The sequence below is a fragment of the Balaenoptera acutorostrata genome, chromosome 16 (genome assembly GCF_949987535.1).
Source record: "Balaenoptera acutorostrata chromosome 16, mBalAcu1.1, whole genome shotgun sequence".
Classification (NCBI taxonomy): Eukaryota; Metazoa; Chordata; class Mammalia; order Artiodactyla; family Balaenopteridae; genus Balaenoptera; species Balaenoptera acutorostrata.
Genome location: NC_080079.1, coordinates 55912187 through 55982106, shown reverse-complemented (window position 1 = coordinate 55982106; position 69920 = coordinate 55912187). Strand labels below are relative to the sequence as shown.

Here is a 69920-nt window from a genome sequence, read left to right as displayed (position 1 = left end):
TCCTATGCACTTAGTAAACCTCCATATCTGATTCACTGATCGAAAGTTTTTTTGTGCCCTCACCCTCAGCCCCTCAGAGAGTGTTATAGATGTGGCATGAAAGTTGGGCCACATTAAACTCTATTAAATCAATATGGTTTGAGGAACCAGGGAAGCCCTGTGGGCCTGCAAGGGCAGAGGCCTGGAGAGGAATGCAAATTCAGATAAGCAGCTGGGAGAGCTGCTCTCCCTGCCAGTGGACCCAGTTGGCACTGGGCCTTCCTTGTGCCCTTCCTGATTGTGCTTGTTTAGGGGGACAGAAGGCCAGTTCTGCTACCAGGCCCTTACCCCAGCACTGGTCATACTCAAAAGGAGGAGGAGGCCAGCGCCCTCTGGACGGGAGGGGCTGGGGATCTGGGCCCGGAGACACAGCCAGCTCCTGGGGTGGGCCGTGAGGCTTGCCCTTTCAAGCAGAAAGCCTTTGAAGCGTCTGCCAGGCAGAGGCCTCGGCTGCCCTTATCTGGCTCTCATTTCTATCCCAACATTTGTGACTCAAGAGAACCTTGGGGTAACTTTGGGCCTATGTGGGGTGAAGGCTGGGGGCCACCAGCAGTGAACCCCTCACCCTAGTGCACAGGGTCAGGCCCCTCACTGGCCCCAGCTGGGCCATGGGGCAGAGCACAGGACGGACACCCTCCCACCTCCTGGTGCATAGACAGTGAAGGTCCCGCTCCCTGGACTGGCTCCCAGCACCCCATGGGCTCCCCACAGCTGTTCTTTAATGCCCAAGGAGCTCTTTACCCACAGAGAAACATAGCCAACTCCACACCTTGTCTCACGTGCAATGTAGGAAAACTGAAACAGTTAACATTTCTCTAAATATTCACATACTATTCCGACAACTAACAAATTGACTTTTTATAATTTTAACAAAGTAGATTTCCCTGAACAATTTAAGTTAAATGTAATCAATTACACTCTTCCCAATTCTAATGCTTCAGTCTCATAAATGTTTCAAACACATTTAAAAATCGACAGATAAGAATATAATCATCACAAAACCGGATCTGCATACTCATACCGAAACCGGTTACAAATGCTAATGTGTAGGTGTAAATTTGTTTATTATCTCAAGTCAGCAGCCCTAGCAGCAGACTCTATGATAGACACGACACTATGTGCCCATTTGCCACCCATCACTGCCCTCTCCTGGGGATCTGAGAGAGCTGGCCACGCACCTCTGGCCTCACCAGAGCTCTGTACCCCAAACTCTCCGTCCTGGGCAGAGTGACTGGGCCAGAGGTGGGTCCTGGACTCTGAGTCAGGACCTCATGGGCTGGCCAGACACGCAAGGCATGCCAACCTGCAAGGCTGGCACAAAAGTTCTGCCCAAGAAGGGATGTGGATGGTGACAGCTGACCAAAGCAATCAGCATCTCACTCTTGGGGTACATAAATGTGCCCCTCTGAGAGATGAAGGGGGCAAGGGCTGAAGACTCACAGAGGAGACAGTGGGCAGACCTCAGGCAGGGCCCGAGGGGAAGCTGGGGACCAGTTGGCCAGAAGCAGCTGGAGCAGGAGAAACAAAGTGAGACACTGGTGCTAGAGCATGAGTGACCCTCTGGGAGCTGGTGACATGGGGACACCCAGGCCCATTCTCCTGAAGAGCCTGGCTGAGGGGCTAGGCTGGCTAGTTTCTACTTCCCTGAGTGTTCTCACACAGGCAAAGGGAATGGGCAAAAGATGTTCTGAGCTCAGGTGATGACATGTGCTGAGGCTAAGTGCACAAAAAACAGAAGCTGATCTGGAGATTTATGTGCAGGAAGTGAGGGAAGCAGGACAGGGTGGGGGAGAAATTGAACTGTGAGGTTATTCCAAGGGAGGCCTCAATTGACCCCACGGGGAGGCTGGAGCCCGGATCACTCATTAGTTGTCCAGAAATGAGCAAAGGGGGATTTGGTGAGCTTTGGGCCCAAGAACCCTGATTGAGGTAGCTCCCTTCTGCCCGGGGCAATTCCCTCCTATCAGATTCCAACACCTGGTCCTGAAGGGCAGTCTGTGTGGTCACCACTACACAGAGGTGACAGACCGGGTCACCGAGTGTGAAGGAGGCCTGTGGTCAGAGATGTGGTTACAGCGACCTGCTCAGATGTGGTTATAGTGACCAGGTGTGGTCGGCCTCTGAAGAATGTTCAGTGAAATGAACTTCTCATGGTCTGGGGGAAGGGGATGATGGGGTCAGATTTTCCTTCTAGACTGGGGCTGGGGCTCAGGGGAGAGAGCAAGTCTGGTGATAAACATGAAGTGTGGCCAGGGAAGACATCTAAAGACACAGGAACAGCAGAGACCTCAGAGACCCTGTGGAGATGGGGGCGTGGGGAAGAGCAGCAACAATTACAGGGAGGGGAGATCAGGACACTCAGAGGAGTAGGTGTGTGGTCCTGCCACTACAATACGTGGTGCTGCCTGAGTGGGTAACTAGAAGAGGGAGCCAGGAGAACAAGTGCTCCAGGAAGGAATCTGCAGACCAAGACCGAAAGCCCTTTTCTCCTGCCCCAACACAGCCAGCCGTGGCTCTGTAAACTCAGTTCAGCCGGCTGCCTCTAGATGGCAGTGTGTGCATGCGGCAGCAGCTGGCCCACACTGCTCCCCAGGGAAGGCCAGGTTCTCCCACGGGACGAGGGAAAAGTCCCCAGAGCTGTGAGGGGGACAGGCAGAGGCACCTGTGATGCCTGCAGCATCCACCTGTGCTCTGCTCTGCTTCAGGTGGGTGGGGTAGGTGCCTCTTTCTCCCCTTCCTAGGGGTTCCTATCAGGGTCCTTCCCAGCAGGGCCTGAACATAGGGGTCCCAGGGGCTTAGAGGACCCCCAAATCCGTGTGTTCGTGACTCTCCAGTCTTGGGTGGAAGATTGAGACACAAAGGTCTGGACATAAAGCTAACACTTCTGATTCTACCACTTATGCGGAGAGGGACTCCCTTTGAGCCTACGTTCCACATTTGTTCTACAAATGCATAGCTTTGTGAAAGTCAGTTCACATGAGATTATTTCAGAAGAAACAATTTTTCACTATCAAGTGATTTTCACATTTGCACATAGTCCACAGTTCCCCTAGTGGACAGAGCTTTCAGGGGCAAAGCTGGGGTTGAACCTAGGCAGTCTGACCTTGCTCTTAACCTCTCTGATTGGCCTCCTCCCTCTGATGTCTTATTGGCCATATCTGGACTTCCTTCGTTGGCAAAACCGTCTTCTTCCATTTGGAGAAATTACAGTAGGGCTGACTCACAGGCAGTCAGGGTTAGAAGGGCTCTGGGAGGTTACCTACTAAACAACTGTCCTCTCCCTCCCACCTTCAATTTATGGATTGGACAACTAAGGGGAGATAAGACTCCTTGTCACCATCATCTGTAAGAGTCTTGGCCTCCATTATTAAAGTATGCTCCACTGTGTCTTGTGCTAACACATAGGTTCCTATCACAAATTTTTATAGTGTGGTAGGGGACACTGTCTGAGGACAGAGGTCTCAGGGCTGAGGCTGCAGATGCAAATAGGAGCAAGAAGCCCTTGGAAAATTGCAGATTTTTTTTTTAACATTTTAAAATTTTCATTTATTTTATATATTCTCTTTTTTCTTTTTTTTGGCTGCGTTGGGTCTTCGTTGCTGTGCACGGGCTTTCTCTAGTTGAGGCGAGCGGGGGCTACTCTTCACTGCGGTGTGCAGGATTCTCACTGCAGTGGCTTCCCACTTCAGTGGGCTCTAGGTGCTCGGGCTTCAGTAGTTGTGGCTTGCGGGCTCTAGAGCACAGGCTCAGTAATTGTGGTGCACAGGCTTAGTTGCTCCACGGCATGTGGGATCTTCCCAGACCAGGGCTCAAACCCGTGTCCCCTGCAGTGGTAGGCGGATTCTTAACCACTCTGACACCAGGGAAGACCTGCAGATTTTTAAAAAAATAGATGGTTCTGGAACAAATAGGGCAGGCATTGGGTGACAGGCCAAGAAATTAATTTCTTTTCTGTTCACCTTTCTCTAGGGCTCCCTGATCTTTTCAAGAAAGGTAACATCAATTCAAAACAGCTCGGAGTGAAAGGTCTACCAAAGACGTTAGCACCTGGCTCAGCCAAGTCCTGCCATATACTTCATGGGGTGACCCATCCTCCCACTGGCCTCTTGGCCCCGACTTCCTCACTGCAAGGGCCACTGATTCCTTCATGTCATCTTGACCACTCACTCCCATGGATACATCCCTCTGTCTGACCGTAGCCACGTGCAACCATTCCTGTCTTCTGCGGTCAATGAGGGCCCTCCAGCCTCACCCCTACCTTCTCCTTTCTTCCCATCGACTGGCCCTTCCAGCTGTCACTTCTCTCCCCTACCACCCAAGACTCATGATACGACACCTCAGTGCTTTCTTTCCAATATTCTTCAATCCTCTGCACTATTGTTTTTCTATCATGCCTTTCTAGCAAACCCTCAAATTTTGATCGATCCTACTGTCTGTGCTCTCTGCACCTGGACTTACCCCAGCCGCTGAGGACTGATGAAGGCTGTGCCATTTGAGCTGTAACTCTGACTCTGGTTGGCCATCCTCACCTGGGCTCCCAATCCTTCCTCAAATCTTTCTGTCTGCCCCTCCTCAGAAGCCTCTCTCATTTTCTACTAAGTTTCTCTGAAATCCCTGGATCCCACCAAACATCCACTTTCCTTAAACAGGTGACCTACTCCTCCTATTTTCAGAAAAAAAAGGAAGCCTTCACTCAGGAACCCCCGCTAAACCCACAAACATCCACATCTCACTCAGCTCTTCCCCCATCCTCTTGTCTCCATGGAGGCCTATCTGTCCTCTGGTCCTTGGCTGCCCTCTTGTTCTGAACCCCAATCCTTCCCACCTTCTCCAGCAAGCATCATCTTTTTTTCTTCAGACTCTTCAATTTCTCTTCTTCTACTGCCTCTTCCCTACATCATTTAAACATATTCAAGTCTCTCCTTTCTTAAACAAACCTCTCCCTCAGCCTCTTACCCTCATCATCTTCCAGCTAAAGACCTCACTCTGACCCTCATTTACTCTCCAGCCCACTTAACAGGCTTGTGACCCAACTATCCACTGGCCCAGCTCTCTGAAGCTCCCGACACCTGTGGTCCCTCCTCAGCCTTGTCTTGCAGCATTCCTTGCAGCACTGGAAACTGGGGGCCACTCCTTCCTTCCTGAAACATTCATTTCCCTTGACTTGCATGCACACCATCCTTCTGGCTTTGCTCCTATCTCACTGGCTGCTCTTTCTCAGGCTCCTTAATCCCTCTCCTTTTTCCCTTCCTGGTCGTCTCCACATTCATCAGGAGTTTGCCTCTGTCGTTTTTCCTTCTCAACTCCCAGTCCCAGGATAATTTCCTCTACTTTCATGGTTTTAATCATCATCTCTGTGCAGCTCTCTCAATAATCATTCTCCTCTTCTTTCTTTCAAACAGGCTCGGAACCTAATTTTTTTTTTTTTAGCACTAAAATGTTTTTTTTTTATTGTGGTAAAATATATATAACATATCGGAACCTAATTTTTTTTTTTTTTTTTTTTAAAAGATTTTCTTATTTATTTATTTATTTATTTATTTATTTTTGGCTGTGTTGGGTCTTCGGTTCGTGCGAGGGCTTTCTCCAGTTGCGGCAAGCGGGGGCCACTCTTCATCGCGGTGCGGGGACCGCTCTTCATCGCGGTGCGCGGGCCTTTCACTATCGCGGCCCCTCCCGTTGCGGGGCACAGGCTCCAGACGCGCAGGCTCAGCAGCTGTGGCTCACGGGCCCAGCTGCTCCGTGGCATGTGGGATCTTCCCAGACCAGGGCTCGAACCCGTGTCCCCTGCATTAGCAGGCAGATTCTCAACCACTGCGCCACCAGGGAAGCCCCGGAACCTAATTTTTAAAAATTACATTTCCCAGCCTCCTGTGGAGCTAAGGATTGCCATGCGACCAGACTTGGCCAATGAGGCATAAGCAGCAGTCGGTAGGGATTTCTGGGGAAGTTTTGCTGTCCTAACACAGATGCTACTCTCATCCTTTTTTGCTCTTTCTCCTGCCTATATGGAATGAAGGTAGGAAGCTGGAGCTGCAGCAGCCATTGTAGGACCACAACTGGCTCTGAGGATGCAAGCTTCCCAGTAAGGAGAGCCAGAGCAGACTGACAGAGCGGACCTGGGACCTAAATGACTGTGGAACTGCTGACTGCTAACAGCCTTACTCTACTTACCTTCAGACTTTGTGTTATGTCAAGAGTTTTCAATAACTATAGCAGCAAAGAGCAACAAACCGCATTTAGTCAAAGCAATGTGGTTGGGTTGATGTTACAGGAGCTGAACACAAGTTCTGATTAATACAACTCCCAAATGTATAGTTTTTGCTTAGATGTCTCTCCTGAACTTCAAACAGCAAACTGGACCTCTTTTCTCTGTCCAGAGACACCTCAAACGGAAGAGGTCCAAGTTGTCACCCCTCACGAAACACACACACAGTCACTTGGATTCCTGGTCTCAGTAAACGGCATCACCGTCTATGCAGCCAGAATCCTATCAGTCACCATCCTATTAGTCACCCCTCAATTCTACCTCCTAAATATATTTTGCATCTGTTCACCTCTTAGATCTCCTCATCACCAACTTCCTGAACTATTGTAACAGTTTCCTTCCTATTTTTTAATCTTGCTCCCTCCAATCCATTCTCCCTACTGCAGCCTTAGGGATCTTCTAAAAGCACAAATGTGATAATGTTACTACTCTGCCTAAAACCTTTCAGAGACGGCTTAGGGCCTGAGGAATACCAGGCATATACTGTAAGACTTTGCTGGAATTATGTTGGTCCTGCACCACCACCTCTTTGGCATAGGTGTTGCTCTACAGACCACAGGGATGGGAATATTGACCTACACTTGGTTCAGTTACGGAAACCTCTCTCCCTTGCCACAGTGATTGGTCCAAGACTGGGCACATGACTAGAGCTGGGCCAGTTAGAGGCCTCCCTTGGGATCTGTTCAAACAAACCTAGAGTGTAGTTATTCGGAGTCACATCTCCAACATGGGGCAAACTCTGAGCACTAGGAGAAGCAGAGGGAGGGGCTCTTGGACTGGGCAGCCCGCAGGATCAGCCCCTTGTGTTCAGAGTCAATCTGGTTTCCAGTTCTTCTTTTGATTCTGTGTGTGACCTGAGTATCCTTCCAGTAATCTTCCCTCCTTTGGCCTAAGCTAATTTGAGTAGGTTTTTCTCACTTCCAACCAAAACATCCTGACTAAAGTGAAGATCCTTGGTTGTCTGGTGGTTCCCAGAAAACAAATGGATTTCCTTCCAGCTCATGTTTTATAAACATTATTTCATTTGATTCTTACTATAAGCTTGTGAGGTGGGTTTTATTATTATCTTGACTTTACAGATAAGAAGCATAGGGCTCAGAGATGTAAAGTATTTTGCTCAAGATCCAGAGGCTGAGAATTAGGAGCACTTGGACACCAAGTTCCTCTTCTATTCAAGCTGCTTCCCCTCATCGCCCCGCTGCCCCCCAGCTTGTACACACAAACACACACACACACACACACACACACACACAGAGGGGCTACAGAGCGGAGCCCAGGGAGAGTAAAAGCAGCACTAGGACAGGGACCAGACTGGGACAGGGGGGTAAGCAGGAAGTCAGAGGATGATAAAGGCCAAGCTCCTCCATTTAAAATTTATAGCCAACTCCATGTCCAGGATAAGAAGAAACTCTCAGCTTCTTTCTTTTACCCCTCCTTGTAATGTTTTTTGTTCCCATAATCTATACCTCAGGCTTGCAGTCTGTGCAATAATTCAGTTATATTCTTGGCAATTACAGTTCTAGGGGCTAGCCCGGAAACTAAGTCATTGTTTATAATACAGCCCTTTTATGAGTTGGGACTGTCCATATCTCAATTCTTTTATTTTGTTTTTTGCTTACGTTGTACTTTTTTTTTTCTTCCAGTTTTATTGAGATGTAACTGACATACAGCACTGTGTAAGTTCAAGGTATATGGCAAAATGATATGACTTACATACATCATGAAATGATTACCACAATAAGTTTAGTGAACATCCATCAACTCATATAGATACAAAATAAAAGAAAAATAAAAAAGTTTTTTTCCTTGTGATGAGAACTCTTAGGATTTACTTTCTGAACAACTTTTATATGTAACATACAGCAGTGTTAATTAATCATGTTGTACATGACATCCCTAGTACTTCTTTATTTCACAACTGGAATTTTGTACCTTTTGACCACCTTCATCCAATTCCCCTTCTCCCCACCCCCCCACCTCCGGTAACCACAAATCTGATCTCTTTTTCTATGAGTTTGTTTGCTTTTTGAAGTATATAATAGACCTACAACACTATGGCAGTTCCTGGTGCACAACATAGTGACCTGATATTTCTATACATTTCAAAATGATCACCACTGCAATTCTTTTTACTTTTTAAGAAAGGAAGAGAAAATGGGCCTGCCCTGCTTTGAGTGTCCCTGATGCTTTCTGAAGCCACCCCGTATTATTGTAAAAATGGGTCAGGTAAAGCTTGGTGGGTCTCAAAGGGCAGCTGGAAATGGCAGGCGAGTGTCATAACTAACTGTCAGTGAGGCCTGGTGGGGGAGGGGTGGAGGCCTTGCCGGTTTTGTGGGCACTTCCCTCACCCTCTTCATGCCCTGCAGCAGTGTGGCCAACTGCTCCAGAAAGCAGCTGTCTCCCTGAGGCTGCTCAGGCTGGCGGGACCTCCAACATCATCGGGTCCATGATTCACAAAGCTGGCCTTACTCTCTCCTTGTTCTAGGCTCATGACCTCCTTCACATCCAGGGTTAAGCAGAAATCATCAGGTGTGGATGATCATCTTTCCAATCGCAACCTTCACTGGAAACATCTTCTCTGCCTCCACACCCCCCTTTTTAATAATGGTGGAGTCATCCCTCTACCAGAGGTGTCCTCACCATTCATGCCCACATTAACATCTCCTTCCACCTTTCCTTCAGAATCATCACTCCTGCCATCTCTCCTGCATCACTCCTATCAGTCTTCAAACCTGCTCTAGTAACTTCCATATTTTGACAAAACCCTTTGTATCCTAACAAAAGTAAAAATTGGATATGGCTATGAGCACTGGAAAATAGAGGATTAAACAAGACAGAAATTTCTTTTTCTCAAATACAAAATCAAGAGGTAGTAGCCCAGAGCAGGTACGGTGGCTCCCTAAACATTAGGAACCCAGATTTATTCTAACTTGTTGCACTAACATCCTCAACACATGGCTACCGCTTCAAAGTTGAATAGGCTGGCTGCAGCTCTATTTACATATTCCAGTGAGCACGAGAGAGCAATGGCTGAGATAAGCACACCACTTCCCTTTAAAGCTACTTCTCACAAGTTGCACGTGGACACCTCCACTTTCTTCCTGTTGGCTGGAACTGAGTCATGTGACCACACGGAACCATGAGGGAGTCCTAGAAACTTGCTTTTATTCAGGGAAGCCATGTGCCCAGCTAGAACTGGAAAGTCTATAATAAAGGAAATGGGGGAGAATGGCTATTAGGGTCATCTAGCATTCTCTGTCAAAGCCTCCTATGATTCCACATCCCTTTCTAGACCTCTCCCTGTTCTGTGTTCCCTGTTGGACAAGCTGTCCAAACACAATAGCTCTACCATGGTCTGGCTGCCACCCCACTACTCCTGGAACACTGTCCTTATCGTGTGCACCAATGACATTCATGTGGCCAGAGTCAAAGGGTCCTTCCCTTTCTTCATCTTATCTGAGCTGTAAGTAGCATCTAGCACAGCTGACCACTCTTTTCTGGAAACACTGCTTTGTCAGTCTCTGGGACATAGCACTCTCCCGGTTCTCCTTTCACCTCCCCAGCCTCTTTTTCAGTCTTCTTTCCTGCTCTGGCTCCTCTGTCTGACTCCTCTGGGTCCCTCTTGAACCCTCTCCTCTTCTGCATCTACCTCCTCAACCTAGGTGACTCCCTCAGATCCCAAGGTGTTTACCATCATTAAAATGATGCCTCCCAAAGCCTCACCCCCAGCCCAGGCCTCTCTTCTGAGCACCTAGTGACTGGACAATTGAATTGGATCTCTGACAGGCATCTCAACTCAACATGACTAAAACAGAATTCTTTTTTAAAAAAAATTAATTAATTTTTGGCTGTGTTGGGTCTTCATTGCTGCGCGTGGGCTTCTCGTTGCGGTGGATTCTACTGTTGTGGAGCATGGGCTCTAGGCGCGCGGGCTTCAGTAGTTGTGGCACGCAGGCTCAGTAGTTGTGGCTCACGGGCTCTAGAGCGCAGGCTCAGGAGTTGTGGGACACGGGCTTAGTTGCTCCGCGGCATGTGGGATCTTCCCAGACCAGGGCTCGAACCTGTGTCCCCTGCATTGGCAGGCAGATTCTCAACCACTGCGCCACCAGGGAAGCCCCTTGCCTTTACTTTTGAAGGATTCTGTCACTTGATATAGAATTCTAGGTTGATAGTCATTTTTCCTTCCTCTTTATACATTTTTAAAAATATTTATTTATTTATTTATGGCTGCATTGGGTCTTCGTTGCTGTGCGTGGGCTTTCTTTAGTTGTGGTGAGCGGGGTCTACTCTTCGATGCAGTGTACAGGCTTCTCATTGAGGTGGTTTCTCTTGTTGCGGAGCACGGACTCTAGGCACGCGGGCTTCAGTAGTTGTGGCACGCAGGCTCAGTAGTTGTGGCTCATGGGCTCTAGAGCGCAGGCTCAGGAGTTGTGGGACACGGGCTTAGTTGCTCCGAGGCATGTGGGATCTTCCCGGACTAGGGATTGAACCCCTGTCCCCTGCACTGGCAGGCAGATTCTTAACCACTGCGCCACCAGGCAAGCCCCTAAAACAGAATTCTTTATGTGCCTCCCTGAACTGTAGTCCCTTTCCTCCAGGCTACTCCACTCAATAAATGAGGCACTGTTCACTCACTTACTCCAGCCAGAAACTTCAAAGTTATCTTTGGTTTCTCTATTCCCTGCCCCTACATCCATCCTATCAGTGTCCATGTCCAAAACAGCATCTTTCAACTGCTCACCTTAGTGTGGCCACCAATTTGGTCCAAACCACCATTAGTTTTGGCCGGGGCTGCCATAACAGTCTAATTATCTCCTTGCTTTTATTTGTGCCTGCCACCCACCCAATTTATTTTCACACAGCGGAAAATCAGAACACATTAGTCTTCTGCATAAAACCCCTCAATGGTTTAATAAAAAGTCTCCATTGCTAAACACAGTCTTGCATGGCCTGGTCCCTGCCCACTTCCCCACTTCATCCTTGTTCTTTTTCCCAGGCTTGCTACTCTAGCCACACTGTTTTGTTTTCAGCTCCTTCACACATTCACAGCTTACCTTTCTCAGGGCTTCGGCACAAACTGTCCTTGACTTGGAATGTCTCTGCTTGGCTTTTCCCAAAGCTATCTCCTCATTTTCTTGACTTCAATTTCACCATCATCTCCTCAAAGACATTTTCCCTGCTGGCTCCACCTAAAGTACAAACAGCTCTTGTTCTCTATCCCAGTCCTTTGTTTTTGTCCTAGCATTTACTTCAACCTGCAATAATGTGTCCTCCACCGAAAATCAGCCTTATGTAGCAAGAGGCTTCAGCTGTCTTGTTTACTGCTGAATCCTCAGCATCAAAACAGGGCCTGGGCTTCCCTGGTGGTGCAGTGGTTGAGAATCCGCCTGCCAATGCAGGGGACACGGGTTCGAGCCCTGGTCTGGGAAGATCCCACATGCCGCGGAGCAACTAGGCCCATGAGCCACAACTGCTGAGCCTGCGCGTCTGGAGCCTGTGCTCCGCAACGAGAGGCCGCGATAGTGAGAGGCCCGCGCACCGCGATGAAGAATGGCCCCCACTTGCCACAACTGGGGAAAGCCCTCGCACAGAAACGAAGACCCAACACAGCCATAAATAAATAAATAATTTTAAAAAACCCAAAAAACAAAAAACAGGGCCTGGCACAGATCAGGCGCTCAATCAAGCACCCACTATCTGCTCGAGGATGAATGGATGGACAGGTTCTCCAAGGAGGTCTCTGAGCTGCCTGGGGTGTCACAAGCAGACTGCATCCCCCTTAATAAGAAAAAACTGGGAATGGACTGAACAGTTCCTTTTCAAGATCTCCTCCTTACACTGGACTTAACCTGTTGGTTGCTTTTACTAGAATGTGGTGCAACTAGCCTCTTGGCCCAATTTTAACAGATCCGAGTTTCCTGCTGTCCCCAGAGCAAACCGCTTAGCCCTCCTCCACCTGAATGAGTTTAAGGCTCACTAAAAAATGAGGCGTGCCTGGGCCTCATTTTTCAGATAGGCGGATTGAGACTTCAGAGGTCAGCCTTTTTAACATCAGAGCCCAGCCAGCGATGTGAATACCTCTCTAACACAGGCTGTACCTTCAGTCCCCCCTCCCCCCGCAAGAATCCTCTCAGCCATTTTGTCAGGATGAAGGTGAGGGACAAATCTCGGCAGGCAGTCGAAAGAGAGCGTGGTATTTTTAGTACGAAGGCTACAAGCAGCCAGTCTTTACCGGCCGGTTTGCAAAGAAATAAATATTAATTTACTACCCCAGTCTTGAAGCCCACCCCCATTCCCAGTCTCCGAGGCCCGGCAGGAACGCCTTCCAGTACTTTCAATTCAGCCATTTTTCTAACCCTGCGCTCACCTCTCTACCCGGTCACCCCCGTAGCCCCGAGATGTGCACCCACAACTCGCGCTTCTCTCAGGCTGGGTTCCGGTGGGGTCAGTGACAAGGCCGACGTGGCGTCCACGTATTGCTCCGGCCCCCAAACGTTGGGTGCGGGTCCGGGCTCAGTCTGCCCCGCGCACCCAAGGGGCGAGCGCCGACTAGGGCCGCCCCCGCCTGCGGCCCCGCCCAAAGTGGGTCGAAGGGGCGGGCCGGGGACCGGGCCCCGCCGGTTCTGCCCAGGCGCGGGCTGGAAGGCCGGGCGGGGCGAGCGGTGGGGGCGGGGCGAGCGGTGGGGGCGGGGCGTGGAGGGCGGGGCCGCGCCGGGCGGCGCAGGGAAGTGGCGCCCCTTTCTCAGCCGCCGCCGGGCGCCGCGCCCCCGGCCCCGCCCCTCCGCGCCCCGCCCCCGCGCTCGGATGGCCTGAGTCGCGCCCTCCCGCCCAGCGCCGCCGAACTTGCTCTAACTTCCTTGGCCCAGCCCGGCCGCACCGCTGCAGTCGTCGTCGCCGCCGCCGCCGCCGCCGCCGCCGCCGCGCCCGGGTGAGTAGAGCGCGGAGTCCCCGCTGGAGCGTCGGGCCCTGCCCCCCTCATTGTCTGAGGCCAATCCCCCTGAGCGCCCTCTGGGGACTAGGACTGCTCCCCATGTCCAGGATCGGTCCCTCCGGTTCCCTCGCCTCTGCCCCGGGGGCGGCCCGGCGGGCGGCACTGGCTTTGTCTGCCCAGATCGCCCGTGAGGGGCCGGAGGCCTTGGCCCGGACCCCGCTGAGCCGAACTCGGGCGCCGGGCGGAGTGAGAGCCGAAGCGGGCGACCCGGCTGGCGCTCGGGGTTCTGCCGCCCTCGCCCTGTCCGTGTCCCCGGACGGGTGCCTGCTGCGACCGGGCGGGAGTGGGAGCACTCGGAGAGGGAGGGGTCGGACCGCCGCGGTTCTGGGCTCTGCCCCTCTCCCCAGCCTCGAGCCTTAGGTTGGGCACTCCTTTCGGTTCCGTCACGGACCCTCGGCTGCCTGGAGCTCGGGCCAGGGGTGGAGGGTGGCGCGGACTGGGGAGGGCGGTCCCCTTCCCCGCCCCGCCTCGAGTGTGCTCCAAGTCGCCCACCCCTGCCGTGTGTTCCACTCTGCCCTGCACGGGTTTGGGGCGGGCGGAGTTTGAGTAGGTGGTGATCCAGCTTCTCCGTGTTGGTCGTTTGGGGTTGTGCTTTGGAGCAAAGCCCGACTCCTGACCTAACTGGAGCTTCGGTCGAGTTGGGTCTGTGGCTGCGGAGTTGGCTCGTCCCGGGGCCACTGCTCCTGCGGGGAGGAGTGGTGGTGCCGCCAGTGGGTATGGGCGTGTGTGTGTGTGTGTATGGGGGGGGTGTGTCTGTGTAGGGACTTGGGTACCGGGACTAATGGGACACGAATCCGGGAGGCCCATAGAAGTTGGTCTCAGGCTAGAAGGGGTCGGTGCTGTGAGGAGTCGGGAAATGGTTGGCCCCCCGTACTGCCCTGGCGGCTGGCTGCGGCGCTGTGTAGCAGCGCGCTGGGGTCTGGGGGCGTCAAGTCGTCCTGGGCCATGAGTGCAGGGCATTGCATTGGAGCCTTTGCAGGTGTGCTCTCTCCCATGGTCTGCTCCGTAGGAGTCCTCCTGTCTTCTGAGATGGGGGTTGCCTTGGGGCTGATAGGAGTGGGTGGAGCTGCCTGCCAAATCCTCAAAAGTAGCCTTCCCCCTTCCCCTTGACCTCAAAGTAGGGGAAGTTAGTGCCTGCAGAGTGCTCGGGTCACCCTTCCCTGCTGGTGAAGGGAAACCTGGGGCCTAGGCCATCAGAGCACCCCAGCACCCCTACATCCCCTCTACATTCAGTCAGCCCTGTGGAAGGCCAAAGCACCCTTGTTTCCAGGGATCCTCCTGGGCCCTGGCACCCTCAGAATGAAGCGCGTACTCCTCCATGATGGCCCCGTTTGCCCTTCTAGCTCCTCTCTCAGCTGTCTCCAAGCTTTGTCCCATCCTGAGGATCCATAGTGTCTGGGGGTCAAGCCTTGGAAGCCCAGGCTCCCAGATGGATTTCCCCTCCCCTCTTATTGCATCCCCACATCTCTGAACTCCACTGCTTGGACTACCAAACATGGTCTTCAGTTCATTCAACAAAGCATGGTTGAGAGTCTGTGGGGTGCCAGGAGCTGTTGCAAGCATTGTTCCAGGCTCACAGCTGGCTGGCAGCTCTGTGTGGTCTTAGAACCCAGGCTGGACATGTAGTAGATGCTCTGTGGCGTTTATTAATCTGAGCTTGATCTCTGCTTAGCAGCATTATTCAGGCGAACAGGAGTTCAAGCCCACTGGTGCATTTGGAGGTTTGTGGCTGCCTCTGGGAAGAAAGGGCATGGAAAGAAAGGGGCTGCAGAAGGGTTGGCTGCCCAGGGAAGTTCCCCCCTTTACCAGCTGGGCAGCTGTGCAAATCTCTGAGGGCAGGTGAGGGCGCCTCCCTTCCCGTGATTGGGAGTGGGAAGACAAAGCACGTGTTCTGTGTGGGAGAGGAGGGCGCCCTGCCCTGCAGGTCCTGGTGGTACTGAATTCCCAAGGAGGGGAGGGAGCAGGGAGTTCTGGAAGCTCTGGGTTGTGGAAACATTTTCTGAGGTCTCACTCTAGGTTACTGTGTGCTCAGGGATTTGACTTGTTACTTGTTTAACTTCAACTGAGATAGAATTCAGTTTGGCAATGCCTGTAAAGTGCCATTGTGCCGGTCCTGGGAAACCTTTGCTGGTTTTAAAATGTGTAGTAATAGTAAGTTTATTGAGACTTAATGATTGAGACTTACACCACATACTATCCTAGACGCTTTACTCGTATTCATTCATTTAATCCGTGAAACGACACAGTATGGTAGATAATGTTAATGTCCCGTTTTACAGAGGATGAAACTGTGGCCTAGAGAGGTCACAGAGTAACTTTCTTAAGGTCTGAATGTGAACCGGGTTTCCTCATACCTAATTAGATAATGCCTTCCTCTCAGAAGTGATTAAAGTTGATTAATACACTGAACAAGCCTGGCCCACAAAGGAACTAGTAAGTTCTTCAGTGCAGGTGCCCTTATGTTCCCTGCTTCTGAAAGCATCTCAACTATCTGGGCACATAGCAGGTTGACTGGTGATGTAGCTTTTGTCTCCCTAAGGCCAGGGAATGGGAAGACCAGCACTGCCATGCACAGTGGGAGCGAGTCATTGCCTGTATCTGTCTAGATAGATCAGAGTTTGCTGTGGTAACAATCCTCAAATCTCGGAGGCTTAAAGCAACAAAGGATGATTTCTTACACCACATGCATCGCATGTCTGCTTTATGTTGTTCTCACCATGGGACCCATGCTGATTAAGTGAAATGTTCCTGGTCACTTGGACAGAGGAACAGAGAACATGATGAATCTCACCCTGGCTCTTAAAGCTTCCACCCAGAAGTGGCATTTCATGGCCGAAGCAGTCACATGGCCGTACTTCCCTGCAGGGTGGGGAGCGAAAGAGGACTGGAAACATTTGGTGAACAGCACTGATGCCTGCCACCTGCCTACCACTGTGCCGTCTCTGTGACTTCTTCCCAAGGTCTGGGTCCGAGTGTCGTATGTTTCTGTGTCACCATGAACATCGATCACGAATTAGTCAAAGAAATGTCATTTAGGTTAAAGATGAATAGAGGTGCCACATTTGAAGGACAGAGGTATGGTGAACAAAAATGCTTATTAGGGTAGTAAGAGGTGGTCTGCAGAAGCAGCTTGCTCCTCTGACCCTGGGCAAGTTATTTGAGTCCCTTGGGTCTTCTTTTGCTCATTCATTTTTTCATTCATTAGTTCATGAGCCCAAGGACTAGTGATGAGTCCCAGGCCAGGGATTCTTACTAAGCACTTGTTTAGCTCCTAGCCTGGTGCTAGGGGCTGTAAACTGGGTTCCAGGATTCCTGTTTCCTGCTGCTGGGTCCTGGTCGCCTTTAAGGAGGGATATTATTGCCTGTGGGAAGCGAAGCAGGCTCCTGCTCCTCCTCTCTGCCCTGGCACATGAGCCCTTGGACTTCTTGGACTTCCTCATGCTCTATCTGTATGTGGCGAGTAGGGACAGCCACCTTTCTTGGAAGCAGGAGCATGTAGAAGCACCGTTCTAGGCCTTGCCCTTCCCCTTCCACCTGTGAGACTCTGGGGCTGAGCTTGCAGGCCGAGGGGTATGGAAAGGTAAGGTGGTGAGGTTACTAAAGGATGGAGCTACATGGAGGACAGGCTTGAATATGGGGCTGGGGTGGTTCTCTGTCCTGCGAAGTGGTTTAGAACCCCTTTGTTAATTGCATTTTTCCACCCGGGCCACGCTTGCAGGGTGTCAAAGAGCTGGCTACCCTGTGGACCTTGCTTTTGTGGTTTGTCACCGGCTTTGTCCCTGGTGACTTCCAGCAGGGTCAAGAAACACTGGTGGAGGTGGTGAGACTTCAGGTTCTTCTGCTCGTGGTAACGTACTATCCTTAGGCATGTCTCCTCCTTTTTCAGGGCTTCTGTTTTCTTTCCTAGCTGGAATAGAGGGAGAGAGGTAATGGTGGTCTACAGCAGTGGTCCCATTCTTGGCTGGTCATCAGAGTCCTCAGGGGACTGTGTAGACCTGTGCTTTGAAAATCTTTGGTCTAAGTGAATGCCAGCGTTCTTGGTTTGTCTTATCTTCATTATAGCAGTGGGGTATTCATAATGTCTCAACATCTGTTTTCTCCCTTAACGGCATGTTTTTTTTTGGCTCAGACAGGGCAAGTGGCTGTGTTGGACCAGCAAAGGGCCTGGCTAGTAGGAAATGTTTAGTGCCAATTAAACATAACGATGAGTAATGTTGTCCAGCACCTAGAGTAGACAGTGGTGAGGCCAGCTTTAGAGTCGTATCTACTTTCTAGCTGAATGACCTAGACAAGGCTTTGATTTTTTTTTTTTCTTTCTTTCTTTCTTGGATTTGGTTTTCTCATCTGTGAAGTGATAAGAATCTGCCCTTCCTGTCCCTCATGGAGTTACTGTGAAACATACACTGTTCAGGTTTGAGAAGCAGTGTGTGCAGCCCCTGAGTTAGGGTGATACCCTGGTTTAGGACTGCTGCCATCACGCTGACGGCTCTCAGCAAAGTGCTCACCAGCCGAGGATTCTGGGAAGCCCACTTCCTCCATTCTTGGGCCTGCTGGGGTTGGGCGGGGCTGGGCCTGGCTGGGCGTTGCTGTGGTTTTCCCTCAAGAGGCCGCAGGCTGGTAATCTGAGAGTAAGTGGGCCTGGGCAGGCTTCTGGAGGTCTGTTCTGTCTCGCTCGCCCAGTAGCCAAGGAGAAGTTCCTGGAGCCCTGATGTCCATCAGCTGGATAGCAGGAGGGACCAGCTCCTCCCTTCTTGGGCTCTGTCAGCCTGTGCTGCGTGGCTGCGAGCCGTGGCGGGGCCACTGGGATCCTGGGTCAGAGGTACACTCCTGGTGCTGCCTCAGACTCTGCGTGTGTCCTGGAATTTGGGAGAGCTGAGGCTGGGCTTTCCTGCACGGGTAAGGTTTGGGGAGGGGTCAGGACGTGGGGCTGGGCAGAGGTTGACCCTGAGGAGAGGTTCGATGAACCCCCTGTCTGTGTTTTCCCTGTTTACCTGTACTAGCTGTTGGGGCCTGTGCCAGTCTATTCTGCAGGGCCCAGGAAGCATTAAAAAGAAAAAAGCGGCTTTGAGGAATTTGTCGTCCTGATACTCCGGAGAGGGGCCCTCACAGCAGCTGGAATTAAATGAGTGTCCCCTGTATCTCTTTCATCCACACCCTGAAGTCTGAGTGGTGAGCCTGGGAGGGTCGAGGGCAGCAGCATATCCCAGGACACACAGTTCCAAGGCAGGGTCTGTGCTGATGCATCAGAAGCCCATCAGGGCACCATGGGATACCCGGGCTTGTTGGAAAGTGGCAGGTGGAAATAAGGGATATGGCCGCCTCAGCTTCAGATTTGGCCTCCCAGGGATGGGCGACTGGGCCCTACACACCCACTGCAGCAGTTCAGGCCATGTGTGACTCTCAGCTTTTGGAGTGTTTTGATCCCCAGTCTGGGGTGCCCACTCAGCTTGCTCAGGTCCCTGCTCTTTCCAGGCTTCTGGCTGCTGCCACCAGCTGCTCCAAGGAAAGGCCCTGGTTGCCCACTGAGTGACCATTGCCACGAAGAGACCCTGTTTCCTCTCCAGATGACCTCCCTAATGTCCGACCACCCTGCAGCTTGGCTGTCTGGTTTCAGCCCTTCACCCCTGGGCCAGACAGACAGGGTCTGACCCCCAGGGCTTGGTCGGGGAGGCCAGCCCCAATCCCAGCGGTTCTCACACTCTGGGTGAGGGGTCCAGGAAGACTTGGAGCTCCATATTGTTAAAAAAAAATTATTCTGACACTCGTGAAGGCAGTAAGGCACACTTTATTCAGGAGTGTCGTGATAGGTGTAAGGACTACAACAATGGCGAATGGGGTTTTGCAGTAGGGGAGAGAGACTGGCCTCAACCCCAAATGTTACAAGGAAAAGTGGGAATTTATAGCCAGGAGCAGAGGTGGGTCGGTGGATGGATGGTAAATTTATAGGAGGGTAGGGTAATTCTTTGCTAACTGAGCTGACAGTTCTTGCTGAAGGCAGGCTAGGGTGATCAGGTGTCACGTGGCAGGTGCTACAGGGGAGGATGCGGAATTTGGTCACATGTGGAAGGTGATCAGCTATGGAGGGTGGGAGGAGATCCTGGCTAAACTGCCTTAGCGGGATTCCTGCTAAAACTGGACTCTACAAGGACAGAGACAGAAGCCCGGGTTTGGGCCTCCTCATGGGGCAGAGGGCTCAGAGGATCCTGACTAGTTTGGTCAAAAAGAGACTGTCAGTGTACGAGGCACTGGCCTGAGCTCATCACCACTCACGCTTGTCGCTCAGGAGTGGTGCCCCTCTTTGTGGGCGTCACTCCCTTGTTTCCAGAAACCCTAGTCCTTTTCTTTACAGCATCTACTGGCTCCTTGGCCCCTGGCTCCTTCACTCTTGGCCCCTGGACCGCCCTCTGCATCCAAGAAACAGCATGGACCCGTGGCCTTGGTTCCCTGTGCCCCCCCCGCCCCCAGGCCAATGCTGGCTGCCCTTGTTGCCAGATCTGTTGGGAGCCGGATAACAGCCATTTGACTCTGGACAACCCTCCCTACTTGACCCTCTTTCCTTGGCCTGTGTACCTTATGTTTCCTGTTCTCTGCATCCTGGGCAAACCAGTCTGACAACTTTATGGATCTCCCTCTCCCACAGGCCTGGGACCCGACTGTCTAATCTGCCTGAGCTGGGCCAAGGGAGGTGCAGTGGGTGATCCCCTCCCTCCCCCCACACTGCCGCTCCAGGGGCCTTCTGGCCTGATCCCCCGCTGCTTCCTTCCTGCCCAAGGCCTTCCGATCCTCCTGGTTTTCTCTGCCCCTCTTGTCTGTCTGGTCACACCCTGCACAGATGACCCTATTGGGTGTGTCTGCTACTCCTGGGGGTGCTCCTGTCTCAACAGTCAGCTTGTTAGGAACCAGAACCCCCGCTGTTGTGAGAAAAAAAAAGGGTGTGTGCAGAAAATCTGCTGGCTGTGGGTTCGGGCCTTCCCCCCTTCCTGAGGGCTGGCTTCCACCCCTGCAGGGGACAGTGGCTCTGTGCGGCCATCCTACCTCCACTGTCATCGTCTCCTGTTGTCCTAGCTGCTTCCTGTGAAATACAAGTAATGATATAAACGTGGACAAGGGGGCCTGTCAACAAAAGAGCCGGTGGTAGCCATGGGGTATTCATTCATTCCCGAGGGAGCAGGGAGGTGCGAGTGGTGTGTGCCCTGGTGGAGGGGTGGGATGGGCAGGCCTGTCCGGGGCCCCTCTGGACTAGGGAGTCCTGAAGCTCTCTCTGTGGGAAGACAGATGTGGGGAGGTGGGGCAAGTGCCAGCCGGGGGTGCTGCAGGATTCGGTGTGTTGAGGGTCAGTTCCTACCTGGGTGTAGGGCACTGCCCGCTCATGCAGAAAGGCGGTCAGAGAGGGGCCGGCCTTGGGCTGATGGAGGGTTGTAGGATTCTGCACCAGAGGTGCTGAGGTCCCACTGAGGGCCCAGGAACTTGTCTCCAGCAGCTGAGGTCTGAGGGCTCCAAGTGCCTGCGTGATTCTACTTGTTGTGGAGTCTCATTTGTGCTCCTTAATTTGGGGGCTACTTGTCGAACATTGAACACTCATCAGAAAGCCTCTAATAGGATAGGGGAGCCAAACTTAACATCTTCCCTCTTTCCAGCCACCTTTCTCTGTGGTCTGGGCGGTCTGCGAGTCATTAGGAGACCTTTGTGGTGGGCTGCAAGGTGGGGCAGGGAACTTCTGCTAGGTAGAGAGAGCTCCATCCAGGAACCACTCCCCGCCCGCCGAGTGGTCTCACCCAAATGGTCTGGCCAGTCCTGGTTCTAATAGGCATTGTGTCATACCCCTCAGAAGCAGGAGAGAGACTGGGATGGTTATTATATCGTTCCTTAGGGGGAAAATCACTTGGAGGAAATACATCAGTGCTTCTGAGTGCAGAGTATTTATTGACATGTCAGTTAAAGTAGGCTTTTAAACAACATGTACGTATTCCTTTAGTAAGGAACAAATGTGCAAACCCATCTCACAGCTCCATTTTGCAGCTTGCATTTCCTGAAAGGTACAGGGAGTTTAGTGGTTAAGGGGTTGGAGTTTAGAGCTTGGATTTTGGAGAAACTGTTTTTAGCCTGTTCTTGGAGTTGGGCCAGGCCTAGAAATCTGTTGAAATAGCTTTCTTCAGCTGCTAAAATTGGGATGAGTTTGTAACACTAGGACCTTGAGCCTCACTGATGACTGGGGAGGGCCCTGAGAAAGGTCCATGCTGAGGCCTGGGATGCCTGCGGCTCAGTGCCCCCAGAACCTGGGGGTCTTACAGTCTCATCGTGGACCGAGTGGACCTGGCTACAGATGGTCCTCTGTATGGAATAACTTAGGTTTCCCTTCTGCCTTGGTCAAAATCTGCTCTTGGTCTTCCTAGGAAGGCTTTCTATTTTGGGACTTGGGGAGGAGTTGTGAGCAGGGAACTCTCTGAGTTGGTAAGTCTGTCTTTATTCCAGAGCCTGGCACTCTCTTCCCCTTTTCCCCCCCTTCTTCTTGTTCTAGGGAGATGCCAGAGACTGCCTGCAGAGAGCTACAAGCCAAATTTTTTGTGCCATGAACTTTAGGGATTTTAAATGTCAATTTAGTTTTAACTTTTTTCTTTAAAAAAATACATGATGAAAGATACATAAAAATATATAGTGAAAATTAATATTTCCACCCCTGACCCCTTCAGTTCTGCTCCCCTGAGGCCCTGTCACCATCACCAGATGTTGGGTGTCTAGTGAAGCGTCTCTGGCCTCCTCTTGTTTATCGCCATGCCGTACACTACTTAGGGAGTTCTGATTTCTACCCTAAAGTTTATCTTGGGATTGTTCCATTTCAGCACACGCAGTTCAGGCCATTCTATTGAACGGCGGCATGTTATTCCTCTGTGTGGTCAACCCTGATTCACTTTATCAGCCCCCCATGGATGGACATTGAGGTTGCTTTCAGTGTTTGGTTCCTATAAGCCGAGCTGCAGGAATGCCTCACATGTACATGCTCAGAGGTCTGTTGTAGAGATGGCTAGACGGGGAATCCAGGCATGGGGTGCTTGACCAGAAAAGAAACACGCTGTTTTGATTCCAAGAGGGAGCATGAACATTTCTGAGTTTTTCTTTTGGCGGGATCTTGTGTTTCTGCAGTCAGAGCCTAGAGCTGGAGGGACTGCGGTGCTGGTGCTAGTTCCCGCCGTAGTCTGTTTGTTTCAGCTCAGGTCAGCCTGCTTCCAGGGCACCTGGTGTTTGCAGCCCTTGGCTGTGCCCTGTGGGCCTGCCTGTGCACCCGAAAGTGTGATGTAAGAGTGTGAAGAGGCAGTCAGAGCCAGATAGGGTCTAGGGAGGTTCTGGGGAGGCGGGGAGTGGGGAGGCTTTTCGTACGTGGGCTTGAGCGGCCCCAGGAGTTTGCAGGAATTGGGCCAGGTGTGAGGTCCGGCATCCTGGCTGAGAAACAAACAAGGATTTGGGAATCAGCTTTTAGAAGAGCAGATTCTCCCTGGGTTTCAGGGGTTAGTGTGAGGCCTCTTGTCCAGGCCCCACTGGACCTTCCGCAGCTCTGGGATTCCCCCATCTCCTGCCTGCCCAGAGGCTCTGCCTGGCTTTGTGCCGCTTCAGGCTGCTCTGGGCCTGACTGCCACCCTGTGATTTTAAAAGCCTGTGTAGAAGGCACTTGGTGTAAATAATAGATGGGTTTTTCTGTTTTGAGCAGGCGGCTTCCTTGCAGAGCAGAAGCAGGGGGTGAGGGCAGGTGAGGTTTTCTTCCTGGGATGGGTTGGGGCAGGGAGGCAGGGATGTGAGAGAGGGCTTACGTTGGAGCCATCTACTGGGATCCTTCTGGGAGTCCTGGGAGTGCTCTGGCTGTTTCCCCATCCTTGTGGCCACCGTGTACCCCAGAAAGGACCATAATCTTCCCCTATCTGGCTCTGGCCACCCCATGCCTGCAAAGGGCAGGGCACGAAGCGGGGAGATTTTAGGGCTGGCTGGCAGATAGCCCCCCTAAAAAAAAAAGGTGCCCGATATGACCCTGACCTGGTGAGTTTGAGGCCTGCGTCCCTGCCCTGTCTCTCCCACCATTGCCCTCACATGCCGCCCCTGTGAGAAGTCCACAGCTTCCCATGCCCACTGCTCTGTTGTAAGGAGCTTGTTGTTGGAGCTTGGCAGCACAGAAGTTTCTGTTGTGGCCGGGTGGCAGCTAGGGCTGACCTGTGGGGCTGAGGAGGTGGCGCCTGGGAACTGACAGTGGAGCTATTCATGGGCTCTGCCCCGGTTTCCTGCTGCCTCCCATTGTGAATTATTTTGGGGGGAGGGGAGGAGGAGAGGGGGTGGCCAGTGCCTCTATTGTTGCTGGTAGCGGGAGCCCATTATGCTAATAGAAGTCCTTTAGTGAACAGATCTTAGCCACTCCAGGGCCCCACTCATGTTCTCTGATGTTGGGTGAACTGCCTAGCCCAGTGCTCCCCATCCCTGGAAATCTGGAGGGACCCTGCCCTTTGTGGGTACCTCTGTCAAGATTCCCCTCCCCCCCCTCAAGCCCCCTAGCTGTGCCTGGAACCCCCCTGGGGGAGAGCTCTGAGCAGCTGGGCAAGGAGCAGGGGTGCACAGTGCCTGTCTTGTCAGCCACCTGCCCGCCGCCTCTGGGAGTGGTGTCTGCCTGAGCTCTCCCGGCCCAGCTGCACCCTTGGGTGGGGGCCAGGCGTGTGCCTGGGTAGCTGTCAGCCTTGAGGCCCCCATTTTCCTTTGTACCTCAGCGCTCAGCCCAGTGTCCCCTGTGCCTCGCTGGAGCACTCAGCTCTAGAAAAGCCTGCTTGCCGGCAGGCCGGCCTGCAGCCTCCACCCCCCCCCCCCCCCCCACCCCCCCCCCCCCCCCGCTGCCTGAGCCACGGCCATTTTCCTTTGTTCTGCCATCTCCGGGCTCTTGAATCTCAGGCAGGCGGCGGCAGGCTGGGCAGGCAGCAGGCATCGGGCGCACAGCACCAGCGGAAGCCCTCACGACATGAATCTTCCCACTGAGTCGATGGCGTGCAGTCTGCCGGCTGTACCGTCACTTCCCCCAGCCGTACCCCCAGCTCCCCGGTGGTGCTGAGATTTCTGTTTGTTTAAAGAGGGTCTTGCATCTTATTGGATCACAGTGATGCTGACTTGTACAGTGGGGACAGAGAGGGGGCTTGCCTGTTTGTGCCACTGAGGGTGTGTGAGAGAGGGAGAAGGATGGGGGGGAGGGTGAGTTCATGGATGCCTTTGGGAGCACCAGCCTCCTGGTCTTAGGCAGAAAAAGCCACTCCCAAGCGTAAATTTTGATCCCTTTACCTCCTGGTCCTTCTCCATGAAAGAGCCGTGTAGGAAGAGCTCTTAGCATTTAGTGGCAGGGGTAGTTGAGAAAACAGTAGGTTTTTTTTTTTTTTTTGGTCTCTGTGGTTGTGAGAATTTTTCTCCAACTGAGGGGAACCATCCACCCCCTGTCCCTTTGCATCTGAATATCTCTCATCCCCAGTTTTTGGTGGGCAAAATGAGCTTCCTCCTGGGGGTCTGATTTCGCCCAGTGTGAGGTCACAGGCCAAGCTGAGGGTTACTCTCTGGCATCTCTTTCTGGAAGTGTGCCCGCCCCAACTCATACATCTCCAGCTTTCTAAACCGCAGCCGGAATCTGAAATGTAGTCCCCCTGCCTTTGACATAAGAGTTGTTTGGTATGAGAACTCTGGAGCTGTCACTACTTTTATTCGTGTTTAGCATTTTTTTTAAATCTTTTCAAAACCCATCCGTCTTGAGATCAGCCTGGCTGTCTTATCTGACTCTTATCAGCCAACCTCGCAAATTAGGAAGCAAGTCCCAGCCCTGGACAGGGTTGCCCTTTGGAGTGCCCTTGTTTTAGCAAATGTTGTACAAGACTCAGCAAAAATAGCTAAGTTCGCTGTCATATGCATTGAAACACAGATGCAGCTTTTAGCGTAGTTGGGCCCAAACAAGTGTGGGAAAGGTCATGACTGAGGCAGCACGCTGCTCCGGAAAAGCGCAGGGAAGTAAGGAGAAGGCTGAGGTTGGGTCCCAGCTGTGCGACTGGCCCTCTGGGTGACCTTGGCGATTCATTTCCATGGGCGTAGGTCTCTGGAAAATGGAAGGGTTGCTCAGATGAACTTTGGACGTTTTTGAGCCGTGACTCTTTGAGTTCTATGAATCTAAGTCCAAAGTGCTTGGTCGCTACACTGAGCCCCTCTCACCAACTCAGGGTACCTTTTTGGAGGAAATGTCATCAGATGGGGTTAACGGAGGGTATCTCTTCCCTGGCGCGTTTCTTCCTCAGGTTCTTGAGGGGCTGGTGGTGGTGAAACCCACCCATCCTGAGCCCAGAAGCACACGGGCAGTCCTCAGGGGCTGAGTGTGGCACCAGGAGCCCACTGATAAATAGTCCTGCCTCAGACCATGGCATTGACCCTTTTCTTGGAAATACCACATTCCCTCTTTGGGGAACCTCCGGGGATGGAAAGAAAGCTCTTTATTTTACCTCCCAACAAAGTGAGGCCAGGCTGTTAAGAGTAAAAACAAAACCTATAAGACAGAGATACCATCTGTACTTAAATATCCAGTTTGGTCCTGGGGGTGGCGGGGTGGCGGCTAGATTTACATTTTGTCTTTATTTTGTTCAAAATTCCAGGAGGCAAAAATGGGTTTCTGGCCCTTTATCTGCCTTTCCCCACCCAGCCTCCACCCCCTGGGAGGCCTCCTGTGCCCCATGGCTTTCCTCCCATTGTCTGCTGGGCTGGGATCAGCCTTGTCACTGTTCTGGGCTGTGTGTTTCTGCCCTGCGTCACAGGAGGTCTGTGGTCTTGGAAGGTATCCAAGGGGCAGGGAGTCCAGCTTTGATAAACATTTGGTTAGAGTAGCTTCCACAGCTGTGAAATGGGAATAAAAATAACCTGTGAGGATCCAGTGGGATGCACTAAAATACTGAGCAAATTCTACAGTTAAAGCATTCCTCCGAGAAAGCTGATTGCATCCCTGTCGGTGGACGCACGATTAGGTGGGTGGGCTTTCCCCCACGACTTGCCTTAAAGGTCCTTTCCCTCCATCAGTGTTACTGTTTTTCTTTTGGGCCTCTTACACCCTCACTGTTCAGAGAACCGCCCACAGGCCTGTCAACTGGGCAGCACCGGCAACACCTGGGAGCCTGTAGCGCTGCAGACTTGCCCCACAGCAGCTGATGCAGAATCTGCTTTTAACAAGATTCCCAGGTGATTTCATGCGCTTTCAAGTTTGAGAAGCACTGGCTCAGACACCTCCGTCCCGCCCTGCCCCACCCTGAGACTCTCGCACCTTCTTCTGTCTCTTTTGTGGTTTTGCTGTCTTCACCCTCTTGCCCTCCTTAAAGCTGCCGACTTTAAAGGGCTCTGCCAGCTCCGGCTCCGTGGCTCCCACCCCCTCGGGCGCGCAGTTCGCAGCAGGTAGCCCTGGGCACTGGCGGTGTCTGGGAGGTGGGTCTGGGGACCGTGGAAGCCGCCTTGGCTGGCAGCTGGCTCCCTGAAGCCTGCTGGCGAGGTCAACTTCGGGGCACTGAGCCGAGGAGGTAATTGGAGCCCTCTTTTGTGAAAGGGGGCGCAGAGCCTCCCTCAGCCATCTGGTGCCACTTGCCCCGCCCCATCCGTCCAGCTGGGCGACAGGAGATCAAAATCAGGTTGTAAATGTTGTTTGCTTTTTGTAGAAACACAAAGCATTCTATATATAAAGATGTTTTGGTAGATGTTGAAGTTCAAATAAATAGGCCAGAAAAGGGATTGTAAATTTATTTCTTTTAGCGGAAAAATGTTTGAGATGACTCTCCGGATTTCGCTAGGATTGCCTGCCCTCCCCCTGCATTCTGGTTGAGGTGGGTGGAGGGCTTGTGGGTGTGAGCTTGGGCCCCCAGGCCTGGGGATGCCCCTGGCTTTCCGGGACTGTTTCAGGGACTAAGCTGCTAATCTTCTATCTCTTTGCGGATCCTTCTCAGCTTTTTTCAGTAGAGTTCCACCATTGATTTGCATTAAAAAAAAATCTGCTTCTCCCTCCGCCACCGCTCTTATTCCTCTTCTCTTTTACATTTTCAACGCACTTTGTTATATTTATTTATTTTTCTCCAGCGGGCTTCACCTTTTGCTTTGTCCCTCTGTGAGCCTGACCCCAGGCTGTTTGCCTTGCTCGGAGGCCAGGAGCCAGGCTCTGCCCTGGCCTGGTGAGCGCCCCTGTCTGCCCAGGGCAGGATTAGGGAGTGCTCCCAATGCTGACCTCGGAGTGAAGTGGGTTGGTTGGTTGTCTTTTTTTTTTTTTTTTTTAATTATTTATTTATTTATTTTATTTATGGCTGGGTTGGGTCTTCGTTTCTGTGCAAGGGCTTTCTCTAGTTGTGGCAAGTGGGGACCACTCTTCATCGCGGTGCGCGGGCCTCTCATTATCGCGGCCTCTCTTGTTGCGGAGCACAGGCTCCAGACGCGCAGGCTCAGTAGTTGTGGCTCACGGGCCTAGTTGCTCCGTGGCATGTGGGATCTTCCCAGACCAGGGCTCAAACCTGTGTCCCCTGCATTGGCAGGCAGATTCTCAACCACTGCGCCACCAGGGAAGCCCTGGTTGGTTGTCTTAAAACACAGTATATTGTAGTGAACTGTGCGACTTTGGATACAAAGATTTTGAATATCTTAGAGCCACAGTATTTTATGCCTTTCAGGCATGGAGAAATGGAGGAAAAGGAGTAAATGTGTGTAATTCTAAGTTCTCCTATATAGTTTCTTTGTGTTGGGGCAGAGGAGGGTGGGGGTAGGGCAACCCCTGCAAAAAGAACATTTCCCACCTACATTAGACGGGCAGGTCACATTCTCGCACCGGAGCAGCTCCCCTAAGAGCTGCCCAGGACTCAGCTATTGGAGCAGAATTTCTCTCCGAGAGCAGGCCCACTTGTCACTCAGTATGTCTGCGGCTGTTAGGAGTGGCCCCTACCACAACTGTGTCAGCCCTGCCAGGGCAGCCACACTGGTGGGGTCTTGGTGACATCCTCAGGGCCCGGCTCAGAGCTGGGGCCACACTGGGGCTCTGTTGAGACTGTTGGCTGCCACCATGCTGGGTTGTAGCGGTTAAACCCACTGCTGTGGGGAACATTTCCTGACCAGCTTCCCGCCTCCTCCTTCCTTCCTTCCTTCCTGGGCCCTATCCTGCCCTCCTGCTCCTGCCTGACTGCACTTAGCAGAGGGAAGCGTGTCCTGAGCCCCCTGCATCAGGCACGGGTCTCACTCGAGTTCTTGGTGTCCACAGCCCCATTCTAGGTGCCTGGCACGCAGCAGGTGCCGGGACATGTAGAAACAGGTCCTGAGATGTTCATCTCCCACAACAAAAGCCTTTCCCCCAGGGGCTCACAGAGTGAGTTAGGGCACTGGTGGATTGCTGTGCACTTGGCTTCAGTCGCCAACTGGCCTTGCCTTAGGCTCTTCGTGGGGAACCTCAGGGTGGACAGAGGGTCCAGGCCTCTGGGTCCTGAGGTCTGGAGGTCACAGCACGTAGGCCTCATGGGTTCTTGTCCATGCTGGGGATGTCGCTGTAAACTGGGCCCAGATTACCGCGTCTCGTGTGCACCTGGCTTCTGGGGGTAGACATTTTGTGTGCACTTAGGTTTTCAGAAACAGGCCTGCTGTGATTATCTGGGCACAAGGTGCCGTGCACCATGACGGCAGGGCTCCCCATCCTCACGTGAGAAGGCGGCTTCCCCTGCAGCAGCAGAGGGAAGGCAGCTGGGAGGCCAGGACGGTGCCAGGCCTCCTTCCCCACAGCCTTTTGAGAGGTTAGGGGGCAGCAGCTGTGGGTGACCTGGCCCTGCCTCATCTGGGTGGGCAGGCGCCACCCTGGTGCTGCCTGAGCAGTTGAGTAAGCTGCCTGATGAATCATCTTCAAGATCTGTGTTTGGGCCCCAGGCTTGTTTGTTGCCCAAATGCTTTTTTGTTTGTTTGTTTAGAGGAAAATGGCCACAAATTCTACATTTTACTGGAGGTGAGTTATTTTGTAGATTCTGCCTTCATTTGTTTTGTTTGTTTTTTGATCTTTTGTCAAGATAAGACTTGGGTTATGCATTTTGTGGTGTGTCCTCATTGTATCCCCTCAGGAGGGATGGATGTTGGCTTGAGGGCCTCATTACTAGTGATGACAGTGGTGGTCACTTGGTTAAGGCGGTATCTGCTGGGTTTCTCCACTGCTGAGCTATTATTATGTTCTTTGTAATTAGTAAGTGTCCTATGGGGAGATACTTTGAGACTATGTAAACATGCTGCTTTCTCATCAAACTTTGATCAACTGATTTTAGAACCTGTTTACCGTCTGAATGTTTTTGTGCCATCCCCTGCCCCAGTTCACATATTGAAATTCTAGTGCCTGGTTTGATGATGTTAGGAGGTGGGGCCTTTGGGAGGTGCTTAGGTCATGAGGCTGGAGCCCTCAAGAATAGGATTAGTGCCCTTACAAGAGACCCCACAGGGCTCCCTTGCTGCTCCATCTTGTGAGGACACGGTGAAAAGGTGCCACCTTTGAACCAGGATGAGGCCCTTGCCTGACCATGCTGGCGCCTTAATCTTGGGCGTCCCAGCCTCCAGAACTGTCAGGAATAAACTTCTGTTCTTTAGAAGCTGCCTGGTCTGTGGTATTTTGTCCAGTCTGGTGTTTTGTTACAACAGCCTGAACAGACTGAAAACCCATTATCAGTTATTTCTGTTGTGGTTGCTGAGTGACAATGATTTAATTACATTAATTTTACATTTATCCTTCTGCTGTAAAGAACTTTCCCTTCTCCTCCACTTGTTTATTTATCCATTTATATATATTAGAATGGACTCATGGATTCTTACTTTATTCAATGAATTAAAATGCATTAGTATTATTGTTTATTTTGATGCTCACATTGTTCCAGATTGGGCCAGTGGGGGTCCCTTCAAACTGACGGCTGTGAAGGACAGCTCTTAAAAATGTGAATTTCCAGGTCTGTCACAGTCCTATTAAACTAGTCTCCGTGTGCAATTTGGAAAAAGCTCCTTGAGTGATTCTCCTGTTCTGTGGAATTTGGGATCAGCTGGACCAGGCCGGTCATTTTCAAGTGTGTAGCTCATGGAGCCTCCCCTTTCCACCAGCCACTTGAAGGGACCTGCTATGCCCACCTCCATGCTGGGTTTCTGGGTCAGAGTCTCTTTGTACAAAAGCTCTTGTAGCTTGAAAAGTAATAAAAATAGTAAGTTTGAAAATTGCTGGATTAGGTGACCTCCATTCCAGGCCCAACATTTCTCCCGCTGAGCCCTCACCTCCCCACTTCCCTCCTCTGACCCACATCCCTCCCTCCCTCAGCTTCTTCCCTGGTGACAGCACTGAGGTAGACAGATGTCTCCTCCCCAGATTAGTGAGGGGCCCCTTGATGCTCCTCAAACTCATCAGGTTTGGGGTTGTGGGTTTTTGGTGGTGGAAGCTCATAATGCTGTGTTTGCTAAGAACAGAGTTTCATACAGGAAGCCAATTCATACAGCACTTAGAATCCTAGGCCCGTTGGAGAGCCTGGTGGGGCTCAGAGCTGGTGGCCTAGGCTTTCCTGGACCTCCACCTGGAGGCCATCCCAGGTCCAGCAGTCTAGGGCCTGAGGGTCTCTGAACTCTGGGAACCTCCCTTCTCCCACACCTGTGTGGCAGGGCCTGTGCTTGTGACCCTGTGATAAGGGACGGTGGCCACCCTAACGCCTGCCTGGCTTTGTAGTGTCTTCCCGTAGTGAAGAGTCAAACTTCCAGACCCCTGTAAGTGGCTGCTGCCACCATGTCCAACTTTGTACTGTTTCTGGCAGACTCTGAGTATGGGGAGTTGGGTCCTAAGGGGTATGGGTTAGAGGAAGACTTAGACACTTCTGACTCTGAGGGTGAGTCAGAGCTTAGTGGGGAGCCCATGAAGCTGAGCCCCTCCTTCCCCTCTCAGGGTGGCGGTGCCCCAGGGCTGAGGCATGACGTCCTTCCTGTGTGTGATTCCCATGGGCAGTGAGGCAGCCTACTCTGGCCTGCCTTTGTGACCATCTCTCCTACTGGAACCCATTTCCCTTGAAAGTCACCTGTCTCCTCCTAGACTTCTCCCCTTGGGCCTCCCTGTTCCTACGGCCAGTGAATGCTCCCCAGTACCCAGTGGGCTCTGAGGACCTGGACAGTCCAGAGCCTAAGGTGTGCTGTTTGGAGGTGCAGCAGGGTTCCCAGCTCCATTGGGAATATGGCTGCCCTTCCCTGGGATGGGCCTGTGGGCAGGTACAAGTACCGAGAGCCTCGAAGGCCAGGTGGAAAGGTTGAATCTTGGTGAATGGCTGAGTCTGGAGAATGAGGCAGGGAGGAGCCAGCAGGATAACTTGGGTTCTAGCTCGGGATATGGGTGGATGGTGTTGTCCAGGTCAGCATAGTTCAACCGGGTTCTTTGCTTAGGGGTCTTACATGGCCCAAATCAAGGGGTAGGCAGGCTGCATTCAGAAGAGGTTCTGGGGCAGAATCTAGTTCCTTGCTGTTTGTTGTAGAACTGAGGTCCTGTTTCCTTGCTGTCAACCAGGGCTACCCTTAATTCCTGGAGCCTCTCTCTGGTCCTTGCATGAGGCTCCTCTGTCTCAGATCCAGCAACAATGCATTGCATCCTTCTCATGCTTGGAATCTCTCTGACTACTTCTGCCCTCAGCTGGGAGAAAGCTCTGCTTTTAAGGGCTCATGTAATTACACTGGACCCACTCAGTTTCCCTATTTTAAGTAAATTGATCATTCATCTTGATTACATCTGCAAAATCTCATTTGTCCTTTCTTTTATATGGTTATAAATTATACTTCCTGTTTTTTGACTTTGCTCAGTAAAAAGATGGCAATTAAAAAATTTTTGAAGTCATCCTAGAGATCTGTGTAAAAATGGTGGATTGAGTGGACACACCTAATTTTATTTTATCCTAAAACCCCACAAAAGTTAAGATAAAGGGAATTTTTAAAAAGCAATCAATCTGCGAGGACAGGGAGAATGGGAAAGGAAACAACAGCAAGAAAAAATTTGCAAACCAGTAATTAGATGGGTGAGGGGCTCAGTTTGAAATGTAGGAGTTGGTGTCACCATATTATTATTTTGGGGGGGTTTGCAGGGGAGGAGCATCAGAGGTGGCTAAATATAAGAACTGTTTGAAAGCAGTTGATGTGGTTAGAGCCCTTTCCTTTCTCAGTGGTTCTTGGTGACTGCTTCTTCCCTTTAGCTGGACATTGGAGATTCCTTGTGCTGAAGGAAAAACCAAGGGCCTGGGAGACTCCAGGTGTTCTTGGAGGTTCATATGAAGACTATCTCCATTCCCCAGCCTTTTATCCCACTTGGTTTCTAGAACACTGACAGCCAGCCCCTTACCTTTCAGGCAGGAGATTAAAAGACACCTCACTGGGGAACCTGACTGGCCTAAGAGGAAAGAACTAAAGATGCTGACGACATCTTTAGCAGATGGCCCAGCCAGATCGCCCTGCACAGAAACTCACCTGCCCAAGAACTCAGTGCTACTATTCAGTTCTTAGGCATTTATTCTTAGTCATGAGGATTACCAAGGATTGCTAATATCTGAAGAAAGTACCTAACATGAAAGGAAGCAAAACAAGTAGGGGGGAAAAGGCAACTTGAAATAAATATTCTATTTAGAGAGAATATTTTGAAAAAAATTAGACATTTTCTCAGAGATAAGAGAAATATTATATCTATGAAATATGAATAGGATACTATACAAAAGGAACATTTAGAAAACAAAAAAGTATTAAAAGTTTAAAAGAGTAAGAACAGAGCAAAAATATCAGAATTAATAGAATAATTAGAATTATTATAAAGTTGAAAGAGTCTTCCAGAAAATAGACAAGAAAGATGAAGAGATGCATAATAGAGCAAAAGAGGTAAGAAATTTAAGGAATCAGCGTGGGTTCCCATATCCATTAATATAGGAGCTGCAGAAAGAGAAAACAGAGAAAAATGCAAGTGGGAAAATCATCCAGAAAAAAATTTCCTAGAAAGATATAGGTTTCCATATTGTATGGACTCATCAAATGTTGAGCCAAGTGGATGAAGATAGACCAGTACCCTGAAATGTCAGTGTGCTGGGGAGAAAGGGATGATCCTACAAGTTTACAGAAAGAAAGGAACAGGTTAAATACAAAGATCAGGAATCTGAGTGGTTTCAGCCTTCTCAATACCCTGGAATATAGGTAGGGCGACCCCTTCATTGTTCTCAGTGGAATTAACTCCCAACCTAGAATTCTCTATACACAGCCAAACTTTTATTCAGAAATGAAGGTAAAATAAAGATGTTTTCAGACATACAGGGTCTGAAAAACTTTCCTTTTGCCCTGAAGATTTCCTCCACCAAGGTGAACAAAGACTGGCTCTCTTGTAGGCTGTATCCCAAATGAGGCAAAAGGGAGTTCTGGGACCCAGTCCAGATTAAAGCGGCTCAGAGGATTCCAGGAGAGGTTTCTTCTGGAAGAAGAACTAGAAATAGGACATCTGATGTGAGTGAGCTTATTGAGAGGAGATTTGGACAACTGGCATTGAATTTGGGGTTGAATATTAATAAATTTGTAGAAAATTAAACAAACAGAAAAATAAGAATTATTAACTCCAGAGAACAAAACGTTGTCTAGGAAAAGTAATCATGGTTTACATGGCTCACTCTGATGGCTCTCGTGGTCCTAATAATGTAAACACTGAAAATTACTCTAGCCATCACTATAGTTTAGCTATAATTGGAGTGCAGGTATGGGAAAGGAGTTGGGGGGGGCGGTTTGGGGCACAGGTGGTTTGTAGAGGAGGGAAGAGAGTTATGCCCTTGTCTTCCAGGGTGGGAAGTGGATAGGTAACACCTAAATAACACTGAAAAGCCAGGGAATAGTAAGACAAACATATCATATACAGAAATTTCTAAGAGATATTTGGAAAGTTAACATCAAGACCAGCTAGAAGTTGAGGGAGTCCCTGGAAAGGGCAAGGCCTGGCCTTGGGACCTGGGATCTGCTGTTTTTCTCAACATAGCTTTTACAGTCGCTGATTCGTAGATTATGTGCAGGGACAATTTTGAAAAAAATTAAAGCAACAGCAAATCTAGAACACATGGCCTGTGATAAGGGGAAGTCCTGTTTCACAAAACTCAGGGGTGCATGTAAGTATGTGTGCCCTGGATTGATTGTTAAATGTGCTTCTTACTGTGGGCCATCGTAAAAAATTTGAAAGCCATTGTCAGTGGCTTCTCATTGCCAGTTCCCTTTGCGCACTTCTGAATTGTCCAAGTATTTTACAGTTGAGCATGTGCTACTTTTTAAACTAAATAAAGCGGTGGGAGGGAGAGGGAAGAGGAAGGAATCTTACAAGTTAATATTATCCCAAAGTAGATGAGCCCTGTTTACTTTGACTACAGAGGTCATCACACTTGGGGGGCCAGCATCCTCCACCAGCAGTGGCCTCCATTTATTTTTTTTTAATTTTATTTATTTTATTTTTTATAAATTTATTTATTTATTTATTTTTGGCTCCATTGGGTCTTCATTGCTGTGTGCGGGCTTTCTCTAGTTGCGGCGAGCGGGGGCTACTCTTTGTTGCGGTGCATGGGCTTCTCATTGCGGTGGCTTCTCTTGTTGCGGAGCACGGGCTCTAGGCACGTGGGCTTCAGTAGTTGTGGCACGCAGGCTCAGTAGTTGTGGTGCACGGGTTTAGTTGCTCCATGGCATGTGGGATCTTCCCTGACCAGGGCTCGAACCCGTGTCCCCTGCATTGGCAGGCGGATTCTTAACCACTGCGCCACCAGGGAAGACCCTCAGTTTATATTTTTAATACAAAGGTGGTAATGGTAAGTGCGATGATGAAAACCTTTTTAGAAAATCACTTGTATGTCTACCAACCCATGAAACCATTTTCACGCTTTTAGTTTCCATTTTGACCTTTGACCACATGCTTACAAATTGTTTCATAATTGCAAACCAGGATGTTTAGATTTCATACTTAACTCATATTGTTTTTCTTCTTTTGGTTTCTTTCCTTGAGGCAAATTCTGAGTCATGAGTTTACTGGATTAAGGGTCTGGCTTTTTTTTTTTTGAATTTGAATGTCTGTAACTGTATTGCTTACCAAAGGGTTAGTAACAGTTTACTCCCATGCCAGCATGGTATGAATGCACCAGGCTCATTGTGGTTTGCCAGCAATAGTGGTGGTGATTTTGTTAAATTAAAGTGTAAAACACTATCTGCGGGTTGTCTTTAAGTTTCATTTCCAGTGACTATGAATATTTTTCCATTTATGAATTGTATTGTCCTTCCATTTCAGTATAATGCCCGTATCCTTTGTCTATTTGTCTAAAACTAGGATCTTTTGTTAAGTATGAACTTTTATATGTTGCAGATAGTATTTACCCTTTGTCATAATAGCTGCAGCTGCAGGTAGCTTATCATTTGTGTGTCCTTTTTCATTTTAATGTTCCTTTTAATTGTATGGGAATTTAAAAACTTACCTGTTTTATACTGATATTTTTGTACTTTGGATTGTTTTTTCCTGTTGGCTCAAAAGTGAAGGAGATTGGCGTGTGTGTGTGTGTGTGTGTGTGTGTACATGTAGCCTTTAATATTTAGATTGGTTTTAGCCTATTATTCAGTTCCTCTCTGATTGCAAACGAGCTATCTCAACACTTAAATAATTCTGACTTTCCCCCTTGTTTTAAGAAGTTGATGTTTTGACAAACACATGCCTCCTATTTGCCACATAAATGCTTTATTCTTTTTTGATAACTTTTGGAGTTGAGACAGTTTGAGGACTTGGAATTAAATTTTTCTGATAATTGTTTTCTATGCAAAAAACACAAAATAGCTTTTGGAGATTCTTCTCAATTGTGGTGGTAATTAGTGTTTGTGAAAAGTTTATTCATCTTCTGTTAGAAGGCAAAGTTCTTAGTCTGTGTATGTATTTTAGGGTAAATGGTCTTGGTGTTAATTGGTTAGCTGGTAGAGCGCTGAGTTCTGCCTTCCTCTGACGTGACTAGGGTTACCACAGAAGGTGAGAAGTCAGGGACCACAGTCACTCTGGAGTCACTTTGGCTAACTTTTGGGTCAGATCTGGTTCTGGTTGCAGCGCCGCTGTCCTCATCGCCTTCTGTTCTTTGGTCCTTGGTAAATTTTGGGTAACACCTCAGGCTGGTGGCTGGGGAGCACTCAACAGTCTTTCCTCCTTCACTGAGGTTCTGAAGCTGCCAAGCCAGACCTCAGATGCTCATTGGCTTCATTCCCCTCCAAACCCAAGGCCCTGCGTTGGAGGATGTGGCTTAGGCTAGGGTCCAAACAGGTCTAACTGTTACCTCCTTCCATTTAAATTCTGGGGCTTGCCTATGTGGAGACCTGGATCTTCGGGCTGAAGTTCAGGACCTGCTTCTCCACCTCCTGGTCCCAGAACAGAGCGAGCAGGTCAGGAGTGAGAGGCAGGCTTTCCTCCCTGCTCCTTAGGTGAAGTGTGGGCTGGGGTCACTCTCCTCACCTCCTGGTCCATTGAGTGCCTTCTCTTCCCATGGGGAGGAGGAATAAACAAGTGGGTGAAGAAAGACTGAACTAAATGGTTTCCCGTCAACAGTTTCCTCTTCTGTGGGTTGGAATGGGGAAATAAGTGTCATTGAGACACCCTGCCCCCAAACCTCGTAAGGTTATTTTGATCCAACACAAATGGCACAGTGCTCATGCGAGTGCTCTGGGGGCGGGGGCGGTGGCAGGCGTGTAAGGGGACATATCTGAGTGTGACACATCATCTCATGGACGATTCGGGTGTTTCTTTCTGATCATTCCCTGGCACAGACCTGGCTAGTATAGTTCCGAGTGTTTAAGTTACCAGGGAGTGACGGCTTGGGGTTTACGTCATGGTTGTTGAGATTCTCCGGGTGTGGGTTCATACCCTGACATCTGTGAAAGCAGAGTTATTTCCTGGTTGTGAGTCTTTGTGGGGTGAGACCCTGGGAGCCCAGTGGAGGAGGGGGGAGCAGATGGTGAGAAAACCAGCCCCCTGCAGAGAATCCACATTCCAGAGCACAGGCTCCCTGCAGCCTGCGTGCCAAGGAGCTCCCTGTGGCCTTTCCATGTTCTCCCTGCTGCTTACCTGGCTGGAGCTGAAGGAGACCAGGGATCTCCACATGGGGAGTCCCTGTGTCACCTCAGGGTCATCGTTTTTCAGAGGCCCTGGGCAAGCGGGCAGGGATGAGGTCTGCAGTGCTGTGGAAAGCATACAGGCCAGTGCTAATTAGCTGGCTTCTTTGTGGAGCCGAGACCAAGGAGAAAGAAGGGAGCCTGGCTTTGCTTACTGCTTCAGAGCTCTGGGGAGAGTTCTTTACTATGGTTAGGTTAAATGATGTCCAAGGAGCGCCCTCTTGGATTCCTGAACATTCGGGTGCCACGCCTGAGCAGCCCTCCCCAGTCTCTGGGGCCCAGTTCCATGGAGGGCACGGCCATCCACTTTCTGGCTTCTTTAGGATGCACAGGTGGGGAGGTGCATTTGGCCTTCCAAGGAGCAGGATTGTCTTGTCCATAAAAAGAACAGGGTTTCTACCACTTAAACATTTTTCTGCCTCATAGGTCATTTCCAGCCAAGTTGGCTGTTCTCTGTCTTAAACTTACTTGAGTTTTAGATTAAAAAAATTTTTCCTGTATGGATTAATTCACACATTGGCAGCTAGGAAGACAAACCAGTGCTTTGGGGTTTTGTAATCTGCGAAACACAAGTGGGTGAATTTTGGTTACTTTTAGTTAATTGCTTACCAGGAGCCATCACTACTGCACTCCCCAGTCTCTGTGCTGCAAATACAGCTGACAAGGTCCTTCCACCTTTGCAAGATCCCCAGAGGGACTACAGCCTTCCGTGCCCAAGCTGATACCTCGTCCATTAGGCATGGCAGGAATCACCTGGGGAATCTGTCAAAACTGGAGATTCTTGGCCCCAACCCAGACCTGCTTATCAGAATCTCCAGAAATCTGTGTTTAGAGTAAGTCATTTTGATGCTGCCGGCTGATCTCCTCAACACCAGTGACATTAAGAATCGGTTGTTAAGGCCCCGTTTTAGCTGAGGATGCTGAGGCCCCGAGAGGCAGACGCTTGCCCAGGTCAGGTCATGTTGCTGAAGGAAGGAATCTCTGCCTGAGAGCTCCTTCTCCTCTCCCTGCAGCCACCCTGCGTGGCCCAGGCTGTGTTCAGGCCTCCTGTGTGTCCTTGTGTCCAGTATTGTCCCTCATTACCTGGGGTTGTGTTCGCACGCATTCTTGGAGGGGAGTTTTGTAGAATTGCTGCTCTGCTGGTGGGATGGGGAAGTGGGCGTGGGGCTGCTGGGTCACTGCCCCTCCCTGGCTGGGTTTGAGGCCAGGCAGGCTGGGCACTCCCTGCTGGGCCTTGACCACGCTCCCATCGCTCCTGGAGGGAGGGGAGCCAGCGGATGGTGGTGTCCAGGCTCTGCCTGTTGGTTCTGCTCTGTGGGAAGGATGGTGGAACAGTCAGAGCACCCGTTTCCAGAAGGATGTGGTTTTCATGTCCCTGCTTGGCAACACTTTCTCAGAACGCTACAGACCAACGGCCAGGCCACCGAGGCCACCTTACAGGAAGGGATTTTGCCATGGTTGCTCCACAGCGAGGCGCAGAAGCTGGTCTCTTGCTGGCAGTTGTGGGTGGTTTGTCTCCCCACTGTCAGAGTAGCCTTGTTGGTTTTTGCCTTAGGCCCTGGGTTACATCTTGTTCTTCTCCTCCCCCTGGGGAGTGGGGCGAATAGGGGGTGGGGGGGAGCATTCCCCGTGAGCCTTAGATCCCACCCTGGGGGTCAGCTTGAGGCAGGCACCTGCCTCCTCGCCCACCATTCAGCCACTGTTTGACAGCAGGGGATAATGGAGGAGTTAAGGGTTCACCTAGGTTGCCACTGGGGTTCAAAAAGGAACATAGTAAAGGTGGGCCAGGCCCTCGGAATTCATTCCCCTTTGAGGGCACCCTCGTTTGTGCAGGCTTTGGCGGGTGGACACAGATAAAAAAGAGTGGCCCCTCCTTCACCCTGTGCTGTTCAGTGTTCTATAATCCAAGCTTTACTGCAGCCCCAGGAGGCCAAAACAGTGGTCCTGGTAGGTGGGAGGTTAGGCAGAGGAAGGGGGAATGGGGTGAAGGCTGACTGCTGTGGGCTCACAGGATCTCTCTGCCTGGGCCAGGGTGCTCTGCCTTCCTTACCTTTTGAGGGCGAGCTTGGGGGGTTGTCTCGGAAAATGTTAGATGAACGAATATGGCTCTTCCTGACTGGTCACTGTTAGGTCACGTCCAGACCTGCCCTTTCATCTCTTCTTCCCAAACGCGGCTCACAGTGGTCAAGCCCTCATTTCTTCCTTTGGTTCCCTCGACTCCTGGTTGCTCTGCCCCAGGTAGCCGTGGGTGGAAAGAATGTGGACTGTGGGGAACCCCCAACCGCTCCGCCTTGGTTTAGATCCTGGGCCCTGTTGTTTTTGTCTTGCCGTTAGGCAAGTCACATGACCTTCCTGAACTCCTATTTTCCCCATCAGGAAGTGGGGAAATCAATACCCAATGGAGAGGTGATGAGATAATGTTTGGGAAGGTTCCCAGCAGAAGTCCTGGTATTTAGAACACACTTTTTAAAAATCACCATTCTCCATTCTTTCAAAAATTCTCCTCTTATTCTTTTGGCTGTTTATGGAAAGTTGACTTCACCTGATTTTTGTCTAACCTGTAGCTGCCATTGATAGTAATCCCACGTCTGGACCAGTAAAAGAGCACAGGGGACAATTTGGAGATTTCTGGAGCCTGAGTCTGTATCTTGCCTTTGCTCTTTCCTTGGGGGGCAGGTTTTGGGGAGATGTTTCGAAACTGAACCTACTGTCTTATCACTCCTCCTCTCTCCACAGATCCTGCTTCTCAGAAGATGCACTATTATAGATACTCCAACGCCGAGGTCAGCTGCTGGTACAAGTACCTCCTTTTCAGCTACAATATCGTCTTCTGGGTGAGTGGGTGAGAGTGGCCATGTTCCCTGGCGCAGTCCTTAATTAGTAAATCATGCTTCTTCATGTTCTTTTGATTTGCCAGACCCCCGTGAGGCTCTGGGTAAGGTGGCTGATGGTCAGGGTCCTGTCCTCATGAAACCAGTGACAAGTATTGGGTTGACCAAAAAGTTTGTTCAAAAAACTGGAAAATCAGTTCCGTTCAAAACGGAAAAACCAGAACAAACTTTTTGGCCAACCCAATAAATTATAAAGTAGACCGTCAGGTGCTGTGATGAGGAAGGCCAAGGCGATTGAAGACCAGATTAAGGGGCCCTACCCCAGCCTTGGGGGTTCAGGAAGATGGGGCTCTGACCCAGATGCGTGTCGGTTTCCCTCCACCCACACCCCAGGAATGCCCCAATGAGACATCAGCCGCCGGGTCCTTTGTGCACACTGGACTGTGGGCCAGGCCTTGTCCTGGGCTCTGGGAGGTAAGGGTGGACAAGGGGAGTGAAACCCTGTCCTTGTGGTGCTGGTGTTCAATCAGAAGGGGTATTAGCCTACTGAGCCTCAGAGCAGGGCGGGTGAAGCCGCTTGGCCGGGTGGTTGGGAAGCACATTCTGAGGAGAGGTGGCTTGTAGGCTGAGACCTGAGTACTAGTGAAGACACAGCTATGTGGGGTCTTGGGAAGAAAGCTCCAGGTAGGGAGAGCAGCATGTGCAGAGGTCCTGAGGCAGGAATGAACTTGGCATGTGCAAGACGCAAAAGGAAGGCCATGTGGCTGAAGCTGAGTGAGTACAGGGCACAGGGGACACAGGTGAGGACACGGGCATGAAGAAGCCATGTCATGCAAGACTGTATGGTTCCCAGTAAGTAGCTGGAATTCTACTTCTTTCAGTAACTCTTGGTAGGTTATAAGTTGGATGGTGTCATCTGATTTTGGAGTGATTCTACAGAGTGAAGGCATGGATGGTGGTCCCATGTTCTGAGATGGGCATTTGGGGCAGAAGGGTTTGAATGGTCTCTTAGCCAGCCACATGGAGATGTCAGTGTCCCGTACCAGTGGCCATCCTGGAGATGAAAGTCTTGGCCACCATCAGAGGAAGGGGTGACCAGATCATCGAAGGAGAGTGTATTGACTGAGGAGAGGAGGGGTCTGAATATCGAGGCGGGGATGCTAGAGGTGGGGTTGAGGAGGAAAGTCCTCTCCAAAGTTGGCTGTGAGTGAGTGGCCTGAGATAAAAGGAAGACCAGGAGATTTTGTGTCGTGGAAGCCTTGAGAGGAAGCCCTTCATGTAGAGAGGAGTAGGATGAAGACAGAAAATTGACATTGGCTTTGACAAGGTGGAGGGTATGACCTTGACCAGAACTGCTGGGGATGGAAACCCACCTGGAGTTGGTCCAGGAGCCAGTGGGCCATGAGGAAGTGGAGACCAGTGACTCATGACAGTTCTTTTAAGGAGTCTTGCCTTAAAGAGGAGCAGAGAAATTAGGTACTGGCTGGAGATGGTCAAGGGGTTAAGGGAGATATCAGAGCATGTCAGTGGCATTGGTCCAGGGGGAGGCAGACATTGATTCTGTGCAGGAGAGCACGGTGACATGACCGTGCACAGAGGGTTTTAAAACCTCATTTAATCCAAGTGTCTGCAGCTAGTGTCTGGGTGGGGCCTGATGGAGAAGGAGGCACAGGATAAGTGGTCATGATGCCACATTTGCCTCTACTGAGGATTTTGGCATTTCCTATTTGGACTGGAACTCTTGACATCGAGGCCGACTTACCAAGGTCTCTCAGCCTTTCACCCTTGTTTTTCTAGCATCACCCCCTGATGATTTATCTCAAAGTTTGGGGGGTTTTCTGTCCTGGAGAAGTAGGGTGGGATTCAGTGGCTTGGCCATTCACCGCAGGACTTTTCTGGTGCCCAGACAACCTTTCACCAGCAGCCTCATTATTGCCCCTGAGGTAGGGCAGTGCTGGACATTTGAGGTGGTCCCTGTGGGCCCCTCCTAATGGGAGGACTGTGGTTGCCCCGCCCCTGAGATGTGTGGCTTCTCAGACCTGCATTGCTCCCTGTCTGGAGGAGAGCCTTCTGGCCTCACCTGGAGTCCCCAGCCCCCAGCCAGGTGCACAGTTGAGGGCCACCTGGCTTAGGCAGGTGGTTTGACACTTTAGACACTTTGTCCACCCGGCTCTTGTACCCCTTGCCCGCTGGCCAGCTGTGCTTGCTTGGCCTTATATCCCGACCTCTGACTCTCATCCTGATTTTTGCATCTGGAGTGAAACTCTCCTGCTGCTGCTGTGGCCCAGGGCCCTGGTAATCTCTGTTTCTTCAGAGCCTCTTCAGGATAGATTCTTTGCTCTTGGGAAGCTTTACTAACTTGCCCAATATAATACATTGGCAGCACCAGATTCACATAGCGGAGTTCATGAATCCAGAATTGTAACAAGTCTGCTTGGTGATTGAAGGGGGCTACAACGTTATCGGAGTTTTGCAGAATTGGCAGTGCCTGTGGTCGAGAGTTAATCATTTTTCAGTTAGTGTGCACTGGGGCAGAACAGGACAGGACAAACAGGAACAGTCAGGAAAACGAGGCATGAGAGCTCTGTTGGGAAAATGAGAGGAGGGGGAGGCTGCCCGGCCCCTCCCTGCTGGGTTCTAGGCGGAGATTTGCTGTCTTCATCTGCACAGGAGCTGGGAATGTGGAATGAGGCTTGAGAATTGGGGCGCAGAGCCCTTAGGGAAGTGCGTGGTGCAGCGGGGGTTCCTGGGTGCCAGTCTGGACTCTCACCTGAGCTGATTTCTTTGTGAAATACTGCTCTCACCTGCCTGCTGCCTGCCTCACAAGGTTGCTGAAAATGAATAAGATGATGTGCCAAGCCCTTACCTCCTCAGAGAACTTTTCTTTTTTAAATGGAGAAAATACGAAACTAGAGGAATATAATGAACCCCCCACTCCCCGCTGCCATGTTCCCATCAGCTAGCTTCAAAAGTTACCAACTCAGCCTATCATGTTTAATTTATATCTTCCCCCACCTTGGATTATTTTGAAGCAAAGCACAGATGGATCATTTTGCAGAGAGTTTTTGTTTGGTTTCGATGAATGAACAGTGAGCAAGTGGAGCGGAAGGATGACAGCCTTGATGGTGGACTTGGGCTCCGGAGGCAGGTCTGAATACGCAGAAGCATCCTGTTGATTCTTTGACCGATTCCAGGTGCTGGAACAAGCAGAGGTTTTATTTAACAGTTTGCCCCGTCCAGAATTATTTTCACGGTAACGTTCTTTATAGCAAACACCTATAGCACTCTAACCGGTTTTTGTTTTTTAAGCTGTCTCCTTCCAACTTCAAGGCCGAGATTTTTCCAAGGGACCAATAATACTTGGTTGAGGCGAGAGATGTGGATGCCCGCAGTGTTTGTGTCTGTTCTGAACTGCATGTTTTACTGGGTGAACATGGAGCTGGGCTTCATGGGGATCTTATCACAGGGATGTCAGGAAAATGCTGCCACCACAGCATTTTGAGGACACTAGCACTTTTTACCCTTTCTTGGTTTTTAAAAATTATTATTATTATTATTATTTTAAAATTTATTTTAGTTTTGGCTGTGTTGGGTCTTCGTTGCTGTGTGTGGGCTTTCTCTAGTTGCGGCGAGCAGGGGCTGCTCTTCGTTGTGGTGTGCGGGCTTCTCATTGCGGTGACTTCTCTCTTTTTATAAATTTATTTATTTATTTATTTATTTTTGGCTGCGTTGGGTCTTCATTGCTGCACTGGACTTTCTCTACTTGCCACAAGTGGGGGCTACTCTTTGTTGTGGCACGCGGGCTTCTCATTGCAGTGGCTTCTCTTGTTGCGGAGCACGGGCTCTAGGTGCGCAGGCTTCAGTAGTTGTGGCACGCGGGCTTCAGTAGTTATGGCTCGTGGGCTCTTAGAGCGCAGGCTCAGTAGTTGTGGCACACGGGCTTTAGTTGCTCCGCGGCATGTGGGATCTTCCCGGACCAGGGCTTGAACCTGTGTCCCCTGCATTGGCAGGCGGATTCTTAACCACTGCGCCACCAGGTAAGCCCGGTTTTTAAAATTATAATCATTCCTTGGATGTGTTAGACCTGTTTCTAGGGCAAAATCTCGCTTTGACATAGGAAAATGCATATCAAAACCACAATGAGATATCACTCTCACCCATTAGAATGGGTATTATTAAAAACCAGAAAAATAACAAATGTTGCCGAGGATGTGGAGAAACTGGAATCCTTGTGCACTGTTGGTGAGAACGTATAATGGTGCAGCTGCTATGAAAAAAGTATGGTGGTTCCTCAAAAAGTAAAAAATAGAATTACCATATGATACAGCAGTTCTCCTCTGGGCATATACCTAGAAGAATTGAAAGCAGGATCTTGAAGAGATAGTTGCACACCCTTGTTCATAGCAGCGTTAGTCATAATGGCTGAGAGCTAGAAGCAACCCCTGTGTCTACCGAAGGATGAATGGATAAACAAAAAGTGGAATATTATTCAGCCTTAAAAATGGAGGAAGTTCCTACACATACTACAACATGGGTGAATCTTGAGGACATTATGCTGAGTGAAATAAACCAAACACAAAAGGACAAATACTCTGTGATTCCACTTATATGAGGTACATAGAGTAGTCTGCTTCAGAGACGCAAAGTAGAATGGTGGGTACTAGGGGCTGGGGGGAGGGGAAAATGGGAAGTTACTGTTTAATGGGGACAGAGCGTCAGTTCTGCAGGATGGAAAGAGTTCTGTGGACGGTGGTGATGGTTTCACAATACTGTGAATGTACTTAATGCCACTGAGCCGTACACTTAAAAATGGTTAAGATGGTAAGTTTTATATTATGTGTACTTTACTATGATTAAAATTCTTTAAAAGAATCTCACTTTGACTTGCAGAAGTAAGGAAGCTGGGAGGGGCTTACAGCCTTTCTCTTTGTTCATTCTCACCCCACCTGATTCCACAGAGAATTTGAGCTTCCCTGGTTTTGCTGAGTGAATCCTCTCGAGGGATGATTCCGATGATGCCTGCAACTCCCACCACAGACACTGAGTTTAATCTGCAAAGATCCTGATAAAACCCTTGCCTGGATCTATTTCAGAGGTGGAATAAAAGTGAAAAACGGAGGCTGCTTGTAGGCACAGACGACAGAGAGCCCCCCCTGCTGTGGACCTTCTCAGTGACAAGGGCAGGTCTGAGCCACAGCTTCCCTGCTTGTAAAATGCGGGAATTCATTTCTGACCCTGATGTGCAGCCTGTTTCTGGGTGAGAAACATGGACATTTGTGCTCTGTGACCAGCGTGGCTTGAGGCCCCTTCCTCCGAAGTAACAGATGCTCCCACGAGTAGGGTGAGCATGTAATTTGTGCTCCAAGTTGGGAAACTTTTAAGAATGAAAGAGAGGTTATTAAGAATTTTGCCGGAACAACAGATGTGCCCCAGGACTGCCCCAGGCAAACCAAGACAGTCCCTAACCCTAACCCTTCCCAAGAGAGGCAAAGCCAGTCCGATGCGGAAGGACCTAACGGCAGCTCCCTGCCCTTGCTCCCATTTGTGGCATTTTTGTGGGTGGATGGTCTTAACTCTCTTTGTCTGGCCCTACAATGGGCCGTTGACTCTGGATCATTCTAACCGTTAGAGAATTGCCTTTATTTGAGCTGAACTCTGTCCATGTGATATCAGACCCCAAAGCCTGATCCCTAGGTCTGAGTGCAGATGGTTTCTCTGCTTCCATTTCTTGGTAATTCAATGCAGTCAGAAAGGGAAAGTCTAGTGTTTTAATAACATGTGTAGACTATTTCACTTTCACTGCTGAGAGGTGGTACCTTTTTTCCCTTCCAGTTTTATTTACTAAACTTTTGTAACTGCATGGAAATTCTAGAAGACTACACAAGGCATCCCAACTTGACTGTGTTCCCTCCTTCAGGCTCCATTTTCCTGTCTGCAGTCACACATAGTTTCACATCTTGGTGAGAGTATCCACGTGATCTTGAAGTCTGCGTTTTCGTATCAGCATCACCTAGTGTAGAACATTCCAGGTTGCCGCATAGTCTTCCTGATTGTATTTTTGGAAATTCCTATATTGGACATTTAGGTTGTTTCCAATTTTTCTACTATCCTAGATAAGGAGCAGTGATTAGCTTTTGTAACACAGATTCTTCCCTTTGGGGAAAGGGGAGAAATTATTTGCTGGGATAGATTCCCAGGAGTGAGAGTAAATGGGTCAGAAGGTGTGTCCATCGTTTTGACCGGCCTGACATTTATATAGTCATATTCTCCAGAAGGGCTGCCCCAATTCATAGGAAATAGACTGCCTTATCTTTTGACTCATAGGGGTGTGTGTTTGTATATTTTTCCACATTTTGTCTTGCCAAGACAGAGGGCGAGGATTGCTTAATTAGAGACTCCGCTAGAACTAGGAGTTGCTGATCCGTGTAGGGCCACGGCTCCTGATCTCACTGGCTCAGGCGCATCTGTGGCTGGGACCACCAGGAGGGATTCGCGAGGATGGGCAGTATGGTGCACTGTGATTATTCCCCAGGACATATGATTATTACACACTCACAGGGTGGCGTCAGGTCTAAGTAACTGGTGGTGTGTATAATTCTGCTTCCTTGGCCAGTAAATAGCGTGGCCCAGTCTGCTGGGGTGATTTGTCATCTATGGGGGAGTACCCTACTCCCATCTTGTTTGTACCTTTTTTTTTTTTTCCCCTAGAAATACTTTTTTAAAAATCACTTCTGGGGACTTTCCTGGTGGTCCAGTGGTTAAGAATCCGCCTTCCGGTGCAGGGAACATGGGTTCAATCCCTGGTCAGGGAACTAAGATCCCACATGGCGCAGGGCAACCAAGTCCACGCACTGCCACTACTGAGCCCGCGCGCTCTGGAGCCGGCACACCACAACTAGGGAGAAGCCCGCGCGCTGCAGCGAAAAGACCCCATGTGACACAACTAAGACCCGACCCAGCCAAATAAATTTTTAAAAAAATCACTTCTATTGAAGTGTAGATTAAATAGAATAGGGCTCTCGCCTTCTGAGATGGCCCACACTCTGTCTGTGGAGTGTATTTCTCCCAAGGCCATTCTCACCTTTTGAGACGGACTGCATTCTGACTATGGAATGTGTATCTCTATAAATAAATCCACTTCTAATATACATATTGATACATACATACATAGAAAGAAGGAAGGGAGGGAGTGAGGGAGGGAGGGAGGGAGGAAGGAAGGAAGGAAGGGAGGGAGTGAGGGAGGGAGGAGGGAAGGAAGGAAGGAAGGGGGAAGGAAGGAAGGATGAACCTGTACCCATTTCAAGTGTTCAGTGCGCTGAGCTGGCAGCTGTATCCTCCCTCCCCTCTGATCATGATCGCCACAATGAAGATGTGAAACGTTTCCATCCCTCTAGAAACTGTCCTTGCGCCCTTCTGTAGTCACTCCCTCCCCACCCTTCCTCTGGCAACCACTGATTTGCCTCCTGTCACTATAAATTAGATTTCACTCTCGGATCTGACTTCCTTTAGTTTAGGTGATGTTTCTCTGTTGTTTTTCTGCTTTTATTTTATTAATTTCTTTAAAAGTTTTTCAAAAATCATGTTTTTATATTTAAAAATTGTGGTAAAACATACATAACAAAACTTAGAATTATAACTATTTTTAAGTGCCCAGTTCAGTGGCATTAAGTGCATTCACACTGTTGTGCAACCATCACCACCATCCATCTCCAGTCTATTGCGCTGATTTCTGCTCTTTTTATTATTTTCTCTCTTCTACTTATTTTGGGATTATTTTGTTCTTTGTCTGGCTTCTTAAGGCAGAAGATTAGGTCATTGATTTTAGATCTTTCTTCCTTCCTATAGTATAAGTACAGGCATACCTCATTTTATTGTGCTTCCCAGACACTGCATTTTTAACAAATTGAAGGTTTGTGGCAACCCTGCGTTGAGCAAGTCTATTGGCACCATTTTTCCAGCAGCATTGGCTGACTTTGTGTCTCTGTCACATTTTGGCAATCCTTAGACTGTTTGAAACTTTTTCATTATTATTGTGTTTGTTATGGGATCTGTGATTAGTGACCTTTGATGTTACTGTTGTAAAAAGATCTATGACTCACTGAAGGCTCAGATGATGGTTAGCGTTTTTTAGCAGTAAAGTATTTTTAAATTAAGGTATGTACATTGTTTTCTTAGACATAATGCTATTGCACACTTAATAGACTACAGTATAGTGTAAGCATAATCTTCCTATGCACTGGGAAACCAAACAATTAGTGTGACTTGCTTTATTGCGGTGGTCTGGAACCAAACCCAAGTACATCCAAGGTATGCCTATATTTGATGCTCTGCGTTTTCTGCATGCTATACATTTTGATATGTTTTCATTGCATTTAGTTAAATGTCTTGTATATGCATACTGTTTATATAATGTGTCTTTTCTTTCCCTCTCTGGCTTACTTCAGGATTTTCTCTTTGTCACTGGATTTCAGCAATTTTATCATGATATGTGCTGGTGTGTGTTCTTTGTGTTCTGTTTGAAGTTCATTGCGTTTTTTGGATTTGTGGGTTTGTATTTTTCACCAAATATGTGATTACTCCCATCATTATTTCTTCAAACGTACACCCTCCCTCCCTTGGACTCCTTGTTGTCCCACAGGTCACTGAGGTGCTGCTCAGTTGTGGGTTTTTTTAACCCCCTTCTACCATTTAGTTTAGAAGGTTCCTATTGCTTTTTCTTTAAGTTCACTCATCTTCTATAGTGCCTAATTGGCGGTTAAACCCATTTAGTGATTCTTCCTTTCTAATGTTGTATTTTCTATTTCTAATAGTTCTATTTGGATCTTTTTTATACTTTCTATTTGTCTCTTCATTATGTTTATTTTCCTTTAAATCTTTGAGCATATTTACAATATCTATTTTAAAGTCTTTGCTGATTCCATCTTCTCTCTCATTTCTGTGTCTTCTTCTAGCTACTGAATTTCTTTCCTTGTTATAGGTCATGTTTTTATTTTCCCTCTTGCCTATCTAGTAACTTTTGATTGGATGCTAGATCTAATTTTTCTGCCCGAGTATTCTTCCTATCTTGGTCAGCTTGGGCTGCCATAACAACATATCACAGGCTGTTTGGTTTAAACAAGAGAAATTTATTTTCTCTCATTTCTGGAGGCTGGAAGTTTGAAATCAGTTTGCCAGCATGGTCAGGTTCTGGTGTGGGCTCTCTTCCTGGCCTGCACATGGCTGCCTTCCTGCTGTTTTCTCATGTGGCAGAGAGAGAGAACCCAAGCTCTGGTCCCTCTTCCTCTAATCATGGAGGCTCTACCCTCATGACCTCATGTAACCCTACTTACCTCCCCGCCTCCAAATACCATCACACTGGGGGTTAGGGCTTCAAGATATGAATTTTGGAGGGACATCTTTTGAGTCTGACATCTTTTGTTAAATCTTGTATGTGAGATTCATTCATGCTGTGGTACGTAATTGTAGATCGTTGATTCTCATTGTTGTGGGATATTCCATTGTGGGAATATATCATTTGGGTTATTTGCAGTTTTAGGCTATTAAGGCCTGTTGAAGTAATATAAAAACCTACCAGGGTTGGAGACCCGAATTATAGGGATGTCCTGGGGCTCTTGTGGCGAGCTGAAGGAAATCCTGTCTAGGTCCAGATGGTTTCAGTGTGATAGTTTAGTGCAGGACTTGGCAGACTACGGCTCGCAGGCCAAACCTGGCTGTCTGCCTGTTTTTGCACGTACAACTTTACTGGAACACACTCCTGTCCGTTCGTTTACGTATTATCTGTGGCTGCTTTCCTGCTGTAACAGCAGAGTGGAGTAGTTGAAACAGAGACCTTCCGGCAGGCAAAGCTGAAAACACTATCTGGCTTACGGAACTGTCGACCCCTAGCTTAGTGTCTTGTTCTCTACTCACTGTTAATCACTGAACTGTGCCAGCGATGGCAGGGGCTGGGGTGGGGTGAGGCTGGGGTGGGGGTTCCTCCTCTCCATTGCCTGGGGCGCTGCCTGTAACCTCCCTTGGAGAACTCTGCCTCCTTGCCTTCCTTTCTTTCAAAGGCTGATACAGTCAGATTCCTGGGCAGGGTGTGGTGGGCGTGAGCTCCCTGTTATCAGGGAGCACAGAGATTCTGTGGAAGCTGCCCCAGAGCCCTGTGGGTAGTCCTCCCCACCTCCGAGTCGGGCCCCTCTCAGGAGTTCACTGGCTCTGCGGGAAGGGCACATGTGCTTCTGGTTTTCAGAACCACCCTTCCGGCAGGAGGAAAAGCTGGTGTGTGATAGCTGTGTGACCCTGAGCAAGGCACCATCCTGCCCTGGGCCCATTTCCCTCCGGGATAAGAAGCTGGGCTTTAGCGTCCCTTCCAGCTCCCAGAACTTCCAAACTCCCACAAAGAACTGGCTTGGTTTAAGCTTTTTTTTAATGTGGGACTGTTTAGAAAGAGGCATTCCTTTTATGCTCTGTTTAGGGTCCAGAGTGATCGCAATCTGGAGGGGCAAGGCCTCCTGATCCCGACAGATGTCCTGGGACTCCCCCCTCAGTGCACTGGCTCTCAGGGCCAGGTTGGGTCTAGGGTCTGTGCCCTCTGGTGTCCTTTCAAGTGACCACAAGCATCTCTGGTGTTCCCTGGACTCCTCAGGCCTGGACTCCGGATTTCCAGTTCTGGAGAGTGAATGCCAGGACTGTTGGGTTTCCACCTGGCATGATTTATGGTGGCAGAGCTTAGGCAGTGGGAGGTGCAGAGGCCCTTGGAGATCATTGGTCTCCATCTATTCAGTTTTGCAGGTTGGCAAACTGAAGTCCAAGAGAGGGATGGCTTGCTCAAAGCCACAGGGTGAGTTGGGAACAGAGCTGAGACAGTTCTATCTTCTTCCACTCCCTGCCCTGTTTTCTCTCCATCATCCTTTCCCCACCTCACTTGAGAAACCTCCAGAAGGCATCTGCTTCCTTAAACTCTGCTTTACTCTTGTCTCCAGAAGCCCAATAAAACAGATGCCTCTGGAAAGGAGGACCTTGTCTCAGGACAGAGCTGCGATTCGTTGGGGGATGGTGCGCAGAGTGCTTTCAATCCAGCAAATGCTGATGGCGTCTTGAGGGTCCCCGCGGTCTCTGTTCTGCCTCCATGTCAGGGCAGGGCTCGCTCAGTGCTCCAGGGTAAGCACATCACTCCGGATACTTCTTTGAATTCCTACAACCCTCCTATGACCCAGGAAGGGTCATCCCCATTTTGCAAAGAAAAACAGTCTCAGAGAAATTTCTGGACTCGCACAAGTCCTGTCACTTGTTGCAGGGTGGAGCCGGAACCAGGGCCGGCTGACCCATGCTGTTTTTTCAGTGCTGCCCTGGACTCCCTCGGGTTTCGGTGCTTACTCTTGGGTTTCCTTCTTGTTTTTTTTCTGAGGCTCCCTCTGGTGGCCCAGGGGCAGGGGCTCTGTGCATGTCACCCTTCCTCAGCCAGGGGAGTCTGCAAGAATCAGGGCATGGCCTGAAAGCGTTTCGTGGCTGCTGGTGGTTTGTCTTGAGCTTGTGGAGGAAAGTCCTCTGGAGCCTGCAAGAATTGCCTGAGTGCTTTCACACGCACTGAACTGAAATCTTACAGGAGACCAAGCCCACTAAATTGTGGGTGATGAGGGGCTGCTTTTGACCTGCTCGGTGCTGAAATCCTCCTCCAGTCCAGCGGGGCCTGGCTAGATGTCTACACTTCTGTTGTGTCTGGAACCTGCTGGGTAAAGGCTTGCCCACTTGGTGAGTGGACCCTGTGTGGCTTCCAGAACAAGGCAGGGCTGGACCAGCCCAGAATGCCCCCCAGGAGACCTCTCACCTTCTTTCACAGGGGCCTTTGCTTAAGGTGGAGAGGTCACCACTGAATCTTCACAGTGACCCCCAAAGAGGGCCTGACTGGACACAGAGTGATCCTCCCCACCTGATGATGTGGGACGTTGGCTTTAGGGTTGCACAGCTTAGAAGCCCCTTCTGCGGACTCCCACGCCACCGGGCGCTGTGACTACCCCTTGTGGTGGAGGGCACAGGCTGGTGCCCGCTCTTTCTGCCTTGGGTGGCTGCCCTGTGGGCAATGAGATAACATGATGTCAGGACAGAGACATGCAGGTTTGTTTCTTGACTTCGCCACCAGCTAGCTGTGTGCCTTTGGGCAAATAACCAAATCGTTTTACATCGGAACTTTCCCATTTGAAAAATGGGGGTAATAGTACCAGTGTTATGGGGTGTGGAGGGCCTCTTTAGGTGTATTGTGTTTAATGCAGCACCTGGCACCCAGGAAAGGGTGGTGCTACTTGCCCTGGTGACCACCGCAGGGTATGCACCTGATGGTCCAAGGCTGGCCTCCCTTTGGGCTTGGCGGGAGTTGGGCTCCATTCTTTGGGAAGGAATTTAATCAGGTCATAGAAGAGAGACAAAGGAGGTTACTCTGAGGCTGGAAGGCACCTGAACTGTCACCCCCAGATGGTTGGCAGCCAGGAGGACAGCCCAGCTCCAGAGACCATCTGTCCCAGGGAGGTCCAGGGAAGGGGCTCCACGGGGAGCCAGGCGAAGCTGGCCAGAGTCCTGGCTCATTCAGGGGGCTGTCGTGTGAGCTCCCAGGCAGGTCACTTCCCCTGTTTGGTTCTCCCTCAGTCTCCTTGTCTCTATAACAACTGTTGGTCCCTGAAGGTCCTGCCTCGGACCACTGTTCACTGAACCCATGATCTGACATGGGTCCCTGCCCCCACCCCCCCCCCCACCCCGGTTCCTGTCTTTCTGGTGCAAAGTTAACTTTAGTTCTTCCTGTAAAACAGAATGGAAAAAAACACAAGCTCTCATTCTTAGAGCCCCGTTGTTGTGAGAGAAGGAGAACTGGGTTGCGGTGGTAGGGAGCTGTGTCTCAAGCTGACCGTATTCGGCGAAGGGTTTCCGAGGGGCAGACCTTCCTCACTGTCCCTCGTGGCACCGGGTGGTGGGTGGGTTGTCATGGAAAGTGGTTAGGCAGCCCTGAACAAAATAGGAAACATCTCTGCCCTCAGAGGGCTTAAGTGGGGGGGAGGCACAGTAGACAGACAGACAGCTCATGTGGTCTAGGATATGTGCCGTGAAGAAGATCTAGCGGGGAAGGAGATCAGGAGTGATGGATGGGGAGCAGTGGCATGGCAAAGGGAGATGTGTTTGAGGAGGAGAAATTTGAAGAGACCTGAATGGAATGAGGGAGGAAGCCAGGAAGGGATATGGAGGAGGAACATTCTAGGCTGAGGGATCTAGTCAAGGCTCTGAGGCAGGGATGAGTTTGGTGAGTTCAAGAAACAGTAGCAATACCAGGGTGGCCCAGAGAAGGGGATTGGGACCAGGGAGCCAGGTCAGAGATGGTGTTGGCGATGCACGCCACAGCGTGGCTGCCCACGTTCTTGTGGTCTGCGGCAAGGAGTTTGAATTTTATTCTAAGTGTGAAAGGAAGTCATCGGAGCATTTTGAGGAAGGGAGTGATCTAGACATGTTTTTCTTTTGTTTGTTTGTTTGTTTGTTTATTTATTTATTTATGGCTGTGTTGGGTCTTCGTTTCTGTGCGAGGGCTTTCTCTAGTTGTGGCAAGCGGGGGCCACTCTTCATCGTGGTGCGCGGGCCTCTCACTATCGCGGCCTCTCTTGTTATGGAGCACAGGCTCCAGACGCGCAGGCTCAGTAATTGTGGCTCAAGGGCCTAGCCGCTCCGTGGCATGTGGGATCTTCCCAGACCAGGGCTCGAACCGGTGTCCCCTGCATTGGCAGGCAGATTCTCAACCACTGCGCCACCAGGGAAGCCCTCTAGACATATTTTTAAAGGATTGTTCTAGTTGCTTGGGGACCTGTGGGGAGACAGTGGGGAGGCCCCTGCAGGGATGAAGCATAGACAGGTGGGAGCAGAGAGGGTATGCTATGTATTTTGAAGGTAGGACTAACAGAGGGGTCCTGATAGGTTGAATGTGGAGTTGGAGGGAGAGAGCTGTCAAGCCTGAGGTCTAGGTTTTCTGTCTTAAACGAGTAGATGGTCAGTGGTACCATTTAGTGAGAAGGGGAGAGGTGGGGAGGAGCTGCTCCGGGGTTGGGAGGCCACAGCTCCATTTGGGGGCACGTGAAGATTGAAATGTTACTAGTCATATTCAGTGGACAAGTCAAGTAGACGTTGGGGTGTTTGACTCGGGAGCAGCTATGGCTGGAGGTTAGGATTTGTGAGTCAGCCATGTTAGTTATGAGATCATCTAGAGGGCTCAGGGGAGGGCAGGGGTCCAGAACTGAGCAGTGAGGTTCTCTAGCATTTAGAGGGCTCTGAAAGACGAGGACAAACCCACAAAGGAGACTGAGAAGGAACGACAGGGAGGGTGGAAGACAATTGTGTGTGTACACTTGGTGTCCCCAAAGCTGAGTGCCTCGGTGACAGAGGGAATGACCAGCTGTGTTGGGTGAGATCAGGTAAGCTGAGGCAAAAGACTTGACCACCCATCCCCCCGCCCCGCCCCCCCCCCCCTTGGCAAGAGAGAAGTGAGTCATTGGAGACCTTGAGGAATGATGGGGAGAGAGGCCTGCGGGGATTCGGCAGATAGTGACTGATCACCTTCAGGCTTGCTTACCGTGCAGTGTCAGACACTTGGGAAGGGAAGGGAAGTGGTCGTGTACCCCATCAAGGAAAACGAAGCCCTCTTCATCAACTGGTTAATCCAATGGGAGGATGGAAAAGTGGGAAATCAGCACAATGTGGTGGAAAGGACCGTGTGTCGGCTCCGTAGAGCCTAAGTTCCGGCAGCAGAGGGATCTTTGCCCACGTGGCGCAGTGCTGTCTCCAGTGCTTGAGATGGTGCCTGGCACTTACTCAACGCCTGTTGAATGAATGAGTGAGTGAGTAAATGAATGAGCTAAACAGAGACTTGGGATCTGGGCCTTCTCACTTACTGCTTGGGATTGTTACTGAACTGAACTTGGGTTCGCTCGCCCGACTTGCAGCAAAGCCAATCCTTTTGCTACCAGGTTGTGGTGAAGGGAAGTACAAGGTTTATCGCAGAGTGCCCAGCAAGGAGAACGGGCAGCTCGTGCTCAAAAGACCCAAACTCCCCGATGGCTTTCAGGCAAGGGTTTTTAAAGGAAATGTTAGGGGTGAGAGTCGCAGGGTATATGATTAACTTGCGGACTTTCTTCTGCGTGGTTAGTGGTGATGTAACAGGGAGATGGTTCGGGAATCTGAATCATCTGCCTTCCGGTTCCAGCCAGTCTGGGGTCCACGTACCTCTTCAGGTCAGTGGGTAATCATCATCCTCCACAGGGTTGGGGGTGGTAGTCTTAGTTTCTGCAGAACAGCTCAAAGATAGCGTCATATCGTTATCTAAATCCCTTCTGGAGGAACCAGGAGTCCTGTGACTCTGTTCTAATTAGTAGCTGCTTGAGTCTGCTCTTTGGAATGGGGGGAGGGGGGAGGGGAGACCAACAAGAAGCAGCGGGCACAGAGGGGCTCGTACCCAAGAAGGCCCCGCAGGGTCCTGCTCGGTTTCAGTCCCCCTTTTTCTTTGATATTCCTCAATCTTGAGGGAAACAGGGGCGGGACGAGAAAGGGAATAAAGTTGTGGATAGAGAGATTAATCATCAACTTGCCAGGGAACTCTGTTTCAGAGGAACTCTGTTTCAGAGGGACTCGGTTTCAGAGTTTTGGTCCTGGCCCTCTCGGCTCGCGTGCTGCTTTGTTAGGTGGGGGGATCAGGTCTTGGCAGGACTCCTTCACTTGGGGTCCACAGACTACTGTGGGAACCAGCAGTAAGGAGTCTGAGAACCCTCTGAAATTCCCTCCAAAATATTGGGCATGTGCACATTTTCTGAAAGTGGCCTGTGACCCAGAGGAGGTTGGGAACTCCGGGGCTTTCTCTGAAGGCCCTTCTTCCGAGTCCAGCCTCCTAGGGCTTGCAGTGAAGTAGACAGGAGTATCCTAAAGCTGGAGAATACACTTGGGAAAGTTGCAGTCACAGAGAACCTTGCCTTGTTGTTTACCGTGAGGTCCTGATAAATGGCAGCAAAATGCCAGCAGAGTATAAAGCAGTTAAGCAGAAAAATAGGGGGCTGCTTAATTTGTAGAGGCCACGTGGTGTTTGTTTTCTGTGGAACGATCCTCCCTGGTGTAGGAGTCTGTGGAGTGTATTTGGGGGTCCCTTTTTGTCATGGGGCACGTGAGGCACCTTAGCCCCGGTGGGTTCCTGTGGGTAGGAGGTCAGGTTTGGGGGGCACTGCTTTTCTGGGGTGAGCACTTGGCTTGGTGCAGGCTTCTTGTAATTCGGTAACATAACCAGGCATTTCCTGAGCACAGGCATGCCCTGCAGTGCAGAGTGTAGGTACCACGGTGAGGAGCCTGAGCCCGGCCAGCAGATGGCCTGGGCGGCTGCTTGTCTGTGCTTGGAGTCTGTCTCCGGGGCTGGAGGCCCGAGGCGGGCGGCACAGGGGGTGCTCTGTCCTATGCAGGGCTTCACCTGCACTGGGAGCCCGTGAAGGCTCCTGGGGCAGCCATCATAAAGGGTGATGTCTTCTTACACACCAGATAGTGCATTGAAATGAGTAGGGGGCTTGTGGAATGGGGAAGAAATGGGGCGTGGCCTGATTTCTCTAACTCCATAGTCTCTCCTGGACAGAGTCTGCTCCGAGATCTTTGTCTCTGCTCTCCAGAGCATGGGGCCAGCTGGGGTTGAAGGAGTTTGTCCCAATGGTCAGGGAAGATAGGTGTGGGTTATCTGAAGAGCCTCACCGTCCTATTGTTCTGGTGTAGAGTCCCTGCCATCTGCAGGGGCCAAGGGGGCCGCCTTGCCCTTGCTCTGCCCAGCCTGGACACGAGCCAGGAACACCCCCTGACTAGCAGTGTGGTCCCTCCTCTGAGAAGCATGTGCTTGGAGCTGGTTTCTGACCTAACTTTCTCTCTCTCTCTCTCTCTTCCCCCTGCGCCTGCTCAGTTGGCTGGAGTTGTCTTCCTCGGTGTCGGACTATGGGCGTGGAGCGAAAAGGTAGGTGTGACTGTCACTAGGACCCTGAGCATCAGTCCGCCAGGTTTGTTCAGCTTTAACTGTCCCTTCCTCCAAACTCCTCCCTGACGAGTCTCTCCTGTGCAGGGTAATGGTTTGTAGTCATTAATCTTTACAGAGCTGGCTCTTGGAAGTCACTGAACTTATGATGAAAACTCCTGGGGTCCTGCTGCTGGCCCTGCTTCCCCGTGGTAGGGTCGCTGCTAGAGGTCAAGGTTGGGCTCGTTGGGATTTTGAGCCCTGTGAGTGTGGGGAGCCCTCTCTCCTGTTCCCAGAAGCCCTGAGTCACCCTGGGGCATGTCTCCAGCTGTGTCCAGGGCAGGCCTGGGGCTACCTTCTGGAATGAACCCTGTCTGTGCCTCTGGGAGCCAGCAGGACCCTGAACACAGTTGTGTTGATTCCTGAAGCTCTTGTTCTCGTCCACGGGGAGGACCCCTGAGTCAGGGAGCAGGGCTCTGGGACGTGCCCCCTGGGCGCCCTGTAGGCACCTTTGAATCTCCTTGCCCAACCTGTGGAGGAGAGGGGAGGAGAGAAGACCAGGCTCTTACTGTCCGGAAGGACAAGGGGCAGATGGAACTCCAAGGAGGGGACTAGACCGGGTGTGGGCAGGGTGGAGCTTTGGTGCCACATTTTGCTCTGCAGGTAGGTGGGCGCTGGGGAAGTCGAGAGACCAGGCTGGAAAGAGTGGGAGCTAAAGCTTCCTCTTGAGTCTCAGGCCCAGGGCCCTCTGTTCCTTCAGTGGAATCTCTTTCTGCTTTCAGGAGGAGGAGACAGGAGCGCTTAGGTCTGTGGGCTTTCTTGCCATGGCCTTAGGAACTGGATAAGGTCTGCCTTTGGGTTTGGGCCCCTTTAAGAGCTTGTAGAGCAATGTCACTTTGCCCTAGTGACCAAGAAACTGGTGCAAACCATGACTCGTAGTGCCACCGTGTGACCGCCTCTGGGACAGCGGCATCTCAGCCAACGGATCCCTGAGCCTAGGCCTGGCTACCCTGGCTCCCTGATTCTAGCTGGGTGCCTGGTCCGGCTGCTCTTTTCTCCGTCCTCCTTTGAATCCTGTAGAACTGCTCTGTCCATTTCAGTTGCCATTAGCCAGATGTGACTAATTATATCTAAATTAATTAAAATGAAATACAAATTAAAATTCAGGTCTTTAGTTCCACCAGGCCACATTTCAAGTGCTCGAGAGCACATGTGACCAGTGGCTACCATTGTGAACAGTGCAGGTGTAGAACATCTGCATCATCACAAAAAGTTAGTGGACAGCGCAGCCTTCGCCTGTCCTTGGCGGGTGTGCTGTTCACAAGCGTGTTCATGTTGAAGCTGTTTTCATCTCAGGATAGTGGGGTGCTCCATGAATTGAATGCAAAGTCAGCCACCAGATGGCCAGAGGCCAGGGCCCTGGGGTGCCTTGACCACGGACCACAGGGCCCCTCAGGGCCTCTTCCGCCCCAGACCTGGCGTCAGTACCCTGCAGGCTACAAAAGAAGTGGGGGGTCTGCCTGGGAGGCGGTCACAGCCTAGATGGAGACCAGGAACGGGAGAGCGGCTGGGGGCTGACGTAGGCAAAGATCTACTGGGCAGAGGGGCCTCTAAGGGGGCAGGTGGGGAGGGGCCGTGCCATGCCGTGGCTTTTAATGACAAGACTGAGCCTTGGAAGGCAGGTTCCTGTCCTCATTTCGGTCCGGACACAGCCCCCCCAGGGCACCCTCAACTCTCTTTGAAGCTGATGTTACCCTGCTTTCTCTGCCTCTTTCAGGGGGTGCTGTCCGACCTCACCAAAGTGACCCGGATGCATGGCATTGACCCTGTGGTTCTGGTGCTGATGGTGGGCGTGGTGATGTTCACGCTGGGTTTCGCTGGCTGTGTGGGGGCCCTGCGGGAGAACATCTGCCTGCTCAACTTTGTGAGTGGCCCCAGACACGTGGGGGGGAGGAGGGGGGGAGGTAGGGGTATGGGCTCTGCCGGGCAAGCCTGGCCCTTATCTGGGGGGTGGGTAGCAGCTCTTACGAGCCTCCCCCAGGATCAGGCAGTGGGGGGAGGAGGCAGCCCTTGGTGCCCTGCTGCCCAACGAAAGGTAAGATTTCAGGGAACAGTCGGATGAACCAGATCCTCATCTCTGGAGAGGTTGGGCCCCTCTGGATTTTAGCTCCTGGTGGGCAGAGTCGGCTGCTCCCTGGCCTGCTCTCCTCCCCTTCCCTTGCCTTTCATCTCCCTTCAGAAGTTCCAGTTGTTTGTTTGCTACTCACCTTTGCCCTTCCTGGCTAAGATCAAAAGATGTCAATGATGTTAGGAAGTCTTTTCCCTCCTCCAGGGTGTGTGAATCTGTTGGATGTGCAATGCAGAATCCTTAATTTCCTGGCAGAACTTCAAGTTACTAAGGGTTTAGTTTTATACTTAGGTACACATTCATTTTGAAATGCATTCAGCTAAAATTAAATAGCACCTGGTGGGGAAAACACATAATTGTGTTTTGCACTATGTTTTTTGTTGAATTTATTAGATCAAGCCTTTTTTTCTGGGCTTCATTTAAAAAGCAAAACACGTGGGCTTTTTCTCATTTTTTTTTTTTCTCTTAAAGATTATGTTTGCTTACCTTGCTCCTCTATGAATGGAGATTACATTCTGGAGGGCCTTATGTGTGTGTATCTTTGTACATGTGCGTGTCTTATTTTGAGATATTGCTGGTTGTTGCATAGCTGCTTAGTGTGCTGTATGGCCAGTGATAACAGCGGTGATAACTTGAGCTCTACAGGCTGGAGCCCCGCCTTGATGGGAGGGGGTGTGGACCTGTGACTGCAGTGGCCTTTACAGAATTCCACCACTATTGTGGCCAGGGACAGCTGTGCTTCTGCAGAGGTGTTTATGCAGTTGACTCTCATATACACACATACAGAGTAGGTACTGATAACGTTAGCAACTCCGGAGTTGTAATAGAGCCCTGCCAGGGAACTCAGATGTCCTGTATCTAAAGTATGTAACCTGAGTGAACCTCAGCGTCCTTATCCCTAAAGTAGGAGTAACAGATTTCTAGCAACTGGGATGGTTGTATGTGCGAGGAGAGTGGTCAGATAGTGTGTCTGGGGCACATTCTCTGCCCTAAAGGAGCTGATACCTGGTGGGGTAGGATAGCCATTCATTCCCGTGTTGGAGTTTCCTTGGAGTGGGGGCTACTTCATAGGAGACGGTTGGTACGTTGTCTTGGAGCTTTCTCATACTTTCACTCATCTGACTCTTACCAACAATGCAGCAGTGTGAGTAGGGGTGAGTTGCCCGGAGTACCCAGCTAATGACGTGGGATTCCCCAGACTCCAACGCGGGTCTCTTAGGTGCCGAGCCCGTGCTCTTCGCAGCAGGCAGAGGTTCTGGGTCGGACAAGGACGCGCGTCTGGCTGGGAGGCCAGAGGTGTGGTGACTCCTGCTCCCGTGCTTGTCCCCCTGCAGTTCTGCAGTGCCATCGTGCTCATCTTCTTCCTGGAGCTGGCCGTGGCCGTGCTGGCCTTCCTGTTCCAGGACTGGGTGAGGGACCGGTTCCGGGAGTTCTTCGAGAGCAACATCAGATCCTACCGGGATGACATTGACCTGCAGAACCTCATCGACTCCCTTCAGAAAGCTGTAAGCACCACCTTCTCCCTGATAGAGCCTGGCTTTCCTGGCTTCAGTCTGTGCGCATGGCTCGGGGGCCAGGCTGGTGGGGAACACTGGGCCTTCCCCCCCTCAGCTCTGCCCACAGCCAGGAGGCCAGGGGAGGTGCTACCCCCCGACTCTGGTCAGGTTAGCTTTGTCTGCTTGTGGTTGCTGGCGGGCCAGGCTTGCTCTCAGGGTGCCCTCCCCCATTTGCTTTGGGCAGGCAGTCCAGCTGCACCCACGGCCACCCTACCCTCTCCCCCCGCAAGGACCGGATCTCTCCAGCCCTGGCCACGCAGGCGGCTGCAGTCTCCTAGGTGCTGTGTGTGCTGAGGGGTAAAGCTGGGCGCATGACTCCCCGTCTGAGGCTATTCTTGTCCCCTTCCTCCTCGGGACCTTTTCCCCTTCCTGTTTGGGAGGGCAGAGCTGCCTGGAGGAAGGTTCTTCAGATGGAGAGGAATGTGACCTCCCTGGACTCTGTTCCCGGGGGTTTGTCTAAGCAGTCCCAGGCTGTGGCCTTTTCTCTGTCAGGCCTTCGCCCCCCTTGTGTGTGGCTGTACCTGGAGGCTGGGACCACTGCTGTCCCCCATCTCTGCCACCCCTCCCGCCCCCTCGGCCCCTCCCCCCATCCCCCCCCACCCTGGCCCCAGGAGAAACCCACTCCCCACCGTGCCAGCCTGTGCAAGGTTGTTGTTTGATCTGCGCTCTGCCAGAAAACCTAGCTTCCTCAGGAGCTTTTTATATGGAACCCTTTTGTTCGGAGGAGAAAATAGAAGAGCATTAAAAATAACTATGATCTGTTCTCCTTATTAACCAGAACTTGTTTACCCCTTATTTCATGTATTGTAGGATCCCGCAAAACCCATTTTTGTGATCAGAGATCCTTCCTGTGTTGTTAGATCCTTCCTCTGTTGTTGTTAGATCTCTTCCGTGTTCCTCTGCGAAAGTCCCCATCCCACCCTCTTCTGACATCACTGCCTCCTGTGCCTTTTCCTTTTCTGTTCAAGGCTGCCATTCTCTCTTCACTTCCACATAACCTTGGGCTTGCTGGTGTCAAGGATGCCAGGGTGGTTCCTCTCTGCACTGGCCTTAAAGACATTGCAGTTTTCTCCACTGCCTTCCTCTCCTTTTAAAAAATACCTTTCCTTAGAGATAGGAAATGATGGAGCTTTCTCATGCATGGTAAAATATCAGGTAGTAGTTAGAGCACCTGGAACCACGGAGGACGGGAGGGAGGGGAGGCGGGGCAGGGGAGGCGGGATTTTTACCTTGGAAATGAAAGTGAAGCCAAAATCCTGGTTGTGGGCCATATGGCTGTGATTACGGCCATAACCGTGACAGCTGTAAGGGCAAATGTGAAAACAACATCTGCTCTCGGATTGGGACGCCACTGACGTCACAGTGCTACTTTCACTGTGTTTGGTTTTACGATTTTTTACACAAATGGGGTTTTTCTTTGCTGCTTCACCAGATAGTGGGGGGTTCTGGGAAGGGAGGGCGGAGACCCCGGGTCAGGGGCAGAGCTTTGATTGCGTTACCTTTCACCCCAGTCGTAACTCTCCTTGGGAGTAGACTTCAGCAGCTGTTTCCTGTAAAGAGGCACAAAAGGTGACTGGGGCCAGCTTGGACCTTTCTTGGGGAGGAAGGCACACTGCCCACAGAGAGGTGTTCTCTCGGGGGGCAGTAGAGGACCACATCAGAAGGAGAGTGAGAAGCCCGCTCTCCCAGGTTGGGGGTCAGTTGGGGAGGAAGGGAAAGTTCCATGGTGAGGAGGGAGTGGAGCTGACTCCAAGGGCGCTGCCGAGCCGGCCTGGTGTGTTGGGCCCAGACGGGACCTGGACACAGTTTCCTTCTTAAAGGGCCACTCGGGTCACCTCGCTCACGTCTCAGTGATGGGAGGTCCGTGGGGCGGGCTTCAATTTCTCTGTGTGATACACAGAGGTGCACTGAACCCCGTGTCCCTAAGACAGACGCCCTACGCCGGGCAACAACAGCCCTGGCTCAGAGCCCCGACAGCTCTCGGCTTTATGATTGCAGAACCAGTGCTGTGGGGCATATGGCCCTGAAGACTGGGACCTCAACGTCTACTTCAACTGCAGTGGCGCCAGCTACAGCCGCGAGAAGTGTGGGGTGCCCTTCTCCTGCTGTGTGCCCGACCCCGCGGTGAGTCTGCCCGAGCATGGACGGTCCCTCTGGAGCGGAGCAGATCCTGCCTCCCTGAGGGCTCTGGCTTCTTCTCTTCTGTGGATGGATTGAGTGCCCGGCTCCTCCTCCACTTGCCTCAGGGCTCTTGCAGCTCTGAAATCCTATACCTATAAATTCCATGAGTGTTTTTGCATGGCCCACCCTGGCTCTGGTGTGCTGGGTGAAGCAGGCAAAAAACAGTGGTCCCCCTCCCGTGAGGGGCTCTCACTCAGGGGCGCCTGGACAAGATGCTGTGAATATAATGAGGCCTGGTCTCCTTTCTCTGGAGAAAACAAACACTCAGTCCTCAGAAGCCCGGGGCAGTGGGGTACATCGCCATCTGGGGGTGGTGCAGAATTCTTTCACTGTTCTTTCTTCTTCACCTGTCTTCATCCCCAGTCCACAGACCACATCCTTGGGTTCCAGAAACTGAGCTCTTGGGTGCCCCGCCCCCGTTTTTTTGGCCACGCTGCATGGCTTATGGGATCTTAGTTCCCTGACCAGGGATTGAACCCAGCGCCACAGCAGTGAAAGCGCCGAGTCCTAACAAGTGGACTGTCAGGGAATTCCCTTGGGTGCCCTTGAAGGAGCACTGAATGTTTGCCCAAACCTAGCCTGAGTAGAAGGGAGCCCCTACGGCCGTCAGTACTATCACACTGCCTGGTGCTGGGCCACGGGGCTCTGGGCAGGTTCCCCAGCCTGGGAGGGGCTCAGGTCTGCAGAGGCTGCACAGTGGTGTCTGACATCTCCACCGTGACGGTGAAATCTTTAGCAAGTGTAGCTTTTCCCTTCTAGCTCAGGAATTGGCAGACTACGACCCCTGCACCAGATCTGGCCTGCTGTCTGTTTTTGGATGACTTGTGAGCCATGAATGGTTTCAGCCGTTTTTAAGTGGTTGAAAATAAATCAAAAGAAGGATAATATTTTGTGACACGTGAAAATCATGAAATTCAAACTTCAGTGTCCATAAATAAAGTTTTATTGAAATACAGCCGTACCTGTTCATTTACATATTGTCAATGGCCGCGTTCATGCTACAACAGCAGAGTTGAATACTAGCTACATAGGTGGGTTTGAAATATTTACTATCTTGCCCTTCACACAAAAAGTTTGCCAACCTCTGTCCTAGCATGGAAGGTTAGTTGGCAGCATGATGGAAGGTCATGAGCTGTAATGGAATTGGTGCAGGTGTTTGCTGATGTTTGGTTGTGACTTTTCTAGAGCTTTCTACCACCGGCTTCTGGAGCACAAAAATGACTAATCTTTCTGCTTTTCTTACAGCAAAAAGTTGTGAACACACAGTGTGGCTATGATGTCAGGACTCAGGTGAGAGCCCCCATGCATATGACTTGGAATTCTTCACGTTTATTCTCTAGGGTCCAACTTCCCGATTTAGCACAAGTGCAAATTGGAGTGGGAGAGCCAGGGGAGACTAAGCTCAGAGGTGCCACGTAAGCTGGGAACCAGGCGAGCGGGAGCACACGGCCACGCACACGCCTTCCCTGAGCCGCTGGCAAGACAAGATTCACGGGAACAGTAATGGGTGTGATTTCAAGCTCTGTGAACCACAGTCACAAAATCTAGCAGTTGCCACATTAGTGGAAAGAAGATGGATGAGAGTTTGGGGGAACAAAGACGACATGTTTAAGAGGCCCTTGGAGTCCCAGGAGGTGTCTGTTATGTAGGGGTTCAGGATGGAGTTGCAGGAGGCACATGGCTTGGTCCAGCTGCCATTATGGAGGCCATGCTGACAGGGAGGGAGGCAGGCTCAGGGCAGGAGCAGGGCTCAGTCATCTAAGGGCTTCCTCAGGCCGCAGGGAGTGTGCGCTTGGATGTGAAGAGGCGAGGGCCCACCCCAGTCCTTGCTCTGGTGGCCTCTGCTGATGTGAATGACAGCTGTTCTGAAGGAGAGGGATCTCGGGGAAACTGCAGACACCCCGCTGTTGGCCGTGGACACTAGGGATGTGACCCTCCAGTCTGGGAAACCTCAACTCCCTCTGCAGTGAGCTCCGCTTCATAGCGATGGGCCTATGTCAGCATCAGCTTCTTTAGTGACCGATTTCCTCGCCACTTGTATCAGTTGCTAGGGCTGCTGTAACAAAGTACCCAGGCCGTGTGGTTAAAATAACAGAGATTTAATTTTCTCATAGTTCTGGAGGTTAGAAGTCTGAGGTCAAGGTGTCAGCAGTGTTGGTCCCTTCTGAGGCCCCTCTCCTTGGCTTGGATGGTGCCTCCTCCTCCCTGTGTCCTCACATGGGCTTCCCTCTGTGTCTGTCTGTGTCCTAATCTCTTCTCACGAGGACACCAGTCATATTGGATTAGGGCCAACTCCAATGACCTCATTGTAATTTATTTACCTCTTTAAACAGCCTCTCTCCAAATACAGTCACATTCTGAGGTCTTGGGGGTTAAGACTTCAACATAGGAGTTTTAGGGGGACATAATTCAGCCCCTAACACTGCTAACGAATGAATGTTCTGTCAGTATTTCATGGGTGAGGCTGATAGGGGAGGAGGGCCGGGGCCGACTGCTGTGTTCGGGGTGGGTGGGGACACGGTGTCTGCCGAGGCCATGTCCCCGTGTGCTGCCTGAGCCTTCACTAGGGTCGGCTTCAGCCTGCTCCTGCTGGCTCTGCTTCTTGGAGCCAGGCTCACCTGGGCTCGGGGGCACACTGTGAGAAGCCATTGTCCCTTCCTTCTCCTGACTCAGAAGACGCTGAACCCTCTTTCCCCAGCTTCTCTCTTTAAGGCACATTTTCCTTCCCCAAGCCCTCATCCCCCTCCCCTTTCTCCAGACATGGGCTGCGGAGGTGTGTTGAAAAAGTTGACCTTGAAATCTTTGGAGGCCCTAAGAGAAAGGGGTTAAAGATCACAGCCAGGGAGCCTTTGCTTAGACAGGTTATAAAACGCAAACTGCCCGGGGAGGGGCGGAGACCGAGGCAAATAGACGTGTTTCTCTTGGAGAGTTCTGTCTGTCCGTCTGTCCTCGGCACCAGCCTCCCAGATCCCTCATTCCCCCCCGAGCTTTGAGTTTTGCTCTGCCCCCGGTGGGAGCCCTCGGAATCCAGGGTGGGGACGGCCTGCGTGTCTTGGGCTCAGGCCGCTGTCCTGTTTCCCTGCAGCTGAAGAGCAAATGGGACGAGTCCATCTTCACGAAAGGCTGTATCCAGGCGCTGGAGGGGTGGCTCCCACGGAACATTTACATCGTGGCCGGCGTCTTCATTGCCATCTCACTACTGCAGGTTTGCTCCCACTGCCCTTCATGGCTTCCTCTCCCCTTGTGGCCGCACCTGTTCCCTTGAGCCAGATTTTACACTCTGGGAAAGATGCTGGTGGCCGAGGGTGCGTGAGGCCCGGGGTGAATAGGCTGGTTAGTGTCTCCCGGGAGAAGAACTGATGGGAGGAAGTCAAGAATTCAGTGAATCAGAAAAACCAGGAGTTTTTTCCAGTGTTGCCCAGGGCTGGGAGGAGAAGCCGGCAGCCCCCCAGGCAGCCTCGGAGGCAGGTGAGACTGCTGCTCTGTGGAAAACCCACCATTTAGAAAATGTTTGGCTCTGACCTTGCCTTGAAGAGGGTGACTGGGGTGGACTCGGGGTCACCAGCCATCCACGCACCTTTTTCCTCCTTTACTCAGTGGTTGACTGATCTCAAAGGAAGGCCGAGAGACAGAAGCATCTGGAAAAGGAAAGAAAAAAATTTACTTGCAAAGCAGGCAAGGATCTCTTACTTCAGAAGGCCTGGCCCATCTGAGATACCAACCACAGGAATGATTTAAAGTGGGGGTGAGGGGAGCAGAATTCCTCAGGTCACCAAGTTCACATTAGTCTGTTCCTGGTAGGAAGACATCAGCCTTCCCACATGATTATCCTGGTCACTGAGGTCGGGGTGTAGCTTCAGACATCAGCATGGCCCAAATCGGGGACAGTCTTGTTTTTACGGTGGAATCCAGGTTTACGGGAAACATTCGAGATTTGGTATTTGGGGAATCAGAACCAGTCAGGGTGACCCTGTCATTTTCCGGTTCACCCCGGGTACAAAGCGAGTCGTGGCCTGTGGTATGGGATATGCGTGGTCATTTTGCAGGCAGGGCGGAGCGTCCGTTTTGCTTCTGTGGTGCCTGCTGTTTGCCCCTTCTAGGCTTTAGGGAAGGTCCCACTGTTTTTTACACAGCAAAACAGACCCCGGGCTCATTTGTTTTGACTGTGGGTTGGTCTCATTTGGCCATGTGCCCAGTTGCTGCTCTCCGTCCTCAGCCTCTGCGGGTGGGTGTGGAGGTGATGGGCAGCATGGGGTACCCTGCCCCACCTCACCCTCTGGGCCCCGATGCTGACGGCCGCTGCCTCTGCCGGCTTTGTTGTCAGATATTTGGCATCTTCCTGGCGAGGACCCTGATCTCGGACATTGAGGCAGTGAAGGCAGGCCACCACTTCTGAGGAGCCAGAGGTGGGCAAGCACAGCTGAGCCACGCCGTGGAGGCCGAAGCCCTTCACCGCCATCAACTTCACGTCCAGAGGGAGAGAAACGGACGCACCCAGCCCGAGCCAGCACCCCGCCTTCAGCATCCGCGTGACATGATCTCTCTGTTTCTGCTTGCTGGTGCTGGAGGCCAAGGGGCCCCCTCTCACCTGCACGGACTTGTGACCAGTAGCCCCGCTGGGGTCTGCCTGGAGTCAGAGGACATGTCTTTAAGTGGGGGAGGTGGCTCTGAGGGACAGACGGCTCTGGTGGCAGCACCCTGGCCTCCTCACCGCTCACGTCATTGGTGCTGGCCTAGGCGGCAGCCACACCTTCTGTGGCCCTCTGAGTGCCAGGGGGGCCCGCAGTGTCTGCACAGGTCGGGGTGTTGGCAGGACCCTCGGCCATGTCAAGTGAAGTAAGCCTGAGCCAGCGCGTGGGCTGGTGCCACGGGAGTGCCTCGTCCGTTGTCCCCCGGCGTCCAGGGCGCAACTATCTCCAGCCTCAACAGCATTATGCCCTGAGGGCACGAGGGGGCAGTGGGCACGGCTCTCCTCCGGAGTCAGCTCTCCTTTTCCTGAAGTGTGTAAATAGTTTATTTATAGGGCAAGAATGTTCTCACACCACGTCTTCATTTCCTCTGGCATTCTCCTCTCAACAGCCTTATGCGGCGTCTGGGACTGACGCCATCCTTTTCAGTTCCCCTGAGTGTCTCACGAACCAACTCCAGCAGCTTCTCCGTACCACCCCTAGTAACCCAGCTGCACATACGTGCTCCCCCTTCGTCTGTGCACCCCCAACATGCCTACTCCCACTCCCCTCCCCACTTGGCCTCACTGTCTTCTGGTCTTGGTGCTACTGAAACTGTTACCCGGAACTTGAATCCTGACCCTCCCCCACTGCAAGGCCAGGGAGCCCCAGCCAGAGATGGCCAGCTAGACACCTTTGGCCAGGGCTCCTCTCCAGGCCACATGCTAAGGGCCGGCTGGCCGGCCTGGCGTTCGCCTCTCCCTGGAAAGAGAAGCCCCGTAGCCAGGCCCCTGGGCCGAGCCACGGACCCCAGCCTGCAGCTGCGTAGAGGCTCAGACGTTTCGTTGCTCACTTTCATGGTGACCTTCCACCCCCTGACGACGGGGATATCTGTGGTCACCGTGTCCACCCTTCCTGTCAGGGCTACTGGGGGCTTGCTGTTGGAAATGAAGTCTGTCTTATGTACTGAATCACCCCCCAGGCGTAGCTGGGGCGTTCGTGCATCTTTGGCTGGGCTACACTCTAACGCCTCTCTGGATCTTGTACCAGTTCTGTCCTCATCGTTCAGGGATGGAGTGCTACCTTCACATACTTGCCGAAGTGTACATGCTAATGTGGTATTTACTGGTGGGTGTTTGTTGATGATGTTGGTTTTGTTTAGTTTTTTTTACAATTTTCTCTGTAGACTAGGGGAAGGAGAATGCTTGTGTTTTTAGGAAGTGTGATGCTTTTCTTTGACTGCCAAACTCTTTTATGGAATATATCTTTATATTAATGCTGTTGTTTTGATTGTTTTTGTTTTGGGTCATATCAAGATGGCATTAAGCATCTCAGTGGTAAACTCGGCTGCCGAGGGAAACAGTGGGATCGGGTGTGGGTAAGGCATGACGGGAAGGTAGGTGGTTGGCACAATCTGAAATAAATTTCATCGGGTGATTTTTTTAGATTCTGTGTGCCACTTTCAATGATTCTTTGTGTGGAGGTTACACCTGGAACATGCTGGCTTGTGGCTTAGTCATGCCCAGCTGGAAGCACAAGGTAGAATTTTGACTCCATAGGCCCGGAAGAAATGTTATTTTAGGTTATAACTGTACAGCCCCAGGCAGCAGGGTCCAGGCAAAAGAGCTTAGGGACACTGGGTTGGAATTTGGGCACTGCCACTGCATGAGCTGTGTGTCTTGGACCTGCTGGCCCACCTGTGGAGGAGGTTCGTGGCAGTGCCAGGTACATCTGACCCAGGCTGCCCTGGGGAAGTCGGTGGCCCCAGGCCCTCACCGCTGGTGTGTAGGCACCAACAGCTCCTGCTGTCCCATCTATTCACGTGGACCTGGTGGCTGGAGCCCTTGCAAGTGTCTTCACAGGTCACAGCCCAGTTCAGGGTGAAGTCTAGCTGTGACTTTTTCACAGTTTGGGTTTGTTTTCCAATTAGTTTACGAAACTTGCTGGCCGCTTTCAGCCATCTCATCTGACTCTGAGCTGGATGAGAACAGAAAAGTGCAGGGTAAGGGGTGCTCACGTGGCATCTCCAGCGCCCTGGGCTCCCTCCACGGAACCACAGTGCAGCCCTCCCAGTCACTCCCTGCCCAGCCTACCCTGAGTCTCCAGC

General features: G+C 51.0%; 1 protein-coding gene across 4 annotated transcripts; it reads left to right on the top strand.

Moving 5' to 3' along the window:
- Positions 1 to 13080: 13080 nt before the first annotated feature.
- Positions 13081 to 69258, top strand: TSPAN14 (tetraspanin 14). 4 transcript variants are annotated; one of them, XM_007177920.3, is made up of 10 exons: positions 13081 to 13235; positions 40206 to 40303; positions 57234 to 57284; positions 59059 to 59205; positions 60744 to 60914; positions 62964 to 63089; positions 64392 to 64436; positions 66232 to 66351; positions 66744 to 66821; positions 67471 to 69258. In XM_007177920.3, exons 2-10 carry the CDS (start codon positions 40223 to 40225, stop codon positions 67540 to 67542), a joined length of 891 nt encoding a protein of 296 aa, XP_007177982.1. In that variant the 5' UTR covers positions 13081 to 13235; positions 40206 to 40222; the 3' UTR covers positions 67543 to 69258. The 4 variants fall into 4 exon arrangements, with proteins under 4 accessions (XP_007177982.1, XP_007177983.1, XP_057387436.1 ...); XM_057531453.1 differs by lacking the exon at positions 13081 to 13235 and adding an exon at positions 13993 to 14012; XM_057531452.1 differs by lacking the exon at positions 13081 to 13235 and adding an exon at positions 18027 to 18194.
- The last annotated feature ends 662 nt before the right edge of the window (positions 69259 to 69920 follow it).

Bases quoted from the DNA above. Each gene is read 5' to 3' on its own strand.
- TSPAN14 (XM_007177920.3), top strand. From the start codon at position 40,223: ATGCACTATTATAGATACTCCAACGCCGAGGTCAGCTGCTGGTACAAG. The intron at 63,090-64,391 runs GTGAGTCTGCCC...CTTTTCTTACAG, and splicing joins GCTGTGTGCCCGACCCCGCG to CAAAAAGTTGTGAACACACA. The intron at 66,352-66,743 runs GTTTGCTCCCAC...TCCTTTACTCAG, and splicing joins TTGCCATCTCACTACTGCAG to TGGTTGACTGATCTCAAAGG.